This window comes from Schistocerca cancellata, chromosome 3, assembly GCF_023864275.1.
Source record: "Schistocerca cancellata isolate TAMUIC-IGC-003103 chromosome 3, iqSchCanc2.1, whole genome shotgun sequence".
Classification (NCBI taxonomy): domain Eukaryota; kingdom Metazoa; phylum Arthropoda; class Insecta; order Orthoptera; family Acrididae; genus Schistocerca; species Schistocerca cancellata.
In genome coordinates, this window is record NC_064628.1 from 109,494,031 (window position 1) to 109,566,119 (window position 72,089).

Sequence of the window (72,089 nt, forward strand, 5' to 3'; positions counted from 1 at the left end):
ATTTCCTAAAAATATCAATTTCATCCTTCTGCTCTGATCTTCTTGCTTTTGGCCGTGATTCTTTACATTTTAACGGTTTCCTTCTCAGTTCAAGACATAGAAGCTGATGGTCAGAACCACAATCGGCACCGGGAAGAGTCTTAATGTTTTTAATGGACTACCTCCTCTTAAGCCAATCAGTGAACAATCTACCAGATTACAGTATGTTCCAGGCGCCTCAGTCCGGAACCACGAGACTGACACGGTCGCAGGTTCGAATCCTGCCTCGGGCATGGATGTGTGTGATGTCCTTAGGTTAGTCAGGTTTAAGAAGTTCCGAGTTTTAGGAGACAGATGACCTCAGATGTTAAGTCCCATAGTGCTCAGAGGCATTTGAACCATATTTTGAACAGTATGTTCCACTTGGTGAGCTCCAGGTGGAACAGTATGTTCCACCTGGTGTGCTCCAGGTACGAAGTCTTCGTGGATAGTGATGGAAGCAGGTGCTGGTTATAACAAACTTATTTTCCTCACAGAACTGAGTCAGTCGGTGTCCACGATCATTTTTTGTCCAAACCATGGCAGCCAAGTAGTTCGTTTGATGAGTCCCACTTCCTTACCTTAGCACTGAAATCCCCTTGCGCTACAGTAACTTCCTTCTTGGGTACGGACTGTAGGCAGCTGGAAACAGACTCATAAAATCCTTCTAACTCTTCATCATCAGCTGTTGAAGTTGGTATATTACATTTAGCTTGAAGGACTAGTGCTGAATTTAACTACTATTATTCGGTCACTGACAACCTAGTATACAGTCACTGCAGAATTCCATCCCTTGTGTTGTAACAAGGCAAGACCATTGATGGGGTTATCTGGTCTACCAGAAAAAATATATCGTATTGCATTTAGCTGTTATGATTGTACATTCCAAATCGCAGTCTTGTGTATATTCCTTCGGATGTTCATACTTTTGCTTTCAGTTGTCCCCTCCAGCGAACCGACTGGGGGACTGTTTATGTCCCGGTCTGTTTGACAGCAGGCAAATCCATGACGGGTTTTCTTGGTAACAAAAACATTGGGGTGGTTTCTTGTTGCCTTTCCCTGTCGGATGGAATTATAGAGGAAAATAAGATCATGGTACAAACTGGATATAAAGGTAGGACAAACCAAGAACCAGCGTAGGCAGGGTCTTTAAATCTATGAAACAGGTGTATTCTTCACTGGGATTGTGAAGGACTTCCTACCCGCTACCTGGGGCTATTTTGTTCTTTAACTCTTGCAACATTTGGTGAGTGAACGTGTAAATGCCAAGCTCAGTAGTGGAAGCCCTTTTGAAATTCGAAGTGTAATTTACTGAGGATGTTATTGTTGCTCAGGTGGGATACTGTTCCGGAATACACATCCTTCTCGGTATGAGTAGTGACACGCGTCTGCAGTTATTGACATCTCTACTGTCACCTTTCTTAAGACGGGGTTTAACAATGACGTATTTCAGTCTCTCTGGAGTTAGCGATGCATAACATATTTCAGATAAAACAGGGCTTACTATACGGGGACAAATCTTTAGTTTACTATTGGAAACATCATCTAATCCGGATGAACTTTTATTTTACAGAAAATATATAACTATATTAATTTCAGAAGGAGAAGTTGGAGATACATTCACATGACTGAATTTTATGAAAGCTGCTTTTCAACATATTGCTATGATTTCTCTCCTGAACTGTTTGTCCCTATACTTTGTACTATATTCAAGAAATGGTTATGAAATATATTTGTTACTTATGACTCATCAATTACAGCCGTTTCTTTCAGTTCAGTAGTGATGTTATCCCTTTATGTAGTTGGTTGTCCTTTCTCTCGTTTCACTAGATTCCGTACTGACTTCAGTCTGTTCTCGTAACTGCCATTTTATGTGCATGTTTCTTGAATTTTTAATAACTTTTCGTTGTAATTTTGAGTAATTTTTGTAGTGCGCAACTACTTCAGGATCTCTACTTGTTCTTGCCAACAGATACATTTTCCTTTTCCTTTCATAAGGTACTTCAATCCCTGTTGTGATCCTTCGGTTTTTACATGGTTGTTTGTTATCCTTTCTGATTAGCTTACGCGGAAAGCTATTTTCAACTAATGATATGAACTTATCATGGAATGGATTACATTTCATTTCGTCATTTGAGTCATTGTAAATTTCGTCTCGTATCCTCTCTTGTAAACTATTCTCAAAAACATTTGTTCTGGAGTCATTAAAATGCTATTTAACTGTGAGTCATGACTTTTTACTGAGTATATAGTTACCTTCTTCCTTTCGGCTTCAGCAAAGAAAACATTATCAATTAGGATCCTACAGTCTTTATCTACTCATGTCGGAAAATTAATAAATTAGCTTCATATAGTGATCGACTTGGAATAGAAGACTGAGAAAATGAAAGATTAGTCACAGCAGATGACTAGGAAAATCTAGATTTTTAAATACAGAGGAAACAGAATCAAAATGGTAATAAGAATTAATAAATGTCGGGTACAGTCAAAGAATTAGAAAACTGAGTCATCTGTAACGTACAGGTAACGAAGTCTCGAAACGGGAGCCCAGAAGACGTACACTGCTTTTGGTCGGACTACTTGTCGGAAAATATCTGAATACTGAGACCGGTACTGAAGTTTTGAAAAGGATATATAATGGCACAAATAGAATGAAAAAAAATAAAAATAGTGTAATAATACTTTTCTGAATATTTTAAACAGGATATAATAGCCTCACGTTGCACACGGGCTTGGTGTAGTCCCTGTCCTCTGCAGTAGATAAACGTATTAATTTCAACTGTTTTCAAAATTTAGGGGACTATTGCTTACAAAATATATATTTTGTATGAATTAGGAAAGCTACTTTACTAGTAGGTGCCTCTTTGTTCACAGCACGACAACTACACTTGCCACTATTATAGTTGTATATATTAGATGAAATAATCTGAAACACAGACATTCGTAGCTAGGACTAGGAGAATATCCTTCAATTCTGTTTTTTCACTATCGTACATTACCTATACATGTTTTGTGTGTGGTATAATCCGTCACTTCTATCACCCACCTGCATGTTAACAATATATAATATACATCAGATTTCATTGCAACCCAAATATGTATATCAGAGAGTCAGACAAAAGACTTGAATGTGGTTACATAGCTAAGGATATTCTAATTCCAACTATGACTACCATTGTGGAAGATTACTGTCATTCAAGACATTGCTTCCCGCTGTGGACTCCGTTGCAACTAAAATAGTGACAGATAACCAATCCTAAAATTACAAAAATTAAAAAAAAACTTTCTGTAAGACTTTTAAAATTTCCAAAATTTTTCTATATGTTGTCTAAATCGCATTTAGAATTAAAAAATTATTTACAACGTAATGATCAGTTTCGGTAGCTTAACTACCATCTTCAGATCATATGTAGTATTATAATTGCAGTCGCAGTGTACAAAACCGTTGTATCGTCCACAACATTCTTACTTTAAATCTCCAGCCAAAATGTGCTATGTATAACCACGATATCTATGACAGCAGTTGGCACAAGAAGTCTTCACAGCGTCGTAAAGGCTTTTTTTACGATAATTAAGCTACCGAAACTGGTCACTACTTTCGAAATAATTTTTAATGTTAAATGTAATTGAGACAATCTACAGAAAAATTTTGAAAGTTATATAGCAAGTTTTTGAAATTTTCAAAATTTCACAATTGATTACCTTCTTACGATCGCTTTCTGCTATTCTGACAATGTCAGGTATGCTCTAAAACATTGACAGGTGTTACAATCAGTGGGTCCTCGAAAATGAGCAAGGTACAATTTATTCATATCTCGTAATTTCACTGTCAGTTTCAGGAAGCAGAATTACGTCATTTGCAAGTAAGGAAGACTGTTGTCTCTGGCACGCAGGTTGCTTGGACAAAACGGGCGCTTTCCCTCGCGAAGAAGCCGGAAAACATCATAAAGTCAGAACCGTAGACAGAGGTCACGTAATTACCCCTCCCGGTCTCAGATAGATGTAGGACGTGCGAGAGAAGACCTGACGAGAAATTAGGCAATGTGAGGCTCGTGCTCCGTGTTTTCTTCAGGGCCGAGCAAATTTCTTGTCTCTCCGCCTGCCTACTCTTCTCCATACCTTGCAGTCAGACGGAAGGAGCATACGACGATAAAGGTGCCGACTCACGCTGCGTTCCCACCAACGCGGCCTGCGCGATGCAGCGGCTGTCAGCCGGATAAAAGCTTCGACGTGCGGCGCGCGACCTCTCAGTACACCAATGGCCGACACACAAGCGGCTGCAGTGTGGCGGAGCTGTCGGTTTCACATGGCACAATGCTTCTGCGTTTGATCCTGTTCTTGTGTCTTCTGCTGTCGGAGACGGTCAACACCACCAACACGTCTGCCACGCCGGGAGTTACCCACGGTGACGTTACCGATTATGGCATTCGGCGGAAGCCCTCCACGCTTCTTAGTGCTGTCACGTTGGCAAATGGTGCTTTCCGCGGTGCGGTGGTTCGAGAACAACAATTGGCGCCCAATTTAGGCAAAATCGAAAGCGCCAAAGGTAATATCAACTCCACCACTTCTCAGAAGGTGAGAGGTGCCGCAGCTGTTGCAGGTGGCGCTAAGCTGATAGGGAACGTACGGGGTGACGTCTCACCGCTGACCAATGCACCGCAAGGGAATGACATCACTTCGCAGAACCTCGTCGCCGTATCCACGGCGATGGAAACCTCCAGACGAGGTTTGTACCGGGCATTAAGCAGGTGTCGCGCGATTTGCAATGATACTACTGGATCACATGGGCTATTTTCATATTAGTTTTCTACAGCTGTGTTTGTCGTTTATTTTATTTGCAGTCAATTTCAAAGCTTTATGACGCCATCTTCAGATATGAGAGACAGTTATCGAAATTAAATACACAAGCAAGCACACCTTGTTGTTGTACCACAACATGTAGTAAATATAAGACACGTTCACGTCATAATAACTACATTAGAGCATGCTGTGGATCCAGCACAAGATATATTCGCGGATGCATCGGTAACGGTCCTTAAGCGTCTGAATAAGAAGCCAAAGGAAACAAGCGAGTGGAAAGTTGACATGAAATTAACGCGTGTGATCCGAAGCATAATAACTTGCAGTTGAAATATGCATTATCCAGTGTCATGGAGGCAACAAAACTACCAGCTAATACTACTCACTTAACTAACTGACACTTGTTAGATGAACAATGAAGATGCTCATAAACAGATTTAATGAATCTCAAGGTGATGTGGATCACAGTAACTATTGTGAAATAATCCTGAACTGCATACATTTGAATAATTTTTTGCTGTTTCCAAAGGACATCCTTATATCAAGAAAATGTAGCCAGGCAAGTGGGGCAATTCAGAAATTGTAATCTAACGCTCTTGAATTATAGAAAAGAACCGAGATTTTATAACTAAAGGCACGATGTTGCCGAAGACCTCTTCGGCAACTGTGACCAATTATTGTGAAGACAGACACGGTCTAGGTCGCTTGGTATGACTTACTAGGCTAACTGGTTTTGACCATTGGCATGCGTCGTCCTAAGATTCATACATCTATTTTTTCCGTGTCACAGCTTGTCAACTCAGCGAAGTCCATAGATTGATTTGATGCAGCTCTCCATACTACTCTATCCTCTGCAAACCACTTCATCTCCGAATAGTTACTACAGCCTGCATCCTTCTGAACGTGCTTACTGTACTCACCACTTGGTCTCACTCAACGATTTTTACACCCCAACGCTGCCCCCCAACATTAAATTCGCGATACCTTGATGTTTCAGAATGTGTCTAATCGACTGATCCCTCCTCTTTTCTATACAAGCTGTGCCACAAATCTCCCCAATTCTATTCAGTATCTCCTCATTTGATACATGATCTACTTTTCTGATCTTCAGCATTCTTCTTTACCCTCACATTTCAAAAGCCTATATGTTCTTCTTGTATAAACTACTTATCGCCCCTATTACATTTACGTACATCACTAAATCCTAGACAAATACTTTCAGAAAAGACTTCCTCAAACTTAAGCCTGTATTCGATGTTAACAAATTTTTCTTCTTCAGAAACACTTTTCTTACCATTGCCAGTATACATTGTACGTCCTCTCTGCTTCGGCCATTATCGTTATTTTGATGGCGAAATTGCAAAAATCATCTACTACTTTAAGTGTTTTGTTTCCTAAACTAATTACAGCATCACCTGATTTAATTCGGCTACATTCCAACATCCTTCTGTTGCTTTCGTTGATGTCCATCTTATAGACTTCTTTCGAATGCTGTCCATTCCCTTCAACTGCTTTTCCAAGTCTGTTGCTATCTCCGGCAGAATTACAATGTTATCGAGAAACCTCAAGCTTTTTGTTTCTTGTCCTTGGACTTTCATTCCTACTCCAAGTTTTTCTTTTTCCAACGTACCGATTGAATAACATTGTCGCATTCCCTTCTCAACGACTGGTTCCCTTTCATGTCCCTCGACTCTTACAATTGCCTTCTGGCTTCTGTACAAGTTGTAAATAGCATTTCGCTCCCTCTATTTTACCTCTGCTACCTTCAGAATATCAAAGAGAGCATTCCAGTCGACATTGTCAATAAGTCCGCAAAAGCTACAAACATAGGTTTGTCTTTCCTTAACCTATCTTCTAAGATATGTCATAGTTCAGTATCGCCAGGCGTGTTCCTGCATTTCTCCGGAATCTAAAGCGATCTTCCCCGATGTCGACTTCTATCAATTTCTCCATTCTTGTACGAACAATTCGTGTCAGTATTTTGCAACCGTGACTTATTAAACTGATAGTTTGGTAATATTCACAGGTTTCAGCAGCTGCTTTACTTGGAATTACTTACTTATAATTAATTCTACTGGCCACAGAAACCGCAGACGATCTTTGGCCTCACTCAGGCCTGCCTTCCACACCTTCCTGTCAACTGCATCTTCATCTTCCAGACCAATTATCTGCATGTCTCCCATGGTATTATCCATCTCGTTCTCTGCCGTCATAGTGGTCCCCTTCCTTCGGCTTCTCCATCTATTACTGCGTTTATTACCCTCTCCTGCTCACATGTCCGTATCACCTCAGTCATTTAGTTTTCACACTCGCTACGATGTCAGGTAGTGTGTACAACTTCCTGAGTTCGCTGTGTTTCCTTATTCTCTATTGTCCATCTTTTTTTTTTTTTTCAGCCGGGTCAATGTCTCGCTTGCGTAGCACTCTGATGGTTTGACGTTGGTCTGATACATTCTTATTTTTGCTAGCCTGGATCTCAACTTAGATCTTATGATGTTATGTATAGCTCCTAGGCATCTTACTCCGGCTTGGATTTTCGTTACGATCTCTTGTTCTATAAGGTTTTGTTGCTTGATGTTAACACTGAGGTACGTTAATATGTCTGTCCTCTGTATTGTTAGATTCCTGAAGTCTTCCATGCTCTTTCCTGTCACCATAATATCATGCACGAAAGCCAGAGCATTCATCTTTTTCCCAATGGTAAATCCTGCACATTCTTGTGTTACTTTCGTCAGTTTGTTGGGTGCCAAATTGCAACACGGTTGCTGATATAGTATATCTCTATCTAACTCCTGTTTTTATTTCAAACGTTTCTGAGAACTCTCCCTAAACTTTCACTCTATGCTTTGATTCCATCACACACGTTTTAGTTAGTTCTATCAGCTCGTCCGGTATCCCACACTATACCATTATTCTCCACAGCTCCTCTCCCACTATGCTGTCATATGGTAAACATACAGAAGGTAACCCGATTGTGCTCCCAGTTCTTACATTGTATCTTCTTAGTGTGAATATTTGGTCGGTTTTGACTTATCCTTTCTGAACTCCGCTTGTATTGTGTCTAATATATATTTAATGCATGGCTGATCCTGTCCAGTATAGTACTTGGTGTTATTTTATAACATGTGCGTAGTAGAGATATCTCTCTATAGTTCTGTGTCTACATTTTGTCTTCCTTCATGTACATGGGAGATACAGCAGCGGTTATCCAACCGTCTGGCATTATTTCTTTCCTCCATACCTCCTTTATCAATTCGGAAAACAGTTCGTATGTCTTATCTGCCCCTTCCTTGATGAGCTCTACTGATTATGCCTGGACCCTTCCCATTTTTCAGTCTTTTTATTGCCTCCTTCATTTACATCAAAATTAGTTTCTCGCTGTCGTAGGTGTAGAGTTGTTCAGCAGTTCTTTGATGTCGTAGGAACATGGAAAGCAATAATTTTCACGGCGTCGGGAAAACTGTACAAATACCGCATTTTTATAGTTGCCACCGTACCACTGCAATCTGGACCCAGTAGAACAGATCAGGAGCCAAGTTCACGAGAAATAACATTTAAGCTACCAAACGTACTGGAACTAATGCACGAAGTTTTGTGAAACGTCACGGCCAAGCGATGGCCAATTGCAGAATAGCCCGTCGTAAAAGAGGAGGAAATGTCAAATTGTTTGGTGACTTGAGATTCTGTTGCTGATCGCCTCATTATCAACGTAGCAGTACTGAAATGTATTCCTCGGGGTCCAATATAGAAGGAGTTCAGAGATCACCAGACGACTGACTACATGGGAAATCAGTAGGGCGCTTTTACGCTGCACATAGCTTATGCAGAAAAATTACCCTTGTTAAAGCCAGGAATTTCCAGCACTGTTGTTTTTAATTACAGTACTATGTCGGCTAAGATCGAGAGCTTGTTATGTTTTCCGTCCGGTCACCTAAGAAGTGTATCGCCTGAGTTTTGCCGTGTATTATTTCCTTCCGTTTAAAAATTAAATGAGATTCAAATCTATATTGTTCTCCGCTCGTCTCTTTTTACGTCATTACTGCAACTGTTCACATCACTGCAATGCAGTTTAGTTGGATCACGTGCCTGCTAGTGTTGTGCAAGTTAAATGCGCCGGTAGAAGCGGTTTTCCTGTATCATCGCCGAATCGATGTACGTGTAACGTACGGAATAAAACGAATCCTCATTGTCGTACTTGACTGTATTCAGGACAGCTTGGATTCCACATCACTTCACGTGAAACGAAATACAATGAGGATCCAGCAAACGCGGAAGAATACAAAGTGTAATGGTTACGTGACGTTTTTTTCTTATAATGAACAGAGTAGAACAAAGGAGTCTTAGCAAGAAGACGGTGTAACGTTACTTTCTAGGGTAAAAAAGCTACCATAATGGGCCTATTTTTACTAACACAAATCTAAATACACAACGTTTGTGGGTAAATTCTATGACCTAAACAGATCTACACTTTCTCTCTCCCTCCTTCATGTTTTCATGTTATTGCATGTAATTACGTCCCACAGAACGCGCCATAAAGATACTTTCAGAATCTTCGTCCCAAGAGAACGTCCTCAGAGCGTGTTATTTACTAGTATGATTGTGAAGATGATATCCAAGTTTATGTATGAAGAGTAGCAGTAATGGTGATTTTTTTCGTTCATTTTTCCGTTTGGTAAAGAATTTCTAGTGAAATGTCAACCAGTAACCTGTTCATCATCGTCGTCGTAACGAAATACATCTTAGGTTTAATTTCTGGTACTCAACTCCCTTAATATACCCGTGAAACTGTCGCCACTATTTCGTGGTATTACAAAACGACCTTCCCTGCTTTTAGCTTTTCCGAGAATCTACATCGTAACGATTTCATATCGAGTACGAATGTTCCATAAGAAGACCGATAATCTTTGTAAGTGTAACCAGCCTTTTTCGCAGATGTGTTGCACCTTCTGAGTGTTATGCCAATAAAACGTAATATTCGTTTCGCATTCCGCAAAACATTTACTATGTGACTGCTTCAGTTTACGTTGTTCGTAAGTGAAATCCCTATACGTTTAATTGAATTGACAACGTTGAAGTCTGTGTATCGTGCAACCGAAATGTAACAGATTATTTTGGTACATGTGTAACAGACGTCATATTTTTTGTTGTTCTGCGTCAATTGCCACTTTTAGATATCATTGAGTAAATCGTTTTGATCTTCTAATGACTGTTGTCATGCAATTTGAGTATAAGCCGCTTTTGAGTAACAGTGTCAAAACCCTTCAGAATACGTAGAAATGTGGACTGAACAGTCGATAACACATTTCGTGCGAATCAAGAACGACTTGTGTTTCTCTAGAACATAATTTTCAGTACCCGTGTTAATTACAATTGAGTAGATGGTTTTGTTCGAGGTATTTCATAATGTTGGAACACAGTCTGCGTTCCAAATCCTATAAAACATCAATGACAATTTTATGTGTCTATATCTCAGAGGATTACTTCTATTTCGTATCCTATGTATTGAAGCGAGCAGCGCAACTTTCCAGTCTTTAAGTGCGGATCCCTCGTCGAGTCAGCGATTGATATGATTGCTAAGTACTGAGCTACTACATCAGCATACTCTGAAAGGAATCTAGTTTCTCTGCTATTTGGAGCAGAAGGATTTGCTTTCTAATGAATAAAGATCACCGACTGATTCAATACTTCTTTTGTCAACCAGTTTTAATCACATTAGGAAATCATCTTCAAATTTGGTGGCTCTAGATGCAATTTGTCAGTTCTGAAATCTCTACTTACAATGCATCTTGCTGTACCATATCTAACAATGATCTGCTATTCATATCGAAATTGGCATAAATGGTGATCCAGAAGGTATTTTTCATTCATTATAACAACTGAGAATGTGGGTTCCAAGAAGGATGGTGTCATTTATGAAAGACTTACCTTCACTAAGTGACGTAAGTTCATTCTCTACACCAAAGGACACAAACTTCTTACCGACTCATGTTATTCTTGACTCGAATCCTGAAGTATTTACTTCCTCTTCTTTGGTGACACAACTAAGGAAAACCGTGTCTAGTAACTCCGCTTTACTAGCGCTCTCGTCGGTAACATGGTCATTACTATCACATTGTGAAGGTACTGATTGTGGCTTCTCGCTGCTACATTTTACTTATGACCAGAAGCCGTTTCGAATCTTCAACCAAATTTCGAGGCGAAGATTCGTTGCGGGGACTGTTAAAAGCGTCTGTCATCGAGGTCCGTACTAAGTCTCGAGCATCTGCAAATCATTAAAAAACTACCATATTTTACGGTCTTTTAAACCTGGAATGATTTCTTTCGTTACTTCGGCAACAGTGCCGCACCTGCTGCATCTGCCAGGGGAGATCTGTTCCGCCTCTTATTAATTTCATCATCATCACCATCAGTTTTCTGCTACATTATCATGTCCTTTGCGTCTCCATTTCATGCGATCCGTTGGTTCCAGTGTATGTGCTGCCCTCCGTCACGTCATCTAGGAGCTAAAATCCCTTCCTCCCTTGCCTCCTCTTTCTTCTAAGACTTTTTATAAGCCCCTGCTTCGTTCTTAACGTCCATTTTTGTTTAATTCTCTTTATTACATCCACTAACTGTCTTTTCCCTCTCACACGTATCAGTACCTCTTCATTCTTCATTGCATCCATCCAACTTATTCTCTCCATCCTCTGACACGACCACATTTCAAAAGCTTCGAGCCATTACCTTTCTTCCTACGTGTCCACGTTTCAGCACGAAACAAAACATTTTATTAGCCTTTCTCTTAAATCTATGTCCATATTGCTGCAAAAAATTCTCCTTTTCTCACACAATGCCCCTTTCCCCACTGCTATTCTGTGCTTAGTTTCTGTACTTATTACTTTAATTAGGATAAAACTCTCACTTGTTTTCAATATTATTTCTCTGATCTTCTCCAGTTTTTGCCATAGTGTTTCACGATTTTTTTCATTTTGTTTCATTTGACTCTAAACAATTAAGGTAGTAAAAATGGAAATAATTTTTGTCTGTTAGAACCTTTTCGTTTTACTGAACAACAATAGTCTATCACACAGGCTATCGTTTTTAATGCTTCGTGGTTTACAGATAGAGGATTGTAACGATGCATGTCTTGACGCTAGTGAATTCTGTGCATGCTTCTTCATGTCTGGCAAATGCAACCTACATCTACACTGATGAGACTAAACACTAAGACCACTGCCGCATCGTAGTGTTGCGGAACATGACACGGTAAAGAATGTATACAGTGTTCCGAAATTCCTCTTATTAGCTCCTAGAACTTGTAGAGGAGAGTGAGTAAATAGTATTTTGATTGGAACCCATGCTCGGAAACGTACTATTTCCGTGCTACAACCAATTGAAAACGTGTTGGTAACGCGACCACTTTTCCTAGTAATTGTTTAGCCGTGACCCAGCACGTCACTTATTTTACAATTACACTCATTAACACTCAAAGAAATTTGCTCGTGTACTCGTTGACGGTTCTCTTCAGCGTGATGCAGTACGGCTTCTTCCAATTCGGTTATGTGGTGTATGCTTGGAGCACCACAGTCACGCTTGCTGGTGGTGAATATAGACTTTCTCGAGGGCGTTGCGTAATTGTAGCCATAAGGATATGCAATGGAGTCGGACATTGTGGAGAACTATCTCGATAAAGGCGACGACCAGCTCTACCATTACCGTGAGCTTCGCCATTCAGACGCATCATGTCGCTGTATGTTGCAAACGTGTACTTTAACCATATTGCTCTAACACTCACAAATGCGTGAATGACGCTCGAACCAGGTCAGAGAGGCGGGAAAGACATCAAATTAAATCAGCCGATCCAAAGTAACTATGTCCCCCCCCCCCCACCATGACTACCCTGTTGCAAATATATCTAGCATACGTGTTTTCAAACGGATTTAGCACGCAAACGGCACTTTTCCAGACATGGCTTCCTATTCAAAGTATTACGTACTCACTCCCCTCTAAAAGTTCTATAAGTTTGTAACGGGATTTTCCGAACACTCTGTATAAGCGGAGCAGAGATGAATGGGGAGTCGTTCTAGTGACAATACGGGCCGCAAATGGGGAATTATCCTGACATAAATGACTTTGATAAGGTCAGATTGTTATGACCCTGCATCTGGGAACCAGCTTCGCGGAAACGGCGAAACCTATCGTCTGTTCGCGTGATACTCCCATGAGCTTCAACGAAAGTTGAAACGTCCCCTTAGAACAATTATACACGACTGTGCTGATAAACCTCTTACACTATTTGCTTTTCAAACAGCTGAGCAAAACTGAACGTACTCAAACATTCACTAAATGGACACACAATATTTTTAGCGCAACGCAATCTGACTCTCAAAGATCCCTGCAAAAGAATGGCCCTGACTAACATTAAACTATACCTTTCAGAAATCACTTACCTCACAAAAATCTTCATTACTCGAACTACTGCAATACAGCGAGCGCCACTACTGCCAGCTAAATAAAAGATTCAAACTACGGAAGGCACTAACTACTGATAGGGATAGTTAGCAAATGAAAGATATTAATAGAGAACAAACTATGTATTTACCTTAATAGTCATAATATATATATATATAGCAGTTCATGACAAATTACAAAACTCCGCCATCTCTCTCCCCACATCCACCACTGCTGGCGGCTCACCTGCAACTGCGCAACGCTACGCGCTGTTCACATCCAGCTGCCGCTGCCTAACACTACAATGGCAGACAACAATGCAAACTAGCCACAGGCAGCACACAGCACAGCCAGTGATTTTCATACAGCGCTACGTAACATTGCCAATAAGAAAACATAAACAGCCTACTTACATAAAGAAAACATAAACAGCCTACTTACAAAGTGACTGAGGCGTGATGAAACCGCGAGTAGGCCTTACACCCCTCCACTCAGAATGTGTAGATCAGAGGCTTGACCGCTCTGTGTAGTGGGTGGCTATCCTTGGCAGATCCGACGGCAGAGTGCAATGATGGAGCAGGGCCAAGTGTTTCGAGCAAGGTCGTCCAATGCTCTTTGTTGAACGTGCGGCTCCTTGGCAGACAATCCTTACCTGTTATCACGCCTCCTGAGACGCGGCAAGATAGGAGTAGGCAAAATGCAACAGGGAATAACAATATTAATGTGCTAATAGTAAACTGCAGGAGTGTCTATAGAAAGGTCCCAGAACTGCTCTCATTAATAAACGATCACAACGCCCATATAGTACTAGGGACAGAAAGTTGGCTGAAACCAGACGTAAACAGTAACGAAATCCTAAACTCAGATTGGAATGTATACCGCAGAGACAGGCTGAACAGTGAAGGGGGAGGCGTGTTTATAGCGGTAAGAAGCGCAATAGTATCGAAGGAAATTGATGGAGATCCGAAATGTGAAATGATTTGGGTGAAGGTCGCGGTTAAAGCAGGCTCAGACATGGTAATTGGATGTCTTTATAGGCCCCCTGGCTCAGCAGCTGTTGTGGCTGAGCACCTGAAGGATAATTTGGAAAATATTTCGAGTAGATTTCCCCACCATGTTATAGTTCTGGGTGGAGATTTTAATTTGCCGGATATAGACTGGGAGACTCAGACGTTCATAACGGGTGGCAGGGACAAAGAATCCAGTGAAATTTTTTAAAGTGCTTTATCTGAAAACTACCTTGAGCAGTTAAACAGAGAACCGACTCGTGGCGATAACATATTAGACCTTCTGGTGACAAACAGACCCGAACTATTTGAAAAAGTTAACGCAGAACAGGGAATCAGTGATCATAAAGCGGTTACGGCATCGATGATTTCAGCCGTAAATAGGAATATTAAAAAGGGTAGGAAGATTTTTCTGTTTAGAAAAAGTGACAAAAAGCAGATTTCAGAGTACCTGTTGGCTCAACACAAAAGTTTTGTCTCAAGTACTGATAGTGTTGAGGATCAGTGGACAAAGTTCAAAACCATCGTACAATATGCGTTAGATGAGTATGTGCCAAGCAAGATCGTAAGAGATGGAAAAGAGCCACCGTGGTTCAACAAACGAGTTAGAAAACTGCTGCGGAAGCAAAGGGAACTTCACAGCAAACATAAACATAGCCAAAGCCTTGCAGACAAACAAAAATTACGCGAAGCGAAATGTAGTGTGAAGAGAGCTATGCGAGAGGCGTTCAATGAATTCGAAAGTAAAGTTCTATGTACTGACTTGGCAGAAAATCCTAAGAAATTTTGGTCTTATGTCAAAGCGGTAGGTGGATCAAAGCAAAATGTCCAGACACTCTGTGACCAAAATGGTACTGAAACAGAGGATGACAGACTAAAGGCCGAAATACTAAATGTCTTTTTCCAAAGTTGTTTCACAGAGGAAGATTGCACTGTAGTTCCTTCTCTAGATTGTCGCACAGATGACAAAATGGTAGATATCGAAATAGGCGACAGAGGGATAGAGAAACAATTAAAATCGCTCAAAAGAGGAAAGGCCTCTGGACCTGATGGGATACCAGTTCAATTTTACACAGAGTACGCGAAGGAACTTGCCCCCCTTCTTGCAGCGGTGTACCGTAGGTCTCTAGAAGAGCGTAGCGTTCCAAAGGATTGGAAAAGGGCACAGGTCATCCCCGTTTTCAAGAAGGGACGTCGAACAGATGTGCAGAACTATAGACCTATATCTCTAACGTCGATCAGTTGTAGAATTTTGGAACACGTATTGTGTTCGAGTATAATGACTTTTCTGGAGACTAGAAATCTACTCTGTAGGAATCAGCATGGGTTTCGAAAAAGACGGTCATGTGAAACCCAGCTCGCGCTATTCGTCCACGAGACTCAGAGGGCCATAGACACGGGTTCCCAGGTAGATGCCGTGTTTCTTGACTTCCGCAAGGCGTTCGATACAGTTCCCCACAGTCGTTTAATGAACAAAGTAAGAGCATATGGACTATCAGACCAATTGTGTGATTGGATTGAGGAGTTCCTAGATAACAGGACGCAGCATGTTATTCTCAATGGAGAGAAGTCTTCCGAAGTAAGAGTAATTTCAGGTGTGCCGCAGGGGAGTGTCATAGGACCGTTGCTATTCACAATATACATAAATGACCTGGTGGATGACATCGGAAGTTCACTGAGGCTTTTTGCAGATGATGCTGTGGTGTATCGAGAGGTTGTAACAATGGAAAATTGTACTGAAATGCAGGAGGATCTGCAGCGAATTGACGCATGGTGCAGGGATTGGCAACTGAATCTCAATGTAGACAAGTGTAATGTGCTGCGAATACACAGAAAGATAGATCCTTTATCATTTAGCTACAAAATAGCAGGTCAGCAACTGGAAGCAGTTAATACCATAAATTATCTGGGAGTACGCATTAGGAGTGATTTAAAATGGAATGATCATATAATGTTGACTGTCGGTAAAGCAGATGCCAGACTGAGATTCATTGGAAGAATCCTAAGGAAATGCAATCCGAAAACAAAGGAAGTAGGTTACAGTACGCTTGTTCGCCCACTGCTTGAATACTGCTCAGCAGTGTGGGATCCGTACCAGATAGGGTTGACACTAGACATAGAGAAGATCCAACGGAGAGCAGCGCGCTTCGTTACAGGATCATTTAGTAATCGCGAAAGCGTTACGGAGATGATAGATAAACTCCAGTGGAAGACTCTGCAGGAGAGACGCTCAGTAGCTCGGTACGGGCTTTTGTCAAAGTTTCGAGAACATACCTTCACCGAAGAGTCAAGCAGTATATTGCTCCCTCCTACGTATATCTCGCGAAGAGACCATGAGGATAAAATCAGAGAGATTAGAGCCCACACAGAGGCATACCGACAATCCTTCTTTCCACGAACAATACGAGACTGGAATAGAAGGGAGAACCGATAGAGGTACTGAAGGTACCCTCCGCCACACACCGTCAGGTGGCTTGCGGAGTATGGATGTAGATGTAGATGTAGTCAATTAAGATTGCAGCGGCACTGGATGATCCAGAATGGAGTGTGGATCGATAGAAAGCTGTCGTTTATTTTTAGGAAGGTATATGTCCGTGTACGGGTACTCGGTGATCGAGGTGAACGGCTACTCGAAACATCCAATGTGCCATGGACGTGTCCCAGCGTGCGCAGAATTAAGCTATATCGTACATTAACCTGCCCTTCCATAGTACCTAACACCACGACAGCTGTGAAACGTTTTGTTTTCCGGTCCGCCATGAACTACTCTCCTGCGCCAATCTCTTCGTTCCATAGGAGCACAAACACCTTACGTCCATTATTTGTTGATTGTATTCCAGTCTCTTTCTTGTCCTGCAGTTTTTACCCCCTACAGCTCCGTGTAGTGCAATGGGAGCTATTCTCTGATGGCTTAACAGGTGTCCTCTCGTCAGTCTTTTCCGTATGTTCCCTTCCTCGCAGATTCCGCTGAAAATCTCCTCATTCCTTATTTTATCAGTCCAGCTAATTTTCGACATTCTTCCGTGGCACGACATCTCAGACGCTTTGATTTTCTTCTGTTCCGGTTTTCCACTGTCAAGTATTCATTACCGTTTAATGCTGTGCTCCAAACGTACATTCTCAGAAACTTCTTCCTCAAATTAAGGCCTGTGTGTGACACCACTAGACTTCTCGTGACCAGAAATGCCTTTTTGCTTGTGCTAGTCTGCTTTTTATGTCCTCCTTGCTTCGTTCGTCATGGGTGATTTTGCTTCGAAGGTAGCAGAATTTATTAACTTCGTCTGCTTCGTGACCAATTTCGTTCTTAATTTTTTTTGCTGTTAGTGTTTCTGCTACTTCTCATTCCTGTCGTCGTTTTTCGGGTTACTCTAATTCGTCAGATATTAAACCGTTCACTCCATTCAAAGCTCCCGTAATTCATCTTCACTTTCACTGAGGACAGCAGTGTTGTCACAAATCTTATCATTAAAATACCTTCACTATGAATTTTAATAGCACTCAGAACGGTTATTTTATTTCCGTCATTGCTTCTTTGGTATATTGATTGAACACTAGGAATGTTGGGTTGAATCCTTTCATTGCACACTTTTTATTCCGAGCACTTTGTTCTTGTTCTTTCAGTCTTCTTGTTCTCTCTTGGAACTTGTACATATTGTATATCACCGTCTTTCGCTGTTCCTAACTCCTATTTTTCGGAGAATTTCGAAAATCCTGCACCACTGCATATTGTCGAACGCTATTTCTAGCTCGACAAATCTTGATTCTTCTTCAGTTTTGCTACCATTATCAAGTGCAATGTCAGAACCGCCTATTTTGTGCCTTGACTTTCCCCGAAACCAAAATGATCTCATATACTCGTAACAGAAACTCAATCTTCTTTTTGTTTCTTCTGCACCCTCGTTAGCTGTTTGGATGCTTGAGCTGTTAAGGTGATTCTGCGATACGTTTCGCTCTTACCTGCTCTTGAGATGCTCAGAAGTGCGTCGATGATATTTTCCCCAAAGTCTGACGGTAGGTCGCCAGTCTCATATATTCTACAAACCAACATGACAAGTCGTTTGGTTGCCACCCGCCCCAATCATTACGGAAATTCCGATGGAATGGTGTCATTGCCTTTTGCCTTATTTGATCTCAGGAAAACTTTTTAAAACCCTGACTCTAATGCTGCATATCTTCTTTGTTCGAAATCTACTCCTGTTTCTTCTAGTGTCAAGTATAAGACGACTCCTCTGCCTCATAGACGCTCTCAAAGTAGTCTTCCCATTTAAGCACTCTCTCTTCAGCGTTTAAAAGTGGAATTACCATTACCAACCTTGTTTTTAATTTCATCGAAGGTTGTTTTGTCTTACAGTGTCTTGACACTCTAACATACAAGCGGCTCGTAGTGAATGTTCAAAATATGTGTGAAATGTTATGGGACATAACTGCTAAGGTCATCAGTCCCTAAGCTTACACACTACTTAACCTAAATTATCCTAAGGACAAACATACACACCCATGCCCGAGGGAGGACTCGAACCTTCGCTGGAACCAGCCGCTCAGTCCAGGACAGCAGCGCCCAAGACCGCTCGGCCAATCCCACGCGGCGCTCGTAGTGATATTGGGTGCTTATGGAATATCGTCTCAGTTATGTGACTGGATTTGTGATTTCCTGTCAGAGAGGTCACAGTTCGTAGTAACTGACGGAAAGTCATCGAGTAAAACACAAGTGATTTATGGCGTTCCCTAAGGCAGTGTTATAGGCCCTTTGCTGTTCCTTATCTATATAAAGGATTTTGGAGACAATCTGAGCAGCCGTCTTCAGTTGTTTGTAGATACCGCTGTCGTTTATCGACCAATAAAGTCATCAGAAGATAAAAAAACTACAAAACGATTTAGAAAAGATATCTCAATGGTGCAAAAAGTGGCAGTTGACACTACATAACGAAAAGTGTGAGGCCATCCACATGAGTACTAAAAGGAACTCGTTAAACCCCGGTTACACGATAAATCAGTTTAATCCAAAAGCCGTAAATTCAACTAAATACCTAGGTATTACAACTACGAACAACTAAAATTGGAAGGAACACATAGAAAATGTTGTGGCGAAAGCTAACCAAAGACTGCGTTTAATTGGCAGGGCACTTAGAAAATGTAAGAGACCTACTAAGGAGACTGCCTACTCTACGCTTGTCCGTCCGCTTTTGGAATACTGCTGTGCGGTGTGGGATCCTTACCAGATAGGACTGACGGAATACACCGAAAACGTTCAAAGAAAGGCAGCACGTTTCGTATTATCGCGAAATATGGGAGAGAGTGTCACAGAAATGATACTGGATTTGGGCTGGAAATCATTAAAAGAAAGGCGTTTTTCGTTGCGACGGAATCTTCTCATGAAATTCCAATCACCAACTTTCTCCTCCGAATGCGAAAATATTTTGTTGACACCGACCTACATTGGGACGGACGGTCACCAGGATAAAATAAGGGAAATCAGAGCTCGTACGGGAAGATATAGGTGTTCATTCTTTCCGCCCTCTATACGAGATTGGAATAATGGAGAATTGTGAAGGTGGTTCGATGAACCCTCTGCCAGGCACTTAAATGTGATTTGCAGAGTATCCATGTAGATTTAGATGTACCTGTATCCTGAGTCAGTCCACTGGACGATCATGTCATTTTCGATTTCTTTGCATGTTTCATGCAGCCATTTAGCCTTAGCTTCTCTGCACTTCCCAGTTATTCCATTCCTATGTCACTCGCATTTATGTATTCATGTCTCTCCAAAAACATTTTTGTGCGTTGTTCTTTCGTTGATCAGTTTCAAGTATTTCATCTGCCACCCAACGTTTCTTCCCAATTAGCTTCCTTGCACGAATGTTTGTTTGTCCAACATCTGTGATCCCACTTTTTAGAGATGTCTACTCCTCTTCAACTGAGCTGCCTACTGCGGTATCTCTTATAGCAGTATCCACATCCTTAGCGAACTACAAACACGTATCACCATTCCTCAGTACTACAGTATCCCACCCAATTCTACAGTGGTTCCTTCTTACGATTCTCTTAAAATGTACGGTGTCCTTCAGCATTTATACACTGCGATCTGAGTCTATATCTGCTTCTGAGATGTCTTACAATAGAATATCTCATTGCAGAATTTCTGTCTGCCCATGATGTAATCCAGTTGGAATCTTCCCACGTCTCCGGGTCTTTCACAGTTATACTTCCACCTCTTGTGATTCTTGGACAAAGCATTCGCTGTTACATCTGAAATTTATTGCAGAACTCTGTTAATCTTCCATCTTTCTCATTCCTAGTGCCTAGCCCCCTTCCCTCCGGTAACCTTTTCTTCTAGTCTTTCCACTACGTTTGCGTTCCAATTCCCCATGATAATTAGATTCTCATCTCCCTTTACTTACTGAATTACCCGCTCAGCATCGTCACATACTTTAGTTTCTCTATCACTTCACCTTCTGGTTCGACGTCGACATATATAACTGAACTACATTTGTCGGCGTTGGTTTGCTGTCGAACCTCATGAGGACAACAATCACAGGAGTGTTCACAGCAACACACTCTCTGCCATACCTTCCTATTCATGACGAATGCTTCTCCGGTTATAAAATTTTCTGCTGCTGTCTGGCCAGAAATATTTTCCATTTCATTTCATTGCCCCCATGATATCTAGACTGAGCCTTTGCATTTCGCTTTGCAGATTCCCTAGCTTTCCTACATTCAAACTTCTGGGATACCGCGCTCCAACTCTTAGAATGCCATCCTTTAGTTGGTTATTCAGTCATTTTCTGATGGTCACCTCCCCATTGGCTGTCCCCTTTCGGAACTAATCCGTAATCTCTTGTCAGTGGAGAGATCATCATGACACATCTTCAATTACAGGCCACATGTCCGGCGGATACACGATATGAGTCTTTGACACAGTGGTTTCCATTGCCTTCTGCATTCTTAGCCGTTGATTATTGCTCATTCTTCCTCCTTTTTGGGTCAGTTTCCCGCCACAAGGACCAGAAAGCGACCGGAAACTCTGTACCCCTCCTTCGCCCTCTTCGAGAAGGCCGTTGGCAGAGCGACGGTAACACTTCCTATTGGAGGTCTTCGGTCGCCATTGCCTATGATTTTTATTCAAAATTTAAGCAGTGACTGGGTTCCAACCCTTGGACCTGTAACGTTTTGATTATTAATCAATGACGCTATCCATTTCTTATGTTGGCTAGATGGCGGAACGGAACATTGGTTCCACGAGCGACCACCAAGCACTGTCATCGTTTATTTCCGACCTCGGATTCCAGGCACACGATTTGTTTTTTTTTTTCCTTACTTTTTTTAAGATACTGAAAATGCTTCAACCGGGAGGAAAGATAGGACGCAGTCAGCTTCAGGCTGGGTGGAGGCGTCGGATCACGAGACCTAGTCACACTGCCGCTCCTGTCACCGTGCTGGTCCCCCGCACGTACTGGCCTTTTTTTTTAATCAGGCGAACAAATAACAAAGAAACTTTCCTTTGATTATCGTAAAGTCTCAAACCACCGAGAGAACGCACACGCGCAACCATCACGTATCGTAATTGAAAACTGTGGTACTTTGTGAAGGCATTGCTAACTATGCATATAAAATTTTTTTCGTGATTTTTCTTTAGATTTCTATTCTTTTTCTTTTGTTCCTATGGGCATTTCTAATTGCGATTATGTAACATTCTACTGTGGTTTTTAAATGTAAAGATGTAATTGTGATTATTTCGTTTGCCAATGGATAAATATGTTTCTTGCTGTGTACCTGTGGTAAAGTTTCTAAAGTTCTCTTTTGGAATATTATTAATTGTGAAAAATGCAGTCAATAACATTTATAAAGGTTTATGTAATTTACGATAACGATATAACATCTATAGACAGGGGACAGCGATAGTGATATCGATAGTCGGAAGGTTGTTGCGTAGTGGAGGGTATAGTGGATGGGGTGTCTGTGAAGCGTGCGCGGGAAAAATAGTACTGTGTTCCATGAAAAGCATTCGTAATTGTATGGACAGTGATACCGAACTGTCAGATTGTTAATTCTCTTTACCACTGCGGTATGTAATGCCATCGCCAGCGAACTTTAAGAGCAAATAAACCGGACTGTGAAAGTGCCGCAAAATTACTTCGTTGTGGCCGACACGAACTGTGCCTGTATTCGAATGAACTTTGCTGGTATTGATTTTTGGTGGTGGAACTGTTGTATATGACATTCTATCAAGCCATGAAAGTGAAGACTAATTAACTGTGCAATATAAATGGCTTTCAGTGACGTTGTCGAAGTTTGAAATGCGAGAACAGAGTGGACATTGTTCACGGTGTGCTTCACATACATGAACAATTCTATGAACTGTGTATTTGTGGCTAAGACTATATGAATGTGACGAACCGTGTAATTATGGACGATAGCGTCACGGACAGTGCATAAAGTGTAAAAACGAGCGATGTCTACGTCATGTACTTTGAAAGAGAGGACATGTCAACAACGTTCGTATACTGGCGTCTTGAGGTTTGTTAATCACCACGGGGTTACTGATACAGCTGTGCCGGAACTTTATTTGCGTTTCGCCGGAGAAGATTAACCAGCGGAACTGTCTGTATCCTGCTCTCGTCATCGTAACCCGCCGACATCGTGCTGCCTAACGCAACGCTTCGTATGCAACAAAAAGTTAAGGGATTTCGCTGAACGCTATCCCCTGACCTAGAAACTTTCTTTCTCTGTTAAAAGTATAAGAATTACAGACTCTGTTTAATTAAATTCTTTGTTTACTTTTTTTGCTTTCTGGTAACTAAAATAAAATTACAATCAGTGAATTAAAAGTTGCCTGGTAGCCATTGTTGAAACGCTAATAAATATAAACTTCTTCCTCTCATTAGGACTAATTCCCTTGCATGTCAAAATTATTGTAGTTATTTTATGTAGTTTTATGTTTTGTTATGAGACTAGATATATGACAGTAACTAATAAGAGTATTTTGTCGCGAAATATGGCTTCGCGCGAAAATTACGGCGACTGCCATAATTGCTTGCGTTCTGACCAATAATGTAAAAGCTGCTATTCCCGTATTGGTGCTTTTCCTGACGTGAGCGGGAATTATAAATGTCAGCTGTCAAATCACGTAGTGACTCTTTACCCAGTAATAAAAGTTTTTTGATATTGTATTGCTACGAGTCGTAGTATTAAGAGACACTGGTTATACTCAAAAGTGGGTAGATGTATGGTGAAACCCCCCACTGTTCATGCAATTGTTAACAGTACTGTGTGTGATTCACGAAATTTTGTCACTTTTTCTAGTTCCTTTGAAGTTTCAGAGAATATATACACAATTTTGTCGGTTCAGGTTTATTTCAGAGCAGTTTCTCGTGAATATTAGAGTTTTCAGTTCACAAACAAAGTGGGATCGTGACCAATTGAGAAGTATAACAAAGAGTGTGGTTTTCCAACTAGAATTTTGGATGACTTCACAGTTCAGATTTTAATAATCATTTTTCCTGTGCGTTGAGGTCATCACAACTTCCATGAAAAACGACTGGACAGTTGTTTTAGTTTCCCTAGCCATCATCGCGGGAAGGAAAAAGATCTGAGCGATGTAATACTATGAATCTTCAGTTTTTGGGGGCAAAAAGACTGTTCCATTAAGTTTCGGATGTGCAGCCGCAAGAATTCTCCTTCTTTTTCTTATATTTCGGCTGTATAATGTTCAGCCATGCTCAGAGTGAGCCGCAAGACTTCCCGTCCAGTGCTCGCTCCGTCCCTTTTATACTCGTGTACCGCGCAACTGCGCATGCGGCCACAGATGCAAATGTGCTCACCACATAAGAAACTCTGCTGATTTCATTAGTAAACTGACATCATTGAAAATGAACCCTTCTGATATATTAGTTAGTTTCGATGTGGTGTCTTTATTCACAAAGGTTCCCCTTCCAGAATCTCTACAACGTATTAAAAGAAGTTTTGACAAAGAGATTTCAGCTTTATTCAAACATGTTCTGATCTCTACATACTTCTTATTTAACAACGAATTTTTTGAACAGACGGACGGAGTCGCCATGGGTAGTCCCTTATCCCCTCCGGTGGCCAATTTGTTTATGGAAGACTTCGAGAAGAAGGCGCTTGAATCTGCTGATCTGAAACCCACGGTTTTCTGGAGGTATGTTTGTAGTTTGGCCCCATGGTGAAGATAACTTGCAAGACGTCTTAAGACATTTGAACTTCCTCCACGATCAAATAAAGTTCACAATGGAAATTGAAAAGGAGGGATGCCTTCCATTCTTGGATGTTCTGGTTCGGCGCAGAGAGGATGGCACTTTGGGACGTGAAGTGTATCGGAAGCCGACGCACACGGATTTGTATTTACGTGCAAGTAGCTGCCACGATCCTGCGCAGACGATGAGTGTTCTCCGAACATTTACCCCTTAGAGCGCTTATTATTCCTAACGAAAGCAGTCTGCAAGATGAACTTCCCCACTTACAAAGATTGTTTCAAGACAATGGGTACTCCTCACAGCAAATACAGAAGGCACTGAAAATGAAACCGAAAGAGGCCACAAAGAAAGCAGAAGATGAAGAAGAAACCTTTAAATCGATGGCCTTCCTGCCATATGTGGGTAGCCTCTCATCAAAAATAGGACGAATTGTCAGCAGACACAAAGTAAAAGTGATTTTTCGTCCTCCACCCAAGACGGCTGCACTCGTGGGCTCCGTCGAAGATGATTTGCTGTTCCGAAAATCTGGAGTTTACAAAATTCCATGTGGATGTGGCCTTTCTTACATTGGACAAACAACTCGTACTGTCCAAGAAAGATGTACGGAACACAGGAGGTACACACGACTTTTACAACCTAACAAGTCGGCACTGGCAGAGCATTGTATTGACACTGGTCACAGTATGTTATATGACAACGTCGAAATTCTGGCAACTACATCATCTTTTTGGGACTCGTTAGTGAAGGAGGCAATTGAGATTCGCTTGACGTCGAATTTAATAAATAGAGTTAGTGGTTTCAGCCTTGATAATCATGGAATCCGGCACTTGGTGTAATAAACTCACAAAGACGTCGTCACAGTGCAGCTCACAACGATATATCGACATGCCAACACAGATCGAATGCTTAGTCATAGATGTAACTCGCGTATTGTGCACGCCCCTGCCGCCGACGAACGTCTCTGGCGCATTTCCATGTGTGGTCGCATGCGCAGTTGCGCGGTACACGTGTGTAAAGGGACGAAGCGAGCACTGGACCGGCAGTCTTGCGGCTCACTCTGAAGATGACTGAACGTTATACAGCCGAAAAATTAGAAGAAGAAGGAGAATTCTTGCGGCTCGACGTAACATTCTTTGCACAAGACGTAGGTAGCCAGAATCCGAACTTTTTGAAGTAGGCTAAGGGAACGCCGTTCTTATTCCAGGATCACTCCTTGTATACCTCCGTAAGCAATTAAGTGTACCCATTTGGAGTGGAGAAGGGCCAATTATAACTCCCAAAAATTTATGTATATCGATCACCGTCGCCCACAGAATGACAGCATTATCAAAACCCGCTAATTTCAAAAATCGACATTTGCCTCGGATGATACGGGTACCAGGTACAAGGCAAAAGACATCCAACGTAGCCTTCAGTAATGGAATCTCAGCGGAAGAACGGAGTAACACCATTACCTCATCCGCGTAGGCGAGCACCGAAATCGTCCCTTCCTAGTGTGTCCATCCTTGTAACTCAGCGACGATTCTTCTAAATGGTCTCAAGTGATAAAACAATGATAACGAAAGCGGAGTTCCCTACGGATGGTAATTGGTCAAAGCCCTACGGATGGTAATATAGGGTGGCAGTAGCCCACTTACAGCCACCGAAACTTGGATACAAGTAAACAAATTATACAAGGCTCCGAAAGCCCATATCGATGGTGTTTCGTTTACTGGTTTGCACGCTGACACTTGTTGATGGCTCAGCAATGAAATCTGCAGCAGTCTGCAGAAGGGTTACACTTCTGACACGTTGAACGATTCTCTTCAGTCGTTGTTGGTCCCGTTCTTGCAGGATCTTTTTAAGGCCACAGCGACTTCGGAGATTTGATGTTTTACCAGCTTCCTAATATTCAGGGTACACTCGTGAAATGGTCGTACGGGGAAGTCCCCACTTCGTCGCTACCTCGGAGATTCTGTGTCCCATCCCTCGTGCGTCGCCTGCAACACGACGTTCAAACTCACCTAAATCTTGATAACCTGCAATTGTAGCAGTAGTGACCGATCTAACAACTGCGCCAGACACTTGTTGTCTTATATAGGCGTTGCCGACCGCAACGCCGTATTCTGCCTGTTTACATATCTCTGTAATTGAATACGTATGCCTATACCAGTTTCTTTTGCGCTTCGGTGTAATTACTTCTTTACACGCCTGACGTCTGTAACAGCCTGATGCCCACTTAGATAAAAGTTACGTAAGAGAGAGAGTAGTAAAATACTTGCATCTTCCGAAATTCCCGATCTCTACCAGCGCAGAATTGTATTAACGTTTTTCTGAGCATCGGCATTGATTGCTGAACCCACCTTTCAAAAATAGAGGCGTATCGCGCAGTTGAACGGAGACTTAAGTCCCACACTTCTCGGATCACTTCATTGGGAGAACAATCCTCCAAGTCACCGACTATCATGTGTGATTTAAAGTAACAGTCACTGCTCAGTGGTCAGCGAAGTTTGCGGGGATGACATCGATAGCCAAAATGTTACTACACACCCTATCAGACAAATAAAATCTCTCAAGCCTACTGCTAGAAGTTAAAGTAAAATAGGTATATTTGCCAAGAGTCGAATATTTACAGACTCAAAAATCTTGCTGTTTCATTGAACAAACTAAATCTTGCAATTCCCGACTGAAATTAAAATTGGGAGACTAATCTGCAGTATACAACACGCAGAAAAAATTGCCACCTATTAGAACATCGTGCAAACTTTTCTGTAACAAATGAACAGTCTCTTCCTTGTAAGATCGGGAACGATCCAAAGTGCGTCCGGTACAGGACGGCGCTTAATGGAGAATCAAGGTCAAGTGAAAAAAAGTACATCCTATTCCTCTACCATTGTCAAGAACTTCAATCCTTTCAAAGGGAATACCCTCCCTAAAGAACAAGGGAGTCGCCGTGGAACATTCAGAAGCCACATTAAACGTAGTGCAGAAACCAGACAGAGAAAGGTTCATAAATTGTCCTTCCTTTAGGGATACGACATCTGCACTGGAATCATAGATAAACTGACAAACGAAGTGAGCCGCTAATCCGATTCCACCCTATTAACATTCAAGGAAAGAACCTTCTAGGCCTGCATACTTTAACAACAAGAAACGAAATTCGAGGTGCTGATAAGTAAATTACATCATCAGTTTATGTCAAGATCCGTTGCCGAGTACAGTGACGAGTCGGTCGGTGGAGAGGCTCCCATCCCCGCCTCTGGGATCCTTCTGTGTCTTCTTTTTTACGAACCACTACCCGTTCAGGCTGGACGCGTAGTTTACAATGACTACGAAGTAATACACCATCAGCAGTCGAGGACGTAGGTGGTTGTTGAACATTAACCAGAGCAGGTGACAAACAAGGAGGCACAGACGCCCACTCATATGATGGAATCCTTGCATCTCAGATCGACACACAAGAGAGGAGAAGACACCACAACATCTGGGTCGACAGGTGGGTTTTCATGCCCACAAATCGCCTCCACTGGAAACACAACAGTTGGTAGTTCCAACGTCACCTGAATAGGTGACATCAAGGGAATAGGTAATTTTAGGGACGCCGCAATTTGCTAGTGTTGTATCATTTGAACATCAGAAGGCTCAACAACTTCCACACTCTTGGGTGGTTCCGTAGGAGTTACCTCAGCCGCGGAAGGAAAACTAGGAGAAACACAAGAGACCTCAGCAACTGTTTTCGCACTATCGACCCCATCAGAAATGCAAGACTCAGCACTGCAAGAAACTTCAAGTGACGAAGTTACTTCAGGGAAGGGTGGGTGAGGAGTAGAAGTACCCAACTCCTCACCATCCTACGTACGAGGTTCAAAAAATGGTTCAAATGGCTCTGAGCACTATGGGACTTAACATCTGAGGTCATCAGTCCCCTAGAACTTAGAACTACTTAAACCTAACTAACCTAAGGGCATCACACACATCCATGCCCGAGGCAGGATTCGAACCTGCGACCGTAGCAGTCGCGCGTACGTACGAGGTCTCTTACGTTGCACCGCGGGCACTGCCAGCTTGGCAACTACAATTTCAGGACTCTGCTGCGAGAGTAAAGGCGAAAAGTTAAGACGTGGCACCAATCTAGTGAGCAGCAGAAACGATATCAGCTAACGTCATTTTTCTACTCTGTTCAAATGAGTACTTCAGTGCCAATACCCGCCATGAGCAATTAGATTAAGTTGGCAACTTTCACCTCAGAGAAAGCATATCCCACTTGCTCACTATAAGTAATATGAAAGCGGTAACCACGGACTTGTAGGTGGGAAGGAATGTTACGTTAAACTGCCATTTACACTGAACAGATTCCGCTATAACATTGCAACTGGTGCTGAGTGGACTAGTGTTCGCGTTGTATGCCCTCACATCACCATAAGGGAGCGACACCTTTTAAGTGAACTGAATTCCGGCGGTGTCCGCCCCCGGTAGCTGAATGGTCAGCGTGACGGATTGGCAAGCCTCTGGACCCAGGTTCGACTCACGGCCGGGTCGGGGAATTTTCTCCGCTCAGAAACTGGGTGTTGTGCTGTTCTCATGATCATCCTATCACCCTCATCGATTGCAGGTCGCCGAATTGGCGTCAAATTGAAAGACCGGCACCCGGCGAACGGTCTACCCGATGGGGGGCCCTAGCCATACGAATGAATGAATCAACTTCTGGTGGGAGATAGAACATTCGAAAATTGTTATAATCCATATACGTGTTAGGGAGCAGCACCATACTTGTGGAACCCACATTATGCTTAAGGGGAATTTGAGAACCTTATCATAATCAGAATAGGCAGTATGAACCTGAACAGATCTTGCATGAATTGTATCAACGAGCCAATCATGAATGTCCAAAGATCCAGACTTCACGGAAGCGTTGGTTTATCAAAACTAAAGCTGACTGTACATTTACTTGGAATCCATGGCGCACATTATGAGCGGACTACGCCGCTGCTAACGGACGGACACACACAACAACTAGCGATAAGGACCAAGCAACGATACGACACACATCAAGACATAATAAACACTGAGGAAAGCTGTCCCGGGTGCTGTGAGGTGGTAAACTAATAATCTTCGCGCTCGGCCCTCGAGGCAGAACTCATTCCTGTACCATGCGCCACTATTATTGGGGACAACCTGCATCCCTTGCTGCTTTATGTCTTCCCAATGGCGATGGAATCTTCCCACAAGATAACTATCAGTATCACAACGCTAGAATCTTGCAACAGTCATCTGAGTGACATTATAGTGCGCCCATGTTCATGTCTTGCCCACCAAATAAACCTGATCTGAATTTGATGGAACACTCTGAGACGCTATCAGAAGAGAACACATGGTGTACATAGATATGAAAAAAGGGTGGGGGGAACATTGTGGAAGGCAATAGACAAAAAGGGGCGACTGTAAAATGGAGATAAAAAAACTGTAAAGAAGTAGCGCACACAAAAAACTCACACACTGGGACAATTAAAAGAACGCAAGGCGAAGTATGACTGGAGCACAAAAGTATCGACATATGGAGTATCAAATAACAATCACTGACAGGAACACTATGGACAAGTCCAGCATACAATTAAAATCACACCTCTCGACACACAGGAGAACAGCACCAAACACAACACTGATGTAACACACTGATGACAATGAGCAAAATGGAGGATCTGCCAGGTGCAAGGAGATGAGAGAGAAGGGAAGAAGGGAGGGAGGGGAAGAGAGGGGGGAGATGGGCGGGGGGCATGCCGAAGAGGGCCGGGAATGGAAGGATGTGGAGGGAAAGAGGCGAGGATGGAGTGCTGGAACTCCGCAGGGAGGGGGGACGGGATAGAAGGAGGAAAACCCGCAATGGGAGAAGGAGAGGAGAGGGAAAGAGGGTCCCTGCAGAGGAGGGGAGCAAGGCCCGGTTACAGTTGGAAGGAAGGGTGTATGTCACAGTGAAGTTCAACATGCAAGTGGGGGAGGTGCTGGAAATTGTCCCGATGAAGGAGATGGAGGGTGTGGAGGTGGAGAGAAGGAGAGATACAGCGATAGAGGCGCCACAATGAGCGGGGGGCAGAGAGGAAGGAGGAAACCAGGGAGTCGGGGGGATCAGGCCTGCGGACAGTGTAAAGGATGCAGAGATGTTAGAGGAAAAGGAGGAGGTGGGGGATGGAGATGAGGTCATACAGGAGCCATGTGGGGGAAGGAAGGTGGATAGCAAAGGCAAGGCGGAGCACATGGCATTCAAGAATTTGGAGGGCCTTGTAGGAGCGGGTGGGTGCAGAGATCCAGGCAACGCTGGCATAACAGATGATAGGACAGATGAGAGATATGTAGGTGTGGAGGATGGTGGAAGGATGCAATGCCCATGTTCGGACAGACATGGAAGTGGAGGCAGGAATGGGCTTTCTGCTGAATGGTCAGGAGGTGAGGGTTCCTGGTGAGGTGACAGTCAAGGATGAGGCCAAGGTATTTCAGGGTGGGGGTGAGCTGGATTGGACAACCATAAAGGGTGAGATAGAAATCATGGAGGCAGAAGGAGTGGGTGGTGCAGCCTATTTTGGTTGCCTGGATTTTGGAGGGGTTGAGACAAAAGAGCCACTGGTTACACCAAGTGGTGAACAGATCAAGGTGGGTTTGGGGGGTGCGTTGGGACCATTGAAGGGTAGGACAGAGAGCCAGGAAGGCGATGTCATCAGCATATTGGAGAAGGTGGACAGGTGGGGGTGGCTCGGGCATATCAAGCATGTACAAGAGATAAAGGAGAGGGGAGAGGATGGAGCCCTGGGGGATGCCAGCAGTGGGATAAAAGATATGGGAGTTGGTGTTGTGGGGGGTGACACAGGAAGGACGGCATGAGAGGAAGGAAGGGACCAGATGGACAAAATTGATAGGCAGGGCGATGGTTTGGAGTTTAAAGAGGAGAATGGGATGCCATACATGGTCATAGGCATTTTCGACGTCGAGGGAAACAAAAATGGCGGAGCGACGGGAGTTAAGCTGAAGGAAGAGAACGTGAACAAGGTTAAGGAGTTGGTCTTTGGCGGAGAAGGAGGGTTGGAAGCCACACTGGGAAAGGGGTAGGAGGTGGTGGTGATTAAGGTACTGATGGATACGACGGGAGAGGACGGATTCGAAGACCTTACTGAAGACAGACGTGAGGCAGATGGGACAATAGGAAGAGGCGACGGAAGGGCGTTTGTTAAGTTTGAGGAATAAGAGGACACGGGAAGTCTTCCACAGGTCGGGGTAGAAGCCGGTAGAGAGGATGACGTTATAGAGATGGGCAAGGACAGTTAGGAAAGAGAAGTGGCTTTCTCTAAGGTGGCAGTAGGTGACACAGCCGTGACCAGGAGCCTGTTGCGTTTGGACCGGAGGGTAAGTTCAATATCTTGTGCTGTGATTGGAGTGTTGATGTCAGGGGCCGGCAACTGCAGGAGACTAGGAGCAAGTGGAGCGACCGAGGTATCGGTGCGTTCCATGACAGTGGGGAAAAGAGAATAACGAAAGTGTGGATCATCAGGGATGGAGAAGACCTCAGAAAGGTGGGAAGGGAAGTGGTTGGCCTAACTGAGGTTGTCAGGAAGGAGGTGGTCGTGATGGAGAAGGGGGTAATGGGGTGCGGAATGGGAACGAGTAAGGCGATGGAAGGCGGACCACTACTTGGAGGAGTTGATGGGGAGGGTGGCGTTCAGTCGTGTACAGGTCTGGGGCCAGTCCCGGCGTTTCTTTGCTGTAATAATGTTCCGTACGTGTCGCTGTATTTGCCAGTGGCGTTGGAGTGTATCCCTGTCACGAGGGCACAGGAACGAGCGATAGAGGCGGCGGGATTCGCGGAGGAGGAGGACAGCAATCCCTTGCCTTCATGTCGATGCTTATATACTCGCATCGAAGTCGCGCTACGTTACATATACGCTGCAGCATCGCCCTCAAACGGAAACTTTTTGAAAGCCCCTTATAGTTTACCCACCATCCAGTTTTCTCATTCATTTTTGCTTTGCATTACCTTTCCTTGATTTTGAAACTGTGCTCATCTGATAGGAAGTACCTGTTTTTCCTGCAACTGAACTTCACTAATTCCGACTACATACGACATCCACTCACCAATTTCTCTTTAAAAATTATTAATCTACCTGACTAAGGGATGTAACCTTCCACTGTTCCGGGCCATTGAACGTAGGTTTGTTTTACCTGATGACATTATCTTCTTGCCCAGTCCTGCCCTGGAGACCCGACTGGGGGACTATCGTACCTTGGGAAGATTTTTCCGAAGAGGACGTCATTAACACTAAGCCATACAGTAAAGCTGCAAATGCGGAAAAGTACGCAGATCAGTGTGTTAGTCACTCTGTTGCCCTTGCTACTATTAAAAAGGCTGTTGATCTTCTCCAGGAATCATACTTTAATATGGACTCTTCATAGATACCCTTCAGATGTAGTAGCCTCTCCCGTTTGGACGTTCAATTAAGCCAACCGCGTCAAGGTGCATTGGTCGTCGGGGGTGGCTGTCGTTACTTGAATGAGAATATTCATTTACTTTATATTCTTCCCTACTGTACGGTTCCGGCAGCGTATCGATTTTGAAGTGTCTAAAGAGAGACGAATCACGCGTATCAATAAGAGAGGTCATTGTAGCAGTTACTGTGCCTCCAAGAAACCGCATGTACTCTGTTCTCTGTGTATACTACATTTGTCTTTTGGTTAATTGTAGTTTCTGTTATTTCACATTTCTCATACGTCTCTTTCCATCTTTCCAATAGCTGACACGTCCAGAATTCTCTCACTTCAACGTTTCTTAGTCAAAGATGGCAGATATATTACACATTGTAAATTTCTAATTTCTTCGTATCGTTATAATTTTATATCTCCAAAATGTGCTGGGATACTTTTCAAAACATATGTCGCTGTCTTTGTTACAGATCATTGTGTCTGAAACAGTTTCTGTAACACATAAACCTTCAATATTATGTTATCCAAGCTGGATCTTGCAATCCCTTCTATTAAAGACTGTTGATAGAGAACGAAACCATCAATGAATACATTTAAAACATTAATTCTCCTATCGCATACATCTTCATATAGTTATGCTTATTATGTAGCAGCTGCGAAGAACTGAAGATGGACAGAGAGAATTATGGATATGATCACACATAATAGCGTCACATAAATTCTTTGTTGCAAAATTTTACATTTACGGACAATCTGGAAGAGTGAAAATTGTTCTCTTCTGCTCTCTGCTTACTCTCTCACAGTTAGGATATGGTGCGCAATAAAACAAATCGAATATATACAAATAACTGTTAATAATGAGTGAGTAAAGCTCTTTAATTACTAATGAAACACTACTTAATGATTTGCGTAAATTAATAAATCTTCCCTCAGTGACAATAGTATATGAACGACCTGCCCGTGAGAGGTTCCTCGTATACAAAATACATAAACTGAGTCGTAAAATAAATGACAAAGGGAGCAGTAAATACGTGCGTCCTACTCTTATCAAGAGATACGAAAAGGTGAATATTGAAAGCAAAAAAAAAACTTTCTCGATGGAAAGAATTGCTACACTACCGGCTCGCGTCAGCTATAAAAATATTTTCAGTATTAGTAATTTCTGTGCGTAGCCGATTAAGTAAAATTACACTAATATACAATGAAAAACAATATAGTATACTCTAAGTATTAGATTCGTCAGAAGCATGTGATCACCTCTTCAAATTTGTTCTAGTGAACGGCAAAACGGTAGAAAACGCCGTTCACTTGAACAAATTACATGAGCAGACAAATATCTATTGATGAATGTAATCCTGTATTAAAATAACTGAGGATGAGCAGCAGGTCGTGGCAGTAAGTAAAGCTCTTCAAAAGTATCTGTGGATGGTTCCGTTCCCTGTGTACAATCCTTGGTACATATTTAGTTGTTGTGTTCGCTCTTGTGAGTCTTGAAGACATCGTACGTTTATTATGCATCATTTTAGCACCTGAATTTCTAGGCATTTGCCCTTCGTTAGCATTCATTATGACACAGTTATCATGAAAGAAATTCACCTTTTTTTACATTTCTCATTTCCCATTGTCTCAGAGTCCAGCAGAATTCATGTAAACAGAATCCAGGGAATGTGGTACAGATTGGAAATAAACGGCGACGTTAATTGAAATGGAAATTTAAAAAAATCCGATGAAAAAAGCATGTTCAGCTATATTATACAGACAAAATTAAAACTATTGGACATGCAAAGTGAGACGCTGAGGAACTACTGGATACGAAAAGTGAGACGATGAGAGCTCGAATTTAGTAAGGGAGATCGTGTACAAATAATATGGGTTGCGTATCTCTAATTTATTTTCTGTAGTGAAAGGTACTGAGTACTTCGAGATACTGGGGCTATATTTTAGTTAACACAACAGCTTTATTTATAAATGTATCGCAGGGTACTACGTAGTGAAATGTAAATCCAGAAAAGAAAATCAACTTAACTGCAATAAAATATTGGCAGCGTTAGCTGCAATGTATGAGCAGGAAATATATGTGTACCCTGCAGTCACATAAGGATTAAAAAATTTTATCTTCAAATTTGGCTTTACTCGGAGCTGTGAATTGTTATAATTTAGCAAACGGGATAAGCAACCCTTTTTTCCAATAATATTTCATTTTTTTCTTAGGCTTTGCGACGGTTTATGTAAATGGTAGTCATGTACCATAAACCGTAGTAGTTTTGTGATATTTCTAAGTTCGGATTCAAAAACGTACAGTTATGGGCGTCGGGGATTGAAATCATGAAACACCATTCTATGTAACTACAAAGAGGTTTACGTGGAACAACTCATAAAGTCTTGCTATTTTGTATTGTGATGTGGTTCATGCAAATTCCTACAAGAATATCAAAGAAGACAACTGTTCAATTCACCTGCTGGAAGACTGGTTTACAAGGAATTTTAATCTTTAAAAGAAAACAAATATGTATTGTGACTGCCAGAACTTAAAATGATCGCGATGACTGTTTTCGAAAAATGTGGTGAATCGCCGTCCATTAAGGAATCAGTATCCTGCACTGTCATCGAAAATTTTGTCAGGAACGCTATGTCATATCGCAGCAGAGATAAACGGGAAACCATTAATGAATCAGAATATCATCCACTGTGTAGATGTATCCTTTGTTATAAGAGCGAAAAGTCCGTTATGTGGCGGTATCACGACGTTGTACGCAAAAATGTCTACAAGCTGCAAATGATGAAGTTTTGCTTTCAGATAATACACACTTCAAAAAAAAGTTTTGCATTCCCTCAGTTCCGAGAGGTCCGGAACCTGTACAGTAAATTGGAATAGAGATCAACATAAACATTATTTACGCCCTTTTCATTGCTCATGAAAACCACACATTGCGTGTTGTACCAACATATAGCAAGGCCTTCATAGATGAGAACGCTGTATACACAGGTACCTCTAATACCCAGTAGCACGTCCTTTTGCATTGAATCATGCCTCTGTTCATCGTGGCATACTATCCACAATTTCATCAAGGCACTGTTGGTCCAGATTGTCCCATTCCTCAACGGCGATTCGGCGTAGATCCCTCAGAGTGATTGGTGGGTCACGTCGTCCGTAAACAGCCCTTTTAAACCTGTCGCAGGGATGTTCGATAGGGTTCATGTATGTAGAACATGCTGGCCACTCTAGTCGAGCGATGTCGCTATCCTGAAGAAAGTCATTCACAAGATGTGCACTATGGGGACTCGAATTGTCGTCCATGAAGACGAATTCCTCGCCAACATGCTGCCGATATGGTTTCACTGTCGGTCGGAGGACAGCATTCACGTATCGTACAGCCGTTATGGCGCCTTCCATGAACCACCAGCGGCGGACGTCGGCCCCGCATAATGACACCCCAAAACCTGCGCCTTGCTGCGTTTGCTGGACAGTGTGTCTACGGCGTTCAGCCTTACCGTGCCTAAAAACACATCTCCGACGACTGTCTGGTTGAAGCCGGCCGAAGTGGCCGAGTGGTTATAGGCGCTTCAGTCTGTAACCGCGCGACTGCTATGGTCGCAGGTTGGAATCCTGCCTCGGCCATGGATGTGTGTGATGTCCTTAGGTTAGTTAGGTTTAAGTAGTTCTAAGTTCTAGGAGACTGATGACCTCAGAAGTTAAGTCTCATAGTCCTCAGAGCCATTTGAACCATTTTGTCTGGTTGAGGGCATATGCGACACTCACGGATGAAGAGAACTTGATGCCAATCCTGAGCGGTCCATTCGGCGTGTTGTTCGGCCCATCTGTACTGCGCTGCATGGTGTCGCGATTGCAAAGATGGACCTCGTCATGGACGTCGGGAGCGAAGTTGCGCATCATGCAGCCTATTGCGCATAGTTTGTGTCATAACACGACTTCCTATGGCTGCATGAAAAGCATTATTCAACTTGGTGGCGTTGCTGTCAGGGTTCCTTCGAACCATAATCTGTAAGAAGCTGTCATGCACTGCAGTAGTAGCCCTTGAACGGCCTCAGTGAGGCATGTCATCGACAGTTCCTGTCTCTCTGTATCTCCTTCATGTCCGAACAACATCGCTTTGGTTCACTCTGAGACCCCTGGTTAGCCGGCCGCGGTGGCCGAGCGGTTCTAGGCGCTACAGTCTGGAACCACGCGACCGCTACGGTCGCAGGTTCTAATCCCGCCTCGGGCATGGATGTGTGTGATGCCCTTAGGTTAGTTAGGTTTATGTAGGTCTAAGGTCTAGGGTACTGATGACCTCAGAAGTTAAGTCCCATAGTGCTCAGAGCTATTTGAACCATTTGAGACCCCTGGCCACTCCCCTCGTTGAGAGCCCTTTCTGTCACAAAGTAACAACGCGGACGCGATTGAACCGCGGTACTGACCATCTAGGCATGGTTGAACTACAGACAACACGAGCCATGTACTCCTTCCTGGTGGAATGACGAACTGATCGGCTGTCGGATCCCCTCCGTTTAATAAGCGCTGCTCATGTATGGTTGTTTACATCTTTGGGCGGGTTTAGTGAGATCTCTTAATAGTCAAAGTTATTGTGTCTGTTACACAATATCTACAATCAACGCCTATCTGCATGAGTTCTGGGAACCAGGGCAATGCAAAATTTCTTTTGATGTTTCTAGTACTTGCAGAATCAGTTCGTTCGCGTTTCCACAACATAGACACATTACCAATTGTCAACTTCCTCACCTTTAGAAGGGTTGAAACGTTCCTGTAGTATTTTCTATTCATCAGACATCCAATGACTAGTCCACATTCGTAGTCACTGAGCCCTCCTGGCCGATCCCTTACGCTGAAACAACTTCTCTATACTTCCTCCTGTTTGCTGTCGTACTGACGGGCCCACCTCCCGTGACATCTAGTGATCCACACGCGGGTGTCAGGAGACTTCTGATCAGACAGTTTGTATCATCAAGATGCATTGGGTCTACTATAGAATGTCCCCCTAAGAGTCATAGGGAGCATTTTGCCTTGTGTTTCGGCAGATGTCTGCAATCTCGTTTTTACATTGTGTAGCTGGAGCCATCCGAAACAAATAAGCGCATCACATCTTTCATGGGACGTCCAGCGTCGACGAAAAGCATCCGTTTGTTTCCCATTATAAACAAAATTATTTTTAAAGCGGATCTTATGTGCCCATTCTGTAGAGCTGTCCCAAATTAGTATTCGAAAACCTATTTCCGTCACTTGACTGTGAATAATGTGTTTATTTCACCATCTAGATTTCGTCCTGAGGCCATCTCAAGTGTTACAGCGTCAAAAATCGTCCGACGCATGTGGAGCACAAGTTATCGTCGAAAAATGTACTTTACGGAAGGTCGATTTCTGACGTTGTAACAGTTGAAAATAGGCTAATGTCGAAACGTACATAGCCAAATAAATACACGTATTTTACGAACTGTAAGACTGTACAGACTGTAAGACGCATCTTTACTTTTAAACAGTTTTAAAAAAATAACATTTGTACTATTTTTATTGTTAGACTGCAAAGCCAGGTTAAAAAATTCTTACTTTATAAAATTGAACTGACCTTTAAAATACCTGAAAATAGTCATCTAAGCTTCCCTCTTCATCATCTTCTTCTTCTCCGTCTTATTGCTCTTGATCGTCATCATTGTCCTCTTCATGTATAATATGGTCTTCACTGGCATCGAGAGCGTTACTCATGTCCACTTGTTGAAAGGTTTAACGATGACGTCTTCTCTCATTCTAGACCATTACTAAGTTATCCATTGACACACTTGTTTGACTGTGGGTCTGTTCAAAGATCGTACGGTGTGAATTCGTGTTGGGTTTGATCCATCACCCATCTGTTCCATTCCACCCTCATATACATTTTAAATGGTTTATTTATCGAGACATAAAGAGGTTGCAGCTGTGAAGCAAGTCCTCCCGGAATTACAGAAAGCTTCGTATTTCACTCTCAGTTTCTCTTTCACGAAATTTTTCAAATGACTACTAAACTGATCTAGAACAAGAAGAAAACTGTTTTTCACAAAGCGTCTTTTCTTCTCTCCCCCACTCTGTTAACCCATAATTCCATAGCAGCCTCCTCCATCCAGCCCTTCTCCAGTACGTGAACAACAACAACTGGTGGTATTTTGGAAGGTTTTGGGAGTGTTTCGCTCTTGAAAATGATCACTGGATTAAGTTTAATACGGTCAGCACAAAAAGGAAGAACAACAGTGGAGTGCATTTTTTTGGGTCCACTTGTTTTTATAGTTACAGTTTTAGTATCTTTCATGGCAACAGTTCCGTTACTGGGAACGTCAAACGTCAGAGGTGATTCGTCGACATTCGCTACTCGGCTTAGTTCTATACTGGCTTTATTTTGATGTTGAACAATAAAGCGATGGAAAGATATATTTTCTCTTCATACTCTTGTGGTATTTTCTGAGAGATTTTGGTTTTAGTTCGCTTGCTAAGTCCATGACGCTTAGTGTGGTAAGTTCCATTGTAGTGCTAGCTTACGAGCGCCTATTTGAATCATTTTTATATAAATTCCAGTGCCATTTTGACGGTGTCCTTAAATCCATTTCAATACATCATCTTCTAATTTTGGCCATTTTGCATTCAGTCCTCTATTTAGTCTTCAACTTTTTCAGTTCTTCTTTACTACCCCGCCAATTGCGAATGGTTTTTTCTGTTGGTAGAGGATCGAAATACAGCTCAGCTGCTCTCTTTCCATGGTCTTCTGCAATGCTATTATTTTAAATTTATAACCCGCATCATAAACTAGCTACTAACAAAAATAATGTTCTGTTGCTGATAGCACAAATCGCTTTCCATTCAAGGTCTCCAGCACCATACACTGCACTGATGCATCATCGACTACACAGTGTTCTGCTTTCGTCATGGCAAGGCGGGAGGGAGACAGTGTTAGCAAGCTTGTGAATACCCGCAACTCACATTCGTCGCATCGGTGCACTGCTGCTGCAAGCTGAATCCAGTATTGCCAGATAGAGACAGGTTGCCCGCGGCATCGAATATATGGCCATTTTTAAGATTGGAGGGAATTTTAACTCAAACACGGGACATTTTTATATCAATTTCGAATATAAGACTCACCTCAGTTTTGAAGGAAACTTTTTGAAGAAAGAAGTGCATCTTATAGTCCGTGAAATACGGTATATACAGTGAAATCATGAGGCGGAAATGCCATTTCGAAAATTTTACAAGATTGTTGCTCTAGACAAAGAAAAATCACCAAATTAGTTTACAGCGACATTTGTTTTCTCTGTATGTATTAACAGGGACGATAAAACACGAAGAACGACCTACCCTCGAAGAGCAATTAAACAGCGCTACAACATGACGGTAGCAGTCGGTGAGGGACAGGTAATTCTTCGTGATTTACTCTTTCTGTTGATACATACAGAGAGCACAAATATCGCACTAGACTAATTTTAGACCATTCTATGGAATGAACACGTAAAATTCTCCCTTAAAAATTAATTTGATAGTAATACGAAACAAACCGACTCTTTTTATCGACGCTGGGCGTCGCATGAAAGACGTGAAGGGCATTATTTGTTTGTCCTGACTCCAGCTACACACTGCCAGACGAAAATTGCAAATATCTGCCGAGACATCGGAGAAAGTACACCTGACGACTATTAGGAGGGACGCCTGGTATGAAGCGTAATCCAGCCCCCTTACCTATGGCTTTTATGCTACCAGCAACGCCTTAAAACACCACATGCGAGATTTGTATATTCTCTTTGTCGCTACATGTAAACTATTAGTCCAACAGAAAAGATGAACAGTGTACTGGGATGGATTTTCGCTGGAGCCACAGTTTTCGAGTTATCCTAGAAAAAAGCCTTTGAAGGACACTTTTGTACGTTTTTCTTGAATGATTCAAAAAAATACTGCCTCTAGCGAAGATGTATCTCAGTACAAAATTAAACTACATTAATTTCCTGCAAAAGAATATGTTCATTTTTTTCTGTAGGATTAATAGCTTGCGCATAGTGACCGAGAGAATATGAAAGTATTGCTTGTGGTATTAGAGGATATTGCGGATTGCACAAAACCTATAGGTAGCGGCAGCTGAATCGCCCTGTATATACTCGTATACACCCATCTTCGTTGCCATTTAAGCAATCATGTCTTCCCCGGCCGCTGGTAGCTGAGTGGTTCTAGGCGCTTCAGTCTGGAACCGCGCGACCGCTACGGCCGCAGGTTCGAATCCTGCCTCGGACATGGATGTGCGTGATGTCCTTAGGTTAGTTAGGTTTAAGTAGTTCTAAGTTCTAGGGGACTGATGACCTGAGATGTTAAGTCCCATAGTGCTCAGAGTCATTTGAACCAATCATGCCTCATACACTCCACACTTGTTTACCTCAGTTCAATAATGGAAACTCAACAAACGATGTGATATGTGTTTCAGGTGGCGGCCACCTAAGCAATTTGCTCTCCAGTCACGGGAGCAGTGAGAGCAGCAACCATTGCTGCCGACAGAAAGACGGCGACAGCGGAGAGAGTGAGAAGGGAGTACAAAACGCCCTGATGATGATGATGGGCACCTTGGTAATGGGGAAGATGATCATGCTGATGCCAATGATGTTACTGAAGTCTGCTTCCGAACTTCTTGAGTCATTACTCTCTCTGGCGATGAAAGTGGTGGAGATGGCGCAGAAATTGCTGGAAAGAAATTCCGAGGGTCGGAGAGGCAGCCAGCACAGCAGTGGCAGAGGGGACGGAGGTAGAGGATCGGAGGCGACCCACAAGCAAGTCGTCGTGCTGCAGCTCCCAAAGGACCACCACGGTGAGGGCAGCAGCCATCCTGCAGGCAACAAAGTTGAAATACGCCGCTCAAAACTATTTTCTGTCACACTTTGAAGCATTTTGTTCATTATAAAGCATGTAAATTTCTTTGTAACCTTGCGTTCCAGGGAAATGCTATTACCGACTAAACTAGGCACATACCAATCAAGACAACCTACCTCTTACCTCCCCTCCCCCTCTTTGCCCCCCACCACCAGCCCCCCATTAGAAGTTTTACTTGTGCCAGTCCCTATCTTCAACTTTTCTAACTTCACCTGACTACCACGCAAGACTAACATTCCTAGAAGAAAGGATGTTGCGGGAAGCAGCTTAGCCTCGATCCAGGTGCTTGTTTCCAATGGATTGTACTGCTACAAGTAAAACGTGAGTACTGCCATGGTAGCTTAGACAGCAAGGGCATGATTCCAGGTTCGAGTCCCGGCCCGGCGGACAATCTGCCTGGAAATTTCAAATTCGCTGCAGAGTGACACCTGCATTCTACGCTTCGTCACATATCTACAAAGTGAAATTTCCTTTCATCCATTGATGAATCACTTGCGAGAAGAACTTCAAACTCTATTTAGAGGTATCTTTCTTTATTGTCATCGCAATTTCAACATTTCTGTCACTATCAAGGGCAATCAGTCTGTAATAGTGTCCGGTGTAAATTCAAGTTTTACCTGATGGTGTCAACTGGAACCACCACTGTAATGTAAATGATAAGTTTAATTATTTTTGAAAGCAATAAGACGTCATTTGCGATCACGATTGTTCGTGGCCCATCTGGAGGCGTCATAGGGTACTGTGACGGCAGTTTTCATTAAAACAGAACGAAATAAATTTCGTCGTGACGTAATGCCTTACGTTAATTTCATGCACTCTCAAGCTTCAACTTTTTTCGATTGTGATGCAATAGTTAACTTTTTTGGTATTATTGTGGTATGAATGAACAACAGTGGACTCAATTAATTTACCTTTATTTCTCATTCTCTTGCAAAAGTCAGTTCCTTTCATGCAATTCGTTATTGAGTCCATTTTATTTTACGGTATACTAATTAAGTTTTATTCATATTGTTATAGTATAAACTAACAACAATGGCACCAAAGGCTATACTTTTGTTTCTATTCTCTTTCGATAAACTGCGTTAAAGAGGTGACAGGAGTTCAAGGTTGCAAAATAGCAGAAACATTATTTACGTGAAGCTGAGACAATTTCATATTTACAGTGAGTTCTGGAGGAGGAGTAGACGTAGGTTCCGTAAAATTATGAGATTCTTGAAGTTATCCGAGAAGTCTATACTTTCTGTACGTTTACTGATTGATAAATTTGCATTTGTTTCTGCTGAATGGGACAAAGTCATAGAAAACTCTACAATGTGTTACGAACTTGGATCTGACGTAACGTCAGGCCAACAACTCCTCCCAAGTAAGACTAGGTCTTCGTTCACACACTTCGTGGATTCGAAGCCCGGCAAGTATGAAAAAATTCTGATTAGGCGTGGTTGTTGATATTAAGAACACTCTCAATAGTTTCCCTTATGTTGCTAGGGACAACGCATGATCCCAAGACGAAAGGGTTTCTGATCATGCAGTGATGCGTCTTATGTAACCATTTCCCTCCAATGGCAGAAACGTCATTATAATTATTACTTCACTTCCCTCAACCTTGCCAACAAACTGAAAGAAGAATAGAAATACATCCTGCTCAAAAATTTTGAACTGATTATATTTCCTTAACAGTCTATCAAGGAAAGAAAGTAAAAAATGTACTAGTTCCCTTCATCCTAGTGTAACCATAAATAAAAACGAGGAAAACACTCCAGAAACTGTAACACAGTAGACAAAACAGCCAGGCAGTATTCAGCCAAGGCCCCCACAACAAGATGGCAAACACATTCCTACTACAATACTCTTGACCTAGCAGGAATAAATGCGTGTGTAGTATTCGGGTCTGTTGCTGGCAAAAGATCAAAACAAAACATGTCATTCACCGATTTGCAGAATAATTACACCCTGGCTGTGTGAGGAGGCGCTAACTTCATACGACCGCAGATAATTAAGAAAAAAATGTAAATATAAATGAAGGCGAAATAGCGGAGGCACGTCTTAAATGTCAAGTTCTTAAATTTTGGAAGTGTACTAAAACTACTTCGAAGTGCTCTGGTCGTATGTAGATGTTTTATGGAAAATACACAAAAAACTACAAAACTGTCAATTGCGTAGAAGTATGGAGTAGCTAAAATAGCTGTAAAAACGAATAATTCCTCACTTGCTTCCAATTGTTTGGGTCTTAGGGGTTTCAGTGAATTTAGTATATTTTTAATAACTGATGTTATTCTGTTGCATTTTATTTACAACTCTGTAGCATATAAATGACATAAAAACATTAAAAGATAATTGCTGTACACGAATTTGAAATGATAATTCAGAACATTGGATCAGAATGACCCATCTGGCTATTAGAGATGGCACGGAAACGTTGGTCGCCCTAGTGTTAAAAGCAGATCCATGATTGATTTTTCACTTTCCTCTCTGTCGATTGTGATACGTGGTGTCTTCGAGCATGAGGGACTGCTCTTCTCTTGAGATTCCTGGTTCTTTACAGAAAGGAGATCTCCACTTCGTTCTTCGTTATTCAGACTTGTTTGACCACACTGAAAGCGCGTGCACCACCTAAGCCTTTCGTCATATGATGGCTCATCCCGTCAACATAGCATGTACTGTTGCAGCGCTGTTCTTACTTACGTGGAGAATCTGAATCACTGCACAGTTCCCCGCACCATCAATGGGCTGTGTCGTTATGTTTTGGCCCATCTGGAGGCGTCATAGGGTACTGTGACGGCAGGATTTTTTGTGTACCAGTATTTTGGACTTGTACTTGCAAACAAAGTAATCACATAATTTTAATTTTTCGAGGCGATAATTAAAACCTTATACCTATTGTTTCCACAAAGAAAAGCACTCAGTAGATGCCAATAATGATAACCTTTTCAAACGTAGGTGTTGTTGTGTCTTCAGTCTGAAGACTGGTTTGATGCAGCTTTCCACTTTTGTCTATCCTGTGTACTTTCATCTCTGCTTAAATACTGCAACCAACAGGATAGTTACAACTAAAATTTCCCTACTCAAGAGGGCCCCCATGAAAAACGATTGATCATGTGACAAAGAAACTTTGTGGAAACATTTCTAAGGACACAAGGAAGAGAAATAACGAATACATCATTGAAACAGACACATCTTAATTTCCAGGTGAGAGAATAACATTAGATAACTGCGTACCGTGTTTACGTTCCAGGTTAGAAACGTTGCTCAATACGATGATCATATGCATCCAAGACAGCCTGAAACCGCATTAGAGGTACCATTTCACAACTGTTCGCAGCACTTTTCGAACAGTGGACCACTGAATGGTCAGCTTGTGCACTGCTTGAACGTCGCACATTAGGTCCAGCATTCTCAGCCATGGAAACAGTAACTTCTTCAACAATTTATGGTGCGACTGGTCGTCGATGCCTCCCAGGAGCAGTTTCCAAATCGGCACTTAATTCGAACTTCTGAATCATGTTCTTCAACCCCTGTGAGGAAAGAAGACCTCTCCGTATTCCTTTATGCGTCGATACCCGCGAAGGGCAGCAGCTCTGCTGCTATTGTTTTGATAAAACAGCTTCATGATTAAAGCCCTGCTTACCATATCTAGAACCATGTTGACTCTTTGCAACTATAAAAAAAATGGTGCAAATGGCTCTGAGCACTATGGGACTTAACATCTGAGGTCATCAGTCCCCTAGACTTAGAACTACTTAAACCTAGCTAACGTAAGGACGTCTCACACATCCATGCCCGAGGCAGGATTCGAACCTGCGACCGTAGCGGTCGCGCGGTTCCAGATTGTAGCGCCTAGAACCGCTCGGCCACACCGACCGGCTTTGCATCTCTAACGCACACTGATGCTTGTGTTTCAACCATACGTCGCGATACAGGTAGCGATGCGTAACTCTCAGGTGATGACACTAACAGTACTAACTACGCAAATCCTCCAGCAGACAGTCCGAACGTCATTCCTATAAAGTAGCCACCCATACGGTAAATAGTTTACCGTCTACATCGGCTCAAGTAGCGAATGTTGAATAATAACCAGCCTGTACATCCACCTAAGTCTGCATCCTCTATTGATTCCTCGGTCTCCCTCTACAGCTTCCACCCACCACACATCCCTTCACTACCAAACCGAGTATTTCTTGCTGTCTTGGGATTTCTCCTCTCAGACACCCCGTATTTTAGTCAATTTGTCCCACAATTTTTTTTGTTTCACAAATCAGTTCAATACCCTTTCATTAGTTATTCGATCTACACATCCTCAGCACTCTTCTTTAACACAACATTTCAAAAGATTTCATTCTTTTTTATTTTCTGGAGAGCTTATCGTCTATGTTTCATTTCCGTCCCATGCTACACTCCAGACAAAAACTCTAAGAAAAGTGCTCCTGGTATTTAAATGTGTTTTAGCTACTAACGATTTCCTCTTTTTCAGAAATGGTGTACTGCCACAGCCAGTCCACATTTTATACCCTCTACCCTTCGGGCATTATTTTGCTCCCCAAATATTTATGTACTACTTTTAATGCCTGATTCCTTCATTCGACCAAATACAGTTACACTCTTTTTTTTTCTTTTGTTGATGTTCATTTTGTTATCTCTTTTTAAGGCCCTGTCTTCCAAGTTCTTTGGCGTCACTGTCCGGATTATGACGTCTTCGGCAGACCACAGACTTTTAATTTATTCTCCCTGAAACTCTCTTTACAAATTTTGGTTTCCTTTCCTGCTTGCTCAATGTACAGACTGAATGACATTCGGGATATTCTACAATCCCGTTTCAGTTACTTGTCAACCAGCGCTTCCCTGTCTAGTCCTTTACCTCTTAAAACAGCATTGTAGCTTTTGTAGAACTTCAAACAACCTTTTGCTCCGTAATATCTTTAAGGGGCTCCGGAACGCCCTATACTTGCAATGTTAAAATAACGCTTATAAAATACATCTTTCCTAACAAAGTATTTGAGGTAGGAAGTTGAACTTTTTACAGATTATTTATTGGAATATGGGCTACAACTTAACACAGGGATTTTACAAAATTTTAGTTCAATTATTAAAGATGATTTTTTTTTCAATTGTAATGAAAATTCACAACATTTTTTTGCAATTTTTTATTTATATATTCAAAAATATACAGTTTTTTGGAAAAAGGCTTTGTTAAATTATGCAGGAGGTACTGTGTAACATTTACTGAAAGTTTGAAACAAATATATTTGGAAGATCCTTAGAAAACATGTAATTAGTATGAGAAAATAAAAGTTTTGGGAATCGAGCGACAAAGATTGGATTAACTTTTTAGTGCATTCCATGTCCATAGGATGGATTACCTTCATCGTCTGCAAACTCCTCCTCCAGCTTCCTCTTGTTCCTCCTCCTGTTTACTCTTGCTTGTATTTCTAGACTCTTTACAGCCCTGTCTGCAGCCCGAAGGCGTTCGTTGTCTAAAGCAAGCATCGCCCGTACCATGTTAAAACCTATTTTCATTCCCATATTTCTAAATACCTTGCACCTTACAATGTTGCCATCATTGAAAGTCGCAACAGCATCATACACACCAAAGTGAAGTGTTTCTATTCCAACAAATACAGTCTTGGGGATTCTCGACCATATAACACTATTTACACTTTCATTGGGGTTTTGAGTTTTTCCGTGAATACACTTTTCGACAGTTCAGGTGCTGCTAAGTCTCTGAAAATAGGTTTTATCACCTCCATTATTGCATGAGGCAGACTATGCTTATGAGTGTACACTTCACCAGTTAGCAATCCTTTGTTATATTTACACCAACTGTCTTCTTCTTTGGGACACAAGCTATGTTGGGGATTTTCATCGGTTGAAGAAGTATGAAAAAAAAAGAGCCCAAACAGCCTTCTTCATTTCGTCGACACTTTGTGTATTTTGCCTAATAGCCATTCCATAATAGTTCTCATTATTATACTTCAACAAAACAGAGACTCAAGAAACAGAATTAAATACGAATATTTTCGAGATAACTACAGAGTAAATAAACATGAAACAATCGACAATCACAGCAGCGATATATATAGAACCATCACAGGTTAGCCACAACACATACTTTATCTCACATCACTAAAATGTACCTGATGAACACGGACGTTAATAATAACACCATTTGACAGCAGTTTAACAGCGCCACAGTGTGTAGAACACATTTCAAAAAAAAAATTAAAAATAGTTGTAGTCTTCGGAATTGAATAAATTATATATCTATTAAAAGGTAATAGTCTGCAGATTCAGAAAACGCAAAAAAGTAAAAAGTGAACTTTTCATGATTTTGAGCCTTTCCGGAGCCCCTTAAACCTAGGTTATAACCATACATTTATTTCTTTCATTGTCCAAATGCTCGAGTTCAGTGCTCGTTTCCTCGCACAGAGTCCTGGCTCAGCGACGACTCACCGCACGACAGCTACGGCGGCGAGGCGCACCCGGGGCACGGCTGGAGCGAGGAGTACTCCCTGCACGCCAGCAGCTACCACCCCCTGGAGTGGTCGCCGCACGCGGGCGGCGGCGGCTGGCGGGCCTGGAGCACGGAACAGCGCGCGCACGAGGACCGCAGGCGGCGCGCGGGGGCGCCACGGCCTGTCCGCAGAGCCAGCGGCACCGGCACGGGCGGCCAAGCGCTCGCGTATCGCTACTGGGTCCCGCGAGCCAAACCTACAACCGAAGACTCTGCCCTGCTAATTGGCTGAATCGTCTGACTCTTGAGCAGTAAACAGGCTCTGATGTTACTATAATGGCAAGCAGCTGGGAGGCTGAGTTGAAAAATGTCGCGCCACTAACTGTTGCAGTATTATTACTTACTTCTGTTCAAAGTATACTTCTCTTGCGTTGTTGAACGTCGCTTCAAGTACGTATTTGCACCGGACTCCCGACAGTATAGCCTAACTACAAAGTACGAGGTGTTACCTAAAATTTGAGAGAAGTTGAATGTTGTGCCCGATCAGCGGTACGAACTTCCGCCGCTAGGTGCCCCTTGCGTGCTTCAGCTGTCAGTCTTCAACGTGGCGTCATTGTGAGTGCGTCGGCGTGATTTCACCGTGTTCTGCTGTATCTACTAATTTAGGAGTGGGTGACTTGAAGGTGTGGCGCAGCAATCAGTGGTAGTGATAAGTGGCTGGGTGTTGTGGGACCGTAAATACCTCTCCGACATTGTTTATTAATAACAGAACCCAGATAATCTGTAAAGGCCGTAAAAGAATAATAATAAAAGAAGACGTCTGGGCACAAGCTCAAGACACTGTTACCTAAATAAACATAAATAACAAAAGAAGGTATCCAAAATCTGAGGCTAATTCTACAAACCAAAACTTAAAAGTAGCAATAAATTGTATAACAGCACATAAAGAACGTCCACACCATATTGAAATATGGCGAAAGGTATACTACTTCACTGAAGGCAAAAATACTAGGCCACAGACTAATTATGAGAAAAGTTAACCAACCTAAATATAGCCTAACAATAGCATAAGAGCACGCCACCAAGATCTAATTCAACATAGCACCTTCCATGACTGCAACTTGTTTCAGGCAAAAGCAACTCCGCTTTACAGTGGCCAGGAAAACACAGAAGTCTACAATTGCTAGCAGAACTTAAATGCGAATCACAGTCACAGCACACTTGATTGTGGAACCGATATTCTCCTCGAGCGCCAACAGCACGACACTCTTCTCGTACACCGTGTAACTAACCTGTTTCTATGGGTTATTACGTTAAGATTAGGGTCGCCACCGACTCTAACTATACAACTAATCGAAGGTTTGGCAGAGTCGGAAAATAAATTAATTTGATCACAGACCAAAAAGTCATAAAAATGCATACGTTGTGATATCGCTCATAGGGGGGGGGGGGGGATGCGATGTAATTATTAGTATTGCCCATGCATTGATCACGAGGAGCAAACATTCAAAATAAAATAGAAAATGTATGAACACTGTGCATAAGATCAGCTCCCAGCAACACACCTGAAAATAAGGCCTAATCTAACGCATTTGTTTTAAAATAAAAGGGGAAACTAATCACTGGAGCTGTGCGTAAGCAAACGAGTTGGATGTGCTAACGGGAAAGCTACGAGGTGAGTGGCTTTGGTGCAAAAAAGTAACCTCGGAATACAAGAGAAAATTGTGGATAGAGTCAATTATTCTTAAGATATGGATGTGAGGCATGTACACAATTTCTGATAACATTAATTCCTAAAACATTAAACAAAAGTATCGATACATTCACCGTTATAATCTACACCTAAAAGCACTGGTGTGAATCATTCATGCAACTGCTGTTGCCTGATGACTCGTGAAACAGTACACGTTTCGCAGTACACCCGCGTGCCCACGTGGTTTGTGGAGGCCCAATTTTTAGGTATAGTGGCCAAGTTGCAACAATATCACATCACGCAATCATGAACAGTTAACATTCTTTAAAACAAACATGAGATCGGACAGTTAGTGACGACGGTAGCCCAACAAACTCTCATGTTCAACCACGCGGTTGGCTCCCCACGGACAAAAGATACATAAAGGAAGGAAAATTTACGAGAAGGCAAAGCTATCAATATTTAGAAAAATGAAACCTTATACAGGCACAGCTGAAGGCAAACAGACATTCATACAGAAGCAAGTGCTCACTTCTTATCGACACCTTTGTGTGGCGCTCTTCCGGCGGATCCAAGTCTGCTATAGAACTTTACTAAAAGAAAAATCTGACAAACTTCTGCATTCCTTGCTGTGGGTCGAAACTTTACATGGAGATGTATGATAATCACATTAAATACGTTCAAGACGTTCCTCCGCAAATTTTGTTAACATACTAATAGTATTGGATATCTTTTCTGCTGAAAGTTCACAGTCATCACCTCTTTGAGGTGTACTGATTTCGCCATTGGCACTAGTACTACAATCTGGAAAACTGTTAATCGCCTTATCGTCTACAAAGTCATTTTCTTTATCAACGGTCCTATCCGCTGTAACTTCAGTTGAGAATTCAAATGAATATTTACGTTTTTGAATAATCAGATCCATCAAAAACATTTTGTAAGTGTCATTATCCTGTTCTACACCGTCTTCCGTCGAATAAAGCCTTCTTAACGTGGGTGTCACAACATTTAAAACGTTCCAAATATTGATGGATTCGGTCATTTTTGCTATAGATGTATAACCATATGAATGGCGTGTACTAAACACACAAACAACATGCTGAGGTAGCTGGTTGACCGATGTGTTAGCCCTTTCTCCCGCCTCCCTCCACTGTGACTGCAAGCGCTGCTGTGTACAAACCAAGAGCAACACAGTCACACACCGTGGCAGGTGCGGTTAGGAATGTGGTATGCGACTGTGGGTGTGGGTAACATGGGCATGTGCTGAAACAAAAATTCCTGTTGGAGCCGAGAGACATCCTTCGTCAGCTCCGATGCCGCCCGATCAGCTGCGGACCGCCACACTGCACTCGCCGTCCCAAGCTCATTTGACACGGGGCCGCTCACCTGTATTGTCAGCTTGCTGACCGTTATTCGCATTTCCAGACGTGCACTTCAGGTTCAGGCGGTGTCTCCGGCAACTCCGGGAAGCATCCACTCCTGGACGAAGCCAACATCAGATGCCCCGTCGTCCATGAAGCGACCCTGCCCTCCAAGTGTTGTCCTGTAGCTGACTGATTACGACTTGAGGATGGCCGATATTGTTCAGTGCACTGAAATATGAACTGTCTTGAAAGACTAAACAGTGTGATGGGGTAAGCTTTGGATTATTTAGTCTGAGTTAATAAACGGTGATCCGCAATTTGGAAAATAGTCATACAGACATCATCGTTGAAACTGCAAAATCTTTATGTGCTATATTTACTAACACGACATATCCCGTCCTGCACCCTATTTAGAAACGTTTCAAGTTTTTGCAGTGTTTTTAGCCACGGAACGACGTGCTGGAACAGCCACTTGGAGGTTATTTGAAATTTTGTAATCTATTTGCTAGTTTATGTGCTACCCACAGCCATTTTTTGTGGTCCAGTGGTCTCCAAGAGACAGCAGCATCGTGAACACAACAAAGATCCTTCTCGATTGCATTGCATCACCCGGTAAGGCAAATTTGCGATACAGATTTTATTGACCATCCTCCATCTTTATTGTTACATCGTGTGCAAAACAAAATTCGCACAAACTGAAGTCAACAAAGACGGGGTAACACTGTTAGCATTTCCTTAAGAAAATAATTAACAGTAACCGTAGTACATCAGTTACATTTGCAATAACAAAACTCGCTCTCTCTTTTTCTTTCTCTTTCTCTCTCTCTCTCTCTCTCTCTCTCTCTCTCTAACACACACACACACACACACACACACACACACACACACACAGATAAAATACTCTGTCATTATATAAAGAACAGTCAAATGAAAATGATACAAATGCAACTCTTCACTTTGTACAGTGACAATTACACATCTCTACAGCACATATACACTGCTCATATACACCAATTAATGTTTGGCTGAATCACTGCAATATAAATACATTATTCGCACACACCCATCAGTATTTGACTGGGACATCGTTCTCAACGGACGAGTAAGTTCCCTATCCCTCGGTTTCCGCCTAGGTCTTAGGTGGCGCATGGTGTCACGGAAACTCCCATTTATTCCCAATTGGAATCCCTCATCTTTCCCACAATCAACTTGTCTGCGACTCTTCAATAGTGCGGATCTCGAACAGCCCGCTCCACTCTTAGGAGTGGAGAATGGACCTATGTAGACGGTAAATGCCTTCGTGGAAAAATTTTTGCGGTTTTCAGGGAATCATGCTTGTACCTAGCTGTGCACTTCGTCGTCAAAAGGAAGTCGACAGCCACGAACGTCCTTATTCAGGGCTCCAAACATGTGGAAGTCGCTTGGGGAGAGATGGGGACTGCACGGAGGATGTTTAAGGTCTTCTCTGTAAGACTTCCATGTTGTAGTCGAAACAACAGGCACGAGAGCTGCTCCGGGAAAGTCATGATGATCTTTGCCTGTGATTGCAACGGCCCGTTTTTTATTTTCTGGAACACGGTTCCGTAATTAACTTACAGCTAAATCTATAGCTCACCTTCAAGTCCAAACGTGTCCGTCGATTTGCCTCGCATGATACGTTGCACGCCTTGGAACAAAGATACTACTACCGTGAGCCACCACGAACATTTTTTCACGTAGGCACTGATCGTATTGTCTCGCAATGGGGTAAATGTAATAACAGTTATTGCGATTAGGAAATAATAAACAGTTTTTTTCTATCTGTCTCGTTTGCATTTGATTGCCCCTTAATGGAAAATAGCCGAAACTGTATGGAGCTGGAATACATGCAAGAGCTTTTTGATATCAGACACTTCGATGCCCTCAGACAATATCAGTATTAACAACAGAATGTTTTACAAAAGGGACAAATGCTCGCTGACAGTTACTGTCTGATTGGCACTCGCAAGTGCTTTCTGTTAAGTGTCTGAAAGTCTTCCGAGATAAGTTGTCGGAAGCTTTTACGTACAGTGGGGTGAGCGTTTCTGTGAGAGCTGAGATATCACTCTCGCCGATTGCGTGAGGGAAGAGTTTATGATGGAAGAGCATCAAGCTACAGCAGCACCTTTAATGTTTCTAGTGGCAAAATAAAAACGTAAACGACCATGTTCGTGTTGTATAAGGGAATTGATTACGTGGTTCAATCATGTTTCAGCATGCAACAATCTCGCTGCAGAGCTTGTGATGGAAAACCACAAAAATATCGAAATTTTACGAGAATGACAGCGATGGAAATGGATGAAAGGCTCCTTATAACTATATCCAAAACTGACAAGCAAGACACTAATATGTGTAAATCCGTTACTATTAAAGAGAGATTGTTTGTGACACTAAAATTTCTAGCATCATTTACTTTTCATCTTTTTAATATTAGGTAAAATAACAGTTAGACGAAATAACGTAACTTCCAAAAGGTCTGTTCTTTAACACACACAAAATCCAATGTCCCAGTTGACTGACTCACTGACTTATCATCGCCCAGTCAAACCACTAAGAACGGAAACTTTAAATTTGCAAACTGTGTTGATCTGATACTGAAGGCGTCGTTGAAGATGGAATTTTTTGAAATTTCACTCGTGGTAGGGTGAAATATGGATGGAATTTTTTTGAAAAATGTCGCTATTGAGACAATTTTGAAGCTACACCTACGAAAATTGGTATCTGTTTTCTCGGTAGAAATAAAGAAATACGTGTTTCGGCAACTCCTCCCCCCCCCCCCCGCCCCCCTCTGGAGGGAAAATATTGGGTGAATTTTTTTAAATAAAATCTTGTTGAAGAACTAAAGTATATTTAAAGCTACATCTATGAAAATTGCTGTTAGATTTCTCGGTTAGAAAATTCTCGGTTGAAAATTCAACCTCTAAGAGGGTGAAATAAGGGATGCAATGTTTTATGAAACTGTTCTACTATGAAAGTATTTTTAAAGTTAAATCTAATAAAATTTGAATTTGGCTTCTGCGTCAGAAATAAATAAATAAGTCTTTCACTGTTTTGGAAAATTCAATCTCTGTCAGAGTGAAACAGGGCTTGAAAATTTTTATGGAAATATTTCCTGATGCAAACATTTTTCAAGTTACGTCAATGAAAATTTGTAGCTGGCTTCTCTGTTAGAAATAGAAAAAAATACGCATTTCAATGTTCTTATAAATTTCACTTTAAGGGGTGAAATAACGGATGAAACGTTTTATGAAAAGTTTATTTCTGAGCTCTTTTTAAAGTTATATGTTAGAAAATTGGTATTTGGCTTCTCGGTAAGAAATAAAAAATACGTGTTTCACTGTTTTTTGGAAATTCAGCCCCTAAGGGGGTGGGATAGGGCCAGACTGATTCATTGACTACTGATAGCACTAAACACCTATGGATAAAAACTTGATATTTGAAGAGGCTGTTATCTTACATTGTAAGCATTGTTTAAGAAGGGATTGTTCGGAATTCCACCCTTAAGGGGCGAAACAGTGGATCAAAGTCGTTTTTAAAATATTTCGATTGCTACACAGCGTAGTTCAATGGTACGCACAGTCTGTCCGATATAGAACTGTCCACACCCACATGGTATTTTATATACTCCTGAGGTTCTGAGGCCTACGCCGTCTTTCGTAGGCCTCAAGAGCTGAAAAATTTTTGCTGGAGCCCTGAAGACAGAATCGATTTTATGCCTGTTTAGGAGCTGGCTTATCTTTCCTGTTATTGAGCCACAGAACGGTAAGATAGCAAACTTCTTCGAGTCCTCCTCGGAGTCTTTCTGATTACGTATTTTCGGAAAGGTAGCTTGCGAAATCTGGCGGTTGTGTAGAACACGAGAGATGTCTAGAATACGAGAGTTGTTTCGTCTACGGTACCAGGAAATCAGTGGTAGCAGAGCATCAACAGCCGTCGCCGGCAGGTGTGGCCGAGCGGTTCTAGGCGCTACAGTCTGGAACAGCGCGACCGCTACGGTCGCAGGTTCGAATCCTGCCTCGGGCATGGATGTGTGTGATGTCTGTAGGTTAGTTAGGTTTAAGTAGTTCTAAGTTCTAGGGGACTTATGACCTCAGATGTTAAGTCCCATAGTGCTCAGAGCCATCTTTGAGAAAACGGTCATCGTATTGCATTCGAACGAGACATCTACTACCACAAATACTAACAGTTTTTGTGATAGCATAATAAAAGAAGTGATCGAAATAAAAATTTGTGACAATACGCTCAATAAAGACGGCGGCGTGCAGTTTAACACAGCTTGGGAACCGACCATCGGAAGGCTGAAGCGGACGCGGTGGGCGCCTAAAGCAAACATCACCATATATGGTGCCGGAGCGGGTACCAATGACGTCACGAAAGGTAGCGCGGCTATATAAGGACGGCAGCAGCGACTAGAAGACAGTCACCACTTGACCATGGCCGAGGAGTACTCGGCAAATAGCTCATGGATTTTAAACCACTTGACGCGACTGGAAGCCAGAGAAACTTTTATTAATAATGATAATGCTCTGAACAAGTAAATTAGCGGCCTCGGCCCAAGCAGGCTGTTACAGTTTCGTAGAAAACAGAAGTGCCCATCAAAAATAAGTTTATAATGTTAAACCAAATACGATATTGCCAGTGGATAGGCTACAATTTTTTAACACGATTGAATTCCGACGGCCAATCAGAATGTTTGAAAGACGTGAGACATCTCAAAATGTTAAACATACAAAGAGCAGTGATTACTCTGGCGTCGGCAAATGCAGTAATATACCAAAAGCCACTTCCCGATGGTGCTAGCAAAGATTTTCACAAACAGCTTTAGCAAAAGGATTTGACATCAACAGCCGTTAATAATTAAGCATAATATGAATTATTCAGATTATTAAAAAGTTGTAAAATTAACTATGAGCACTTCTATATAATACAACAAGGATCACCTGTCAGCACGACAGTGAAATTAAAACAGAACCGCCTTGAGAAAACTAAATCAAGTTAATGCTCAATAGAGGGATTAACTGTTAAAACTGTTAATGGCTGTCTATATGCAGTTATACATACACGAAATGCATCAGCCTAAGCCCGCTGGGGCAACATGGGGAGACAAAAACGCAGTGCAATGATAGCGTAAGAGGAGAACACACCCGAAAGCAGTAGAACAGTGAACAACTTAAAGTAAAGTGCATACATGAAATTAGCTTACCAAAAAGACAAAAGATGCCTCTGTCCTTTGGCATACAAAGGACTGCCTTTTACTATTTTTTATTTTATTTTAGAACTGTGAACTTTGTTCCAATCAGAGGCACAGAGAACAATACAGAAAGGCCCATTTCTGGGGTCCTTCTTGAATTGAGTACAATAACAATTATGAAATGACAATTAGTTCCCCTATAATACAGAAACTGCATTAATCCTAGTGCTACTGAAATAATAAAACAATGCACCATTGAGTGGGACAAGATTGGCGGGCACAGGAGAAACAAACGTCAAGAAAGTTTAGAAGCAATTACTTGAGTTTGCAGCCCCCTAGACAATATAAAAACGCGGAACTTGCACAGGCACTATCAAGCCACACTACTCAGCAGTATGACAAAAGAATGCTAAAACTGCCAATAGTAAATTTAATGATTTAGCTTATGTTCGCCTCAAATCAAATAGAGGTAGCCCAGTACAAAATCAAACTAACATATACACACCCCACAGTATTTCAAGCTAGCCCCAGGAAAATCACTTCCGCGTTAGAAATGTAACCATGATACCCGGGACCGCAATAGTTGTTTAACAGGTTCGAAATTGCTGCCTTAAGCTGGACATGAGCGCTCACCATAAAGTCCACAGTCCTGAGGTGAGACGAATTCCCCAAGTCAGCTATGCTTCATTGAAATGGTTGAGTGGCTCAAAGTACGAATTCCTATCGGTATCTCGGTGCCTGTAACACACCCCCTAAACCAGGCTGCCAACTTCACGCAATGTTCAGCCCACGGAAGTGTCCACAGGTTCTCGGCATCAGTGGACTCTTCCGCCGATAAGAGAAGACTTCACAAGTACGTCCTACACGTCCATATATTGCAGCTCGGCGCCGCCTCCTCCCTGCCCCCTAGAGGAAGCACATCCTCCACACATAGATATTCGCCGTGACTGACTGCTGTCGATATAAGTGAGCAGCCCCATATGGAGGGCGCACGGCTCAAGACGTATTACTTGAAGTTAAATGGCAATTTTCCGAGTTCTAAAACGATTGCTTTCAAACATAACTTCCCTTGTTGCTCTGTGTTAATTAGTGCGTATTAGAAAATCACTTTGCCTTATTCTTTAAATTGTGGATATTCTGGTAAATTTGTTCTTTGGGGATGTTAAAAATAGTAATCAATTCAGCTAACAAATTTTGCTTCTCGCCTCGGTTTCTATAGTCCAGTAACTATACATTCCATAAAGCTGGCCCTTCCTCATACAAATCAATTAAAGGCACTACTTCTTCCTAAGCTCATACCCTGGCAACTACCTTCACTGAAACTTCCTGGCAAACTAAAACTGTGTGCCGGACCGAGACTCGAACTCCGGACGTGCCGAACCGAGACTCGAACTCCGGACCTTCGCATTTCGCGGGCAAGTTTGGAAGGTAGCAGACGAGGTACTGGCAGAATTGAAGCTGTGAGGACGGGTCGTGAGTCGTGCTTGGGTAGCTCAGATCGTAGAGCACTTGCCCGCGAAAGGCAAAGGTCCTGAGTTCGAGTCTCGGTCCGGCACACAGTTTTAATCTGCCAGAAAGTTTCAGATCAGCGAACACTTCGCTGCAGAATGAAAATCTCATTCTGGCTAACTATCTTCACTACTTTTCGTTTTGCTGACACATAGCTGACATTCACATCAGGTGATTATCCATTGTGGCAGCGTTATCAACTGTCCCGATACTGCGGTATACGTTTGTAGAGCGGTTAGTTGTAGTATCTACTTGTATGTGGCACAATGGACAACGCGCAATCACATTAACATAGGATGGAGTCTTCTTGAAAAGAAAAAAAAATTATTTTTTCATTTATTAATTCTATATAGCCTACCACGTTGTTATACGTTTTTTGCTGTAATACATTTCTTGAGTCCGGAACTTTGTAAGTAGCCTAGCTGCTCGTGCTGTTCACGTAACAGCTAAAACGGGCGATTTCTTCACTCAGAAACATGCTACGTCCACAAATTATGGCTCGAAACACGCAATTTCGAGATTACTTCCAATTAATTTGTGCATGAGTACAGCAAAATACATTAACAAGATGTGATGTTTGAGAAATTGTTAAATACAACACAAATTAAGGATGCAGTATGACAGCTCTCCCGAAAATACCGATATAGTTTTCAGGGTTCCGTACAGAAGTCTGTGTAAATGGAACCCTAAGGATCACTTTGTTGCCCCGTTTGTCTGTTTAACTGTCTGTCTGACTGTTAAAAACCCATTTTATACGGAACGAGTAGACGTATCGAGTAAAACTCATGCCATTTACTAAGGTCATTGCTCTCTTGTTGGTGTAAAGAATTGAAGCTTGTAACTTAGTGCAATCACATATTTGATACTCGAAAAGTCACTCAGACAAAACCTATAGGATACTTCACGTTGACCTAGAATCATGGAATTAGGCAGGAAGCAAGATTTCACACGAGCAAAGGAAAATATTCCAAAATTGATAATCTGTAGTTAATATGATGGGAATACTGGTGTGACCTGTCCCACTTTCCAGTCTTTGGGTATGGTTCTTTCGTCGAGCGAACGGTTGTATATTATTGTTAAGTATGGAGCTATTGTAACAGCATACTGTGAAAGGAACATAACTGGTATACAGTCTGGACCGGAACACTTGCTTTTGTAAAGTGATTTAAGTTACTTCACTACTCCGAGGGTATCTAGTTCTATTTCACTCATGTTGGCAGCTGTTCTTGTTTCGAATTCTGTTACATTTATATCGATAACACGCAATATCGTCGAGATTGTCGATTCCCGGGATGGACTAACTAATCATATACATAATTTTGTACGGAACCATTGGCGCGGGAGTCCTACTCGCACTTATCCGGCTTTTTATTGTTGCCTGAGAGCTATGGCAACAGATGGACGCTGCCGAGCAGAGCACGGTTATTTGAGGTCCTGCCCCACTCTCTGACACTGTCGGAAAGTTGTCTCTCGGTGTCATTACATGGTATTACTTGCAGAAGCTCACTGAGAAAAACTGTCTTGTACACATACACAACTAGCTTTAGAGTTTGTGCACGAAGTATAGTATTTGCTCGTTACATTAGACCCCAAATTACTTTATCATTTACTGAAACAATGTGTCACGACATATGAAAAATATGAAGTAATCAGAAACAGGGTAGAAGCCATCAGAAACGGACTACGGCAGTGGGGCATAAAATCAGTAACATTAATCAGCATCTACAAAAAGGATCAAAGAACGTTGTCATGTGTGACATGAGAAGTTTGAGTGGAACTACGAGAAAACGGAATTAAACAGCGTAGAATTCAGAACACGGGGGTCTGCATACCCGTGTAAGCTTGAACTTAACATGTTATGAAAATAAGTTTACGGGATCTATATTAGACAGATTCATTCTGATTTTTGTTATATACCGTTTTTTATGTTTTGTATGTTAGAACCTTTGAAACTGGCGTAATGCCGAAACGAATACTGTGGTGAAGAGAAATAGAATTATTAAATTCCACCTCAAACAATTTGTGGACAGATTGAGGTCAAACATGCCAGCGCTTTGGAACGAGGATAATACAACAGATGTCGCGTCTACTTTCAGAAATTTACGGGAAACTACTGGTCAACAGAAAGTCAGTTTAGAAAACTATACCATACTGACCAGTTCAGAATAACGAAATAAAATTTAAAGTGCTATAGAAGAAATTGACGAAAGATGTGTAGGAGGTAGCGGGAGGACTTCTTTAGAAGGATGAAGAAAGTTTTATGAGGAAAGTATGGCGCGTGAAATCAAACTTTCACAGTTAAACTCCATCTGAAACACGCTTGAATTACATGAATGGTTCAATGTGAGAGAATAATAGCGTTGGACGAAGAGGGCACTGTGGGAAGATCGAAGAATACCCAACAACACAGACAACAATGGAAGCGTAGTAGAAGGAGAAGAGAGGGGAAGGGATCAAAGCCCGACCTGAATGGGATACTAAGAAATGCCTATGTGACGGTAAGCACTCTCACTAAATGGTAGTGAGTGCTACTGTTTGGCACAGACAGCGAAGACCACGTGGCTTATTACGACACTAAAAACAGATGTGGCTGCAAAACCGGAGTGGTTCAAAATTTTGCAATTGGCGATTGGCACCTTTCGGTGACTGGCAATACGCAGGGTATAAGTGAGCACCATGAGGCAAGCAGGTTGGTGTAAGACGCAAGAGTGTTTGCACTTAACTGGGTTTAGGACGCTATGGTGTCCTGATCGGCTTGGTGTAACGGCGGTAGAAATTGCCATGTATCGGAGTCTCGCAAAGGTGCTAACGACTAGAGTGCTGCAACACTCCATGTTCGACCGGTCACGGCTCGCCTGTTGACGGGGGGACCGAGCAGCTCGTGTCCGGTCCCATACGACTCGGCTCGGTCACGTACTCGCCCCATGTCTGAAGTCCGGATTCCGGACACGCGGATAACCGAGCATGACCGGTCACCGCTGACGTCTCACCTCGCCTCGCCCCGGCTCGCTGCACTGTACTTTACTGTACAAATCCAACGCCTCTCTCTCTCTCTCTCTCTCTCTCTCTCTCTTTTAATACAAAAGTAACGTTTCCAAGAACGAATACGTTACACAGCTAAATTCATAGAGCACTCTCTTTTATAATATTTACTCCCGTCTTCCTAACGTCCGGGAATTTTGTTGTAAATAAAACATTGATCACAAGAGACCAATCTGTGTTAATGTAATGAAATGTAAGCGTCAAATAGTGCACCTGATTATGCGAATCAGTCCACATATCAACTGTCGCAGCACATGTTTTATTAATAACTTCCGCTATAACAGAAGGCATTATACTGTTTCGTATTGCATCAGCTTGTTCTTTGACATGTCTGCTTATAGTAGAGGGATGTGGCATGACATCTGCCACGTTAACTTTTCCATAATGCGCACCTAGATGTATTAATTCTTGGCCTAGTTCTCTGAAACCTTCGCCGCAAACAGCATTAAAAGGTCTCATATCTTTAGCACACATTGCAACACACTTTGCTGTAATACTATTTTTTATTACTGCCGATATTCCTGAAGGAGCTGTATCTTTGTGAGGTTTCTTGCAACTGTGTTTCTTTAAAAGAGTGATTCGCGATTGGAAACACAATAATGTGGAGCAGTTTATGCACGATACGTACCCAGTAGACGCACCGTTTTCGTCTACAACCACCAAAAATATGCTCCGTAGTTGGCTTTTTAGACCTTCCCGTCTGTTCAACGTGTAAACATTGATTTCAATCTTACGTCTTACTGCACTGGTTTCCTCGCACTGCATGATTGCAGAGAGAGAGAGAGAGACACCAAAAATGAGAAGCCCGTACTGGCTGCAGTCTCACACGGATAATGACACGTGTAATGTGTTTGAAGTTGCGTGCTACGTATTCGGTCACGGCTTCTATGCTCGGTCACTAGAACTAGTGCGGGCAGCCTATCCAGTTAGGGTGTGCTCGCCCCATCTCGTATTTTGTGCTCGCTTACTCGGTCCTGCAGGACTCTACTAACGACTCCGCCTTCGGGAAGGGGCTAGCACATCTGCAGTGCACAGCTCGGCACCACAGTCATTCATACGGTGAACTGACATTGAGGTGACAGAAGTCTGGGATAGCAATATGCTCATGGTGGTAGAAAGGCATACTCAAACCATAAAGCGCAGTTCATTGACAGAGCTCTCATATGTACTCAGGTAATTCATATGAAAAGGATTCCGATGTGAGCATGGCCGCACGACAGGACTCAACAGACTCTGATCACGGAATGGTAATTAGATCTAGACCTATGGGACATTCCATTTTGGAAATCGTTCGGGAATTCAATATTCCGCGATCCATAGTGTCAAGAGTGTGCCGAGAATATCAGATCTCAGGCATTACCTCTCACTGTGGACAACGCAATGGCCGTCGGCCTTCACTCAACGACCGAGAGCATTGACCAACAGACAAGCAACATTGCGTGAAATTACTAAAGACATCTACGTGGGACATACGATGAACGTGTCCGTTAGGGCAGTGCGGCGAAATGTGGCGTTAATGCACTATGGCAGCGGACGACCAATGCGAGAGCCTTTGCTGACAGCACGACATCGCCCGCAGCGCCTCTACTGGGCTCGTGACCGTATCTGTTGGACCCTAGACGACTAGAAATCCGTTGTCTAGTCAGATGTCCAGCTTTCAGTTGGTAGTAGCTAATGATATACACTCCTGGAAATTGAAATAAGAACACCGTGAATTCATTGTCCCAGGAAGGGGAAACTTTATTGACACATTCCTGGGGTCAGATACATCACATGATCACACTGACAGAACCACAGGCACATAGACACAGGCAACAGAGCATGCACAATGTCGGCACTAGTACAGTGTATATCCACCTTTCGCAGCAATGCAGGCTGCTATTCTCCCATGGAGACGATCGTAGAGATGCTGGATGTAGTCCTGTGGAAGGGCTTGCCATGCCATTTCCACCTGGCGCCTCAGTTGGACCAGCGTTCGTGCTGGACATGCAGACCGCGTGAGACGACGCTTCATCCAGTCCCAAACATGCTCAATGGGGGACAGATCCGGAGATCTTGCTGGCCAGGGTAGTTGACTTACACCTTCTAGAGCACGTTGGGTGGCACGGGATACATGCGGACGTGCATTGTCCTGTTGGAACAGCAAGTTCCCTTGCCGGTCTAGGAATGGTAGAACGATGGGTTCGATGACGGTTTGGATGTACCGTGCACTATTCAGTGTCCCCTCGACGATCACCAGTGGTGTACGGCCAGTGTAGGAGATCGCTCCCCACACCATGATGCCAGGTGTTGGCCCTGTGTGCCTCGGTCGTATGCAGTCCTGATTGTGGCGCTCACCTGCACGGCGCCAAACACGCATACGACCATCATTGGCACCAAGGCAGAAGCGACTCTCATCGCTGAAGACGACACGTCTCCATTCGTCCCTCCATTCACGCCTGTCGCGACACCACTGGAGGCGGGCTGCACGATGTTGGGGCGTGAGCGGAAGACGGCCTAACGGTGTGCGGGACCGTAGCCCAGCTTCATGGAGACGGTTGCGAATGGTCCTCGCCGATACCCCAGGAGCAACAGTGTCCCTAATTTGCTGGGAAGTGGTGGTGCGGTCCCCTACGGCACTGCGTAGGATCCTACGGTCTTGGCGTGCATCCGTGCGTCGCTGCGGTCCGGTCCCAGGTCGACGGGCACGTGCACCTTCCGCCGACCACTGGCGACAACATCGATGTACTGTGGAGACCTCACGCCCCACGTGTTGAGCAATTCGGCGGTACGTCCACCCGGCCTCCCGCATGCCCACTATACGCCCTCGCTCAAAGTCCGTCAACTGCACATACGGTTCACGTCCACGCTGTCGCGGCATGCTACCAGTGTTAGAGACTGCGATGGAGCTCCGTATGCCACGGCAAACTGGCTGACACTGACGGCGGCGGTGCACAAATGCTGCGCAGGTAGCGCCATTCGACGGGCAACACCGCGGTTCCTGGTGTGTCCGCTGTGCCGTGCGTGTGATCATTGCTTGTACAGCCCTCTCGCAGTGTCCGGAGCAAGTATGGTGGGTCTGACACACCGGTGTCAATGTGTTCTTTTTTCCATTTCCAGGAGTGTAGTTGGAGTGTGGCCCAGACCCCAACGAAACCATGGAACCAAATTATCAACAAGGCACTGTGCAAGATGTTGGTGGCTCCACAATGGTGTGGGCTGTGTTTACATGGAATTGACTGGGTCCTCTGGTCCAACTTAATCGATTGATGCCTGGAAATAGTTATATTCGACTACATGGAGACCATCTGCAGCAATTCATGGACCTCATGTTCCCAAAACGATGGAATTTTTATGGATCGCAATGTGCCATGCTACTGGGCCACAATAATTCGTGATTGTTTGAAAAACCTTCTGGATCATCCGAGCAAATGATTTGCCCACACAGATCGCCCGACACGAATTCCATTGAACATTTATGGGACATAATCGAGAGGTCAGTTTATGCACCGAATCCGGCACCTGCAAAACTACCGCAATTATGGGCGGCTCCATAGGAAGCATGACACAGTATTTCTGCAGGGGTGTTTGTAGTGAATTTTGTCTTCTCAGAAGTTTAATACGTCAATTGAAATGTTTGATTCCATATAAATTGTGGGCAGACTTGAGATAGTTTCCATTAAATAATATGATGAACTGTGCACGTGGCCGTTTGCCGAAATGTTATGCCCGTTGGGCACTGGCATCCGAAATTTCATCTGTGAACTGTTTCGAGATGAAGTACGACATGAGAAGCTGAAGAACCATATCAGATTACTTGTTGTTACAGATTGATAACTGTTGTCACAATATACATGTTTTTGCTTTTTCTGAGGTACAGAGATTTACATTTCTGAGCAGCTAAAGAAAGTTTGAAATCTTTGAACTGTTGTGAAATCATATCAAGATCAGACCGAAATTTTGTTCAGCTTTTTTTCTACTCGGTACTTCGCTACAAATAACTACATCATATGTAAAATGAGGAAGTGATCATTAACCTTGTGAGCCAGATCGATAGCACAAACGATGAATAGCAAGGGTTCCTAGTTATACCGGAAGTTACTTTTACATCTGTGGACGACATTTCATTGAAAGTAACATTTTGGATCATTTTTATGTGTATGTGAGACGTATGCAACCAGAATATGCACCACATCTGCGGCATGTTTATTATGTAAAGCCTTACCGTAGGCCTGATGACGTTTGGTTTTCATTGGACTGCGCCACGTGCCGTAATTAAGGACACCGCGCAGTGTTTTTAAAGCTCTGACAAGGGGCATTTACCCGCTGGGATATTTTGTACGTGATATCTCATGTACCCATCGCTACCAAATATCTGCCAATCAAAAGACTCCTACATAAAGGTGAAACGCGTCATTGAGAAACAATAATAAAAAGTGAGCACTGCTACCAAGACTGTTTGTTTCTTTGTAGTATCTGCCAGATACCTTGATGCATGGACCTCATGATTTCACGTGGGCAGAGGGCTAGTTGGTTTTGCGCAAGACTAATGTATTGAAACGGAATGTATTGGTACGGAAGCGCTCAGTCTATTCCAGATAACTCACTGTGTTCAAGCTCAGAATGCTCTAAGTTTATCCAATGATATTTGACGACATTTTTGAGGCTTGTACTTACTTCCAGTTACTGCAGACAGTTCCAGTTATCTAAGGGTAATGCGGAAAAAGGAGGGGTCAACTCAGCCACAATCTAATAGAAATTATAATTAAATCAAGACCCTACGCTGTCGACAAGCGTTGATATACATCAACGGGTAGAGTTGAAAATATGTGCCCCGACCGGGACTCGAAGCTGGGATCTCCTGCTTACACGGCAGACGCTCAATCCATCTGAGCCACAGAGGGCACTTATCCCTTGCACGCTCCCCACCACATTCCCAACTTAATATCCACACACTACATTCGTACTGCCCCTGCCCATTACACTCATTACTCGCGACAGACAATCTTACTGAGTCCCGTAAGATTTCGGGCAATATGTGTGCACCCGCACAGAAGAAGAAGGTCAGTGGCCGGTTAGCCTTAACTATATGAAGATAGTATCTGCTCTTTCGGGCATGTCCGATAGAACAGATACCATCTTCATACAATCTAATAAGGATTACTAGGGGCAATGGAGGTTTCTTCAGTTTTAGCGATTGTAGCTGTTTCTTAACGCCGCTGCCACTTACCTGCTAAACTTCAAATTTTCCTCCTTTACACAGGACAATAATATCCGTATGGTGTTAGTACTATAATATGCATTCTTTAATTTCTTGATTCTTAGAGAAAATTTTCTTTCAAAGTCGTCAGCAAAATTATATCGAGGGTATCGACCGAACGATAAGCATTTCTCTTGGTTTTGTATTTTTTTACTAATTTTGAAGCATACCAAACCTAGTACCAGTTGTATAAGGTTGAATAACTCGTTCATCTAATATAGTCCGACTTAATTTTTAATGCAGTAGGATCCTCTTTATGATCAAAGATTTCTGCAATCAGCGGATAACATGGATACGGCTACCACAGCAGGCCATTATATGAAAACTGAATGTTACATATCTGGGTCAACTGGTGCTGAGGAATCACAAAAAGATTGAAACAAATTCATATTAACAACTTAGACAAGTGAGTTAACTACGCGCATGCCAGTAAAAACAATAAAATTTACCTCACAATACATGGCTATGAACTGTGCTGTACCAGAGACAGACCACAGCTGCCCTGTAGCAGTGAGCGACTGCAACTGCTGAGACTGCTCTGACCTGCGACTCTATTCCAGCAAAGATTTTTTCTGTCGCAGGCAACGCGTGAACAATACATCGAAATTAAATGGTTCAAATTGCTCTGAGCACTATGCGACTTAACATCTGAGGTCATCAGTCCCCTAGAACGTAGAACTACTTACACCTAACTAACCTAAGGACATCACACACATCCATGCACGAGGCAGGATTCGAACTTGCGACCGTAACGGTCGCGTGGTTCCAGACTGAAGCGCCTAGAACCGCTCGGCCACAGGGCCGGCACATCGAAATTACATTTGCTTCTTACACCTGTACCAGATGTAAAGCAAATCATAGATGGTTAAAGCTATCATTGAAAAAAATAGAAATACGTGCGCTATCACCGGCAAAAATCGTGAAGAGAGTAGAGAAGAAAGACCTGAATTAAGTGTTAGAGGCAAATGTCGATAGGAAATTTCCTGGTGGTTCAGGAACTGGCCACTGATATACTAGGAATGGGCCTCCTGTGTGATTACGGTGCATCACTTGAACTGGAATGAGGTAAAGGTATCGTGCAGAAAGGAGAAAAGATGCAGCTGCGATTTAAGAATCAAGCAGTCCGGGTGCAGATTCCGGAAAGTCGTTTGCGAATATACGTGGACCATCAAAATAGGCAGCTCGAGAATACTTAGAGAGAGAATGAAGAGCGTGAGAACAGAAGGCTGAGGAAGAACAAATGAGAAGAGAAATTTATCTTGCCATCCACAAACGTGTAAATCAAATCACGAACATAGGAGCAGAAGACAAAAGAACTGTGCACAATCCTACAAAAAAACCGCAAAATATTCCTGCCGAAAACAAGCACGCCTTCAGAGTCAAAGGACGCCAAAAATCCTATGTAACTCCTTAGCTTCTGTTCAACCGTCTGACAATTCAAGCTACACACGTATGCTGTCGGAAGTACTATGGATTCCTTGCGTTAGTCCCTCTTACCAGTTTTGCCGGCTACTCTTTCGCCTAAAAATATCATCCACGGACTTGAATGAACGCGACTACACGACAGTGAGGGAAGAGTTCACATGCTACGACAATGCCATATTAACCTCTAAGGGAAGTAGAAAGGAACATTGCAGAACCTTGATCGCATTGCTCACTACATTGAAGTATTATGGAGTAACTGTAAACCTGGATAAGTCTTGTTTCATCACACGGGAAGTTGAATTTTTTGGACACGTAACAGCTGAAGAGATCAAAGTGAACCCAGAGAATCTAGAAGCTATTGCACAGTTTCTGGTCCCTTGTACCTGGAAGGACTTTTTCCTTAGCTGCATTAATTTCTACAATAAATTTATTAAGATCGACACATTAACAACCTCATGGCTCTGTGCACTGACAGACTAAAAGACGGCGTTGAACTGGGACGAACTAGGGAATGAATTACAAGCAATGAAGAGGGCACTAATAAATGCATTAATATTAGCACATCCTGACCTGTTGGACGATTTTGGCATGGCCACGGACAGCACAAAATCTGGAGGTAGGGTCATGATCTTCCAAAATATTGAGGACAGAGCGACCACGTACTGATCCTGACGAAAAGTGATTAAGAATTTTACTGGGGTCTTTAATACCAATCCTTTGTAATCTTTTGCAACGATCATTTCGAGCTTTATACGTTCGTGTGTCTCTCTAGACGAGTAGCTCTGCAGAAACGCTTCACAACATTCTTAGTAAGAGCCACACATTGCAGCAATTCCGCACACGTTCTCTTTGGCCTTCCTTCTAAATGACCACAGACAAAATCAAGTTTGTACTATAACGGCCAAGACAATTTTAATGATACATCAAACTGGGAAATCCAATTTTTGGGGTAAAGTCAATCCCCATCGACCTTGTACGTTTGGAAATTTCGAATACAGAAAATATCTGAACGGTAGATACAGGAGCTTAAAACTATTAAGCGCATCCCCTATACTGAGGCAAAAACCTGTATAAAGCCATGCTGCCCCCGTGTTTTGCCACCTATTTCACTTCAGTTGTTAAACAGCCCATGCGGAAAGCTCAAGCTGCTATACAAACAAGGCTGCTAGTGTTGGCACTAGTATCTGCATGTGTCCCTGCACTTGTGCTGCTGCAGTCGTTTGTAAGCATATCCCTCCCCCAAGAACTTCAGAAAAAGCTGTGGTTGCTGACACTGTGGAGCTCCCAGCCCCTCTAAAGGTTCCATCTGGAACTCTGTCAAATGCTGCCACACCCTCAGCCGCCGTTGTGGCTACAAAGTCTACCCAGGGAAAAAAAAGTCCAAGGCAAAACGTCCAAAACCGTTGGAATCGGGCAGAAAACAGCCTGAGCATGTCGACATCGACCTCTCTGAAGTCTCTCTCGATTCTCCTTTAGTGGCTATGAAGCTTGATGTCGGACGGAGGCAACCATCTCGCTCCAAAACTGAGCCTCCACCCATTTTAGGCTCCCTTCCCCATCAGAAAGTCAGGATGAAAGTACTACCCCCTGATAGATGGCTCCCATTATACAGTGGAACATGAATGGATTCAGGACGCACATGGAGGAATTGAACTCCTAGTGCAGCAACGATCTCTGTGCTTGTGTTTGCAGGAAACACATTTCAAAGCATCTGATACCCCTGCACTAAAGGGCTATTCACTATATCGCAAGGATGACCTGACTGGGGAGAGCCAAAGGAGGGGTTGCTGTATTTGTCAATAATGGGCACCACTCCTCTGCTCTCCCTCTGGATACTAACCTGCAAGCAGTTGCAGTTGAAATTCATTCACTTTGGTGTCTTACAGTTTGCTCGCTTTATTTACCTCCTCTGGATGCAGTAGCCTTCGAGGCTCTCACAGATATTATGGAACAACTCCCCCAGCTATTTCTCCTCCTGGGAGACTTCAATGCCAGTCATGTCCTGTGGGCCCCAGCTTCTACTTGCCCTCAGACTCGAGTTTTGGAGAGCTTCCTGACATCTTAAGTGTTGTGCATCCTCAACACGTACTCTGACTCATTTCAGTGCTGCTACTGGGTCATTCTCGGCCATCTACCTATGTCTCTGCTCTCCAGCCCTCACCGACTCTGTTGACTGGGAGGTCATTGACGACCTTCATTCCAGCGATCCCTTCCCCATCCGCATTCACCTCCTGGATGGTTTGTTGCTGGGGCAGAAACCGCCATCATGGATGATTGGCGGGGCTAACTGGCCGCTGTTCAGTCGGTTGGCTGTCTTTGAACGCTGTAACATCGTCCAGGAATGGGCGGATCACATCACACATGAAATCCATCATGCTGCTGACCTGTCCATACCAAAGTCTCTCAGCCCTCTAAAGCGGCGACCTGTACTTTGGTGGACAGAAGAGTGCCATTCAGCCATCCTGGACAGGCGTGCACCTCTTGAACCGTTTAAATGCTGCCCAACAGCGGACAATCTCACTGCCTTTCGAATCGCGAGAGCCAAGGCTCGTTTGTCTCATTAAAAAGAGCAAAAAACGGTCATTGCAGGAGTTCCCGCATTCCATCAATCATTCCACTTTTTCCACAAAAGTATGGGAAGCGGTCTGGAGGATTTCCAGTACACGCAGCCGTTTACCGATAGCAGCAGTACTTAAACAGGTGTGCCTCCAAACGACACCCAGAGACTTTGCTCAGACGCTGAGCGAACATTTTGCACAAACTGCTGCCAATGCAAGCCAGGATCCAGTGTTTCGTCGCTACTGTGCAACTGTGGAGAGGGAAAAGTTGGACTTCAGGTCCAATAGTTCTGAGGCCTACAATTCCCCTTTCTCCACGTAGGAGCTCGAATCAGCACTGGCTGAGTCTCATGAGACTGCACCCAGGCACGACCACATCCGGTATTGCATGCTTCGACATTTGCTAGCGGTGTCCCAGGAAATCCTCCTCAAATGCTTTAATCTAATACGGCAGACAGGCAACTTCCCCAGCTCGTGGAGGGAGGCAATTCTGATCCCTCTCCTCAAACCAGGAAAGGACCACAAATGTCCAAGTAGTTATCGGAGCATCGCCCTATCGAACTGTATAAGAAAGACCATGGAGCGAATGGTTAACTGGTGTCTGGTCTGGTTGTTAAAGACCCGGTAACTCCTTAGCCGTTCTCAGTGTGGATTCCACCGATATCGGTCCACTGTAGACAACCTGGCCGTCCTAGAGGCGGCTGTTCAGCAGTCTTTCCTCTGTCAGCATCACTGTATTGGCATGTTAATATAAGTAAGGCATACAATACTGCTTGGAGACACTGTATACTCGCAGAACTGCATCAATGGGGCTTTCGTGGCCACCTCCCCATTTTCATTCGGTCTTTCCTGTCTCAGTGGTTTTTTCGGACTTGAGTTGGTGCTACGCTCTCTGACCGATTTGAGCAGGAGAATGGTGTCCCTCAAATGGTTCAAATGGCTCTGAGCACTATGGGACTTAACTTCTGAGGTCATCAGTCCCCTAGAACTTAGAACTACTTAAACCTAACTAACCTAAGGACATCACATACATCCATGCCCGAGGCAGGATTCGAACCTGTGACCGTAGCGGTCGCGCAGTTCCAGACTATAGCGCCTAGAACCACTCGGCCACTCCGGTAGGCGGTGTCCCTCAGGGCAGTGTTTTAAGTGTTACCCTCTTTTCCATAGCCATCAACAGTATTACATCTACGGTAAGAACAGTGCTCCATATTTGTGCATGATTTTGCTGTATTCTGCTCCTCCTCTAGTGTTGCAACAGCGAGCCGTCAGTTGCAACGTACAGTGCGGCGGTTAGAGAAGTGGTCTGCAAAGACGGGGTTTCGGTTTTGTGCTGATAAGTGTGTGTGTGTGTTCATTTTAATCATTCTCGTCGTCCTTTTAATTTGTCAGTATTGAAGATGGGGATACCATACTACATTTTAGAGACACAGTGGAGTTTCTGGGCCTTATTTTTGACTCCAGATTTTCATGGTTGCCACACCTGCGAAACCTGAAAGCCAGAACCCTGAAGGCTTTGAACATTCTCAAGTGCCTTAGCCATAGATCTTCGGGAGCGGACAGGCCCCATCTCTTCCAATTTTATCAGGCTTTCGTGGCATTCACGGCTGGACCACGGGTGCACGGTGTATGGGACAGCAAGGTCCTCATATTAGCGGATCATTGACGCTGTCCACCATGAGGGGATTCGGCTGGCCACAGGTGCTTATCGGACCAGTCCCACACCCAGCCTCTGTGCTGAGGTGAGAGAAGCACCCCTTACCATCTGGCGCCAGCTCTTCCTGGTGAGCCAAGCGTGTAAGTTCCTCACAGC

The 72,089-nt window shown here is 42.9% G+C and overlaps 1 protein-coding gene across 1 annotated transcript; it reads left to right on the plus strand.

Moving 5' to 3' along the window:
* The first annotated feature begins 4,332 nt into the window (after positions 1-4,332).
* On the plus strand, positions 4,333-51,487 carry LOC126176151 (uncharacterized). Its single transcript, XM_049923293.1, has 4 exons — positions 4,333-4,744; positions 41,353-41,730; positions 48,213-48,358; positions 51,356-51,487. Exons 1-4 carry the CDS (start codon positions 4,333-4,335, stop codon positions 51,485-51,487), a joined length of 1,068 nt encoding a protein of 355 aa, XP_049779250.1.
* Positions 51,488-72,089: the final 20,602 nt, after the last annotated feature.

What these genes read in the sequence shown, in the direction of transcription:
- LOC126176151 (XM_049923293.1), top strand. Translation starts at nt 4,333, where the DNA reads ATGCTTCTGCGTTTGATCCTGTTCTTGTGTCTTCTGCTGTCGGAGACG. An exon ending in GATGGAAACCTCCAGACGAG is followed by an intron (nt 4,745 to 41,352) that starts GTTTGTACCGGG and finishes TATGTGTTTCAG; the next exon opens with GTGGCGGCCACCTAAGCAAT. An exon ending in CGGGCGGCGGCGGCTGGCGG is followed by an intron (nt 48,359 to 51,355) that starts GCCTGGAGCACG and finishes TCGCATTTCCAG; the next exon opens with ACGTGCACTTCAGGTTCAGG.